The sequence below is a fragment of the Manis pentadactyla genome, chromosome 6, assembly GCF_030020395.1.
Source record: "Manis pentadactyla isolate mManPen7 chromosome 6, mManPen7.hap1, whole genome shotgun sequence".
Lineage (NCBI taxonomy): Eukaryota > Metazoa > Chordata > Mammalia > Pholidota > Manidae > Manis > Manis pentadactyla.
The window spans coordinates 139,815,988-139,888,076 of NC_080024.1; the positions used below are offsets into that span (position 1 = coordinate 139,815,988).

General features: G+C 38.4%; 1 non-coding gene and 1 pseudogene across 1 annotated transcript; one reads left to right on the forward strand and one right to left on the reverse strand.

The window, feature by feature from the left end:
* Window positions 1-493: 493 nt before the first annotated feature.
* On the reverse strand, window positions 494-600 carry LOC118929015 (U6 spliceosomal RNA). Its single transcript, XR_005031441.1, has one exon. It is a non-coding gene; the product is annotated as a U6 spliceosomal RNA (small nuclear RNA).
* A 7,391-nt stretch (window positions 601-7,991) lies between these two features.
* LOC118928904 (uncharacterized) lies at window positions 7,992-19,721 on the forward strand (annotated as a pseudogene).
* Window positions 19,722-72,089: the final 52,368 nt, after the last annotated feature.

The following is a 72,089-nucleotide window of genomic DNA, read 5'->3' on the forward strand; positions in this document are numbered from 1 at the left end:
CTAAAACTGCAGGGAATCATCAATTATATACATATCTTCCTCGGTAAAGTCATTTTGATGACAACTATATTTGAATCTTAAGTCAAACATTTCCTATGCTCTCAAATGTTAAAAAAAAAGCAAGATTTCCACTCCTACACACATTTGCAGTGGATATAGTTCCTAAGCTCAAATTAGTTTCAGCAACATTTTTTGGTCCTCCATGCAAGTATAAGGATTTCCGTATTTAAAAATTCACTTGTGCAGTGAAGAGCTTTCACCTTACCTTCAATTGGAAGTGATTAATATAATGACAAGCTAAAGAAAAGCAAGTATTAGGAGAAGAAACTAATAGAGTTCTATAAATGTTTTCCAAATGATGAACACCTTTAGCTAAAATAATATGCTTGTGGATTGGTATCAGTATTTGTCAGTACCCATCTGTGTGAAAAGACATTTTCAAAGACCCATCTCAAATGGGTCAGCATTATCCAGATGAACATTTGCAATTTTTTTTTAATATGGACACTTCACAATTTTGCATGTCATCCTTGTGCAGGGGCTATGCTAATCTTCTGTGTATCATTCCAATTTTAGTATATGTGCTGCCTAAGGGAGCACCATTTATAACTGGTTTTGATAATAAGGAGCACTTTACGTCTCAGTGAAGCAAAATGTTATCTCCCCCCAAATAATTTTTTTTCTCATTAGACTTGTATTAAAAAAATTGTTCTCATTATTGTTTTGAATTTTATTTAAAAATTTGTGAATTTGTTTTTTCTTGTATATAAGTACCTATATAACATAAGTTTGATTTTTGCTTCTTGGACCACAAAGACTCAAATATTTACTATTTTGCCCTTTACAGGAAGATTTTGTTGACCCCTTCTCTAGAGGAACATTCTTGGAATATGGGATTGAATAGTCACCTTTTAAGTACATGGCAGATGTATATAGAATATCTATAGCCCCATGGGGACTCAATTACAGCCTAAGGCCTGGGATTTTTCCACATGGTCTGAACATGGTCAGTAACGTCACCACCAACATGATTAAATTTGTTGATAAGTGAATAATTTGTAAATGTAAAATTGTAAAACCTAATTTTTCCAAGTATTTAAATGATTGCAAATTGACTAAATTCCTTGAGGCAGTTTAAGTTGCAACTTCAAGCCTGTATTCCTGATTCTTTTCCCCCCTTTAAATGGCAGATAAAATTTACATAAACATAATGATTTCAAAAATATTCCTAGAGTTATGGTTAAACCTAAAACATTAACACCATGACTTTAATACATTATTTCTATATGAGATCCTATATTTTCCAACGGTTATTGTTATACCTCTTTTGATAGCTTGCTACGGTTTCAATATTTTGAGTATTACCTATCATTTTATTAATTTTACATGGTGGTGTAGGAACTATCAGTAGTTAATTATTGGTTGAGATTTTGGATTTGTTTTTATCAGCATTAGATGGAGTACCCCCTTTTTACAGTTAGATCATAAGTTTTACCTGTTAAACCATGAGATCTTGAATACTTGTCTTTATTAAATATTGTAACTTTTGAAGCTTGACCTTTATCCCAGAAATAACTCAATCTTTAAATTTGCCATGGCCAGCAGTGCTTGAGCCATTGCCCCATTTTTATATTTTATTCACCTTGGTGTGTTGACATTTTTAAAACATGTATTCCTTAAAGAATTTTATAATAATTAGTATGACCCTCTAGAAGTTTTTTCTCCTAGGAAATGAGGATTGGCTCTGTAATTTTCTCTTTAGAAATTTCGCTTCTCCATCTTTTGGAATACACAGTTGGACCCTTCTTTTACTTCTTTTAGGTGTGTGTAACCACAGGTGCTGATTAACTTTTGAGCTTATAACTTATAACTGGAACTGTCATTCCAGTTTTGTAAGTGATCATTGGTGCTCCTCCTGGTTTGGTACAGTTTCTGCTTTCCCCAGGATTACTCAGCTCACTCACTGTTCCCTTCCCTGTGTTTACTGTGGTGTCTACATAGAAATGAGTATATATCTATAATGTAGAAACAGATATATCAATAGAATCCTGAATATTAAGTCTACTTATTAAAATATGGAATATATTCTATTCTATTCATCCTTTTATATTACAACTACCTTTATCAATCCTTTATATTTCCTTTTATCCTTTGAGTATCATTCCTTATATCCTTTGAGAATCTAATGGCACTTACCAAGTTAGAACCTTTTATGGGTTCAGTATATTCCAGTTAACCAAGCTAAAACTATTATTTGAAGCTCAAAATTATCACTGTCTGGCTTGTAGGGGCCCTTGAGAGCCTCCTTTGTGCTGACACTCTTGAAAGTATTGCTTTCTGGAGCTAACAGGATGTACAGATCCTGAATTTTTCCTGCCATGAGACAGTCATAACTTCCTACCACAGAACAAGGAATTCTTGTTCCTCATAGCAAAGAATTGTATTAGAAACCACAGTCTGGATACTAGGTAAGCATATAAGAGTGGATGGACTTACCTGATGTTGTTCATATTATCACTCAGGAACTTTTCTGGAGTTACCGTTCTCTGCTAATATGCTATTATATTGGCACTATAAATTACATTTGAAGCACTTATTTTGAGGAAAAAATAGCTAGAATATTGAATATATGTTCAGTATAGAATGTTGAAATTATATGTCAATGGAATCTTGAAAAAATAGAAATGTTGGGAAGCTAGCAGTTTTATAGTATTTCTCAAAACAATTATATCCCTAATTCAGTTGGGTAGAGCTAGATATATAAAATCATGTATAAAACTGAACCTTAATTTTATACAGATGAGGAAACTGACAGGCAGGTTAAGGAACTAGTCCAAGGTCAGATTGCCATGTACAGCTGAATGAATAGAGTATTTTAATTTTCTTAACTTCACAAGTTTGGAGTTCCTTCCCAGCATTCTCTGACACTTATTTTAGAAGGCCATATCCATGTAACACCTGTAGTATTAGAGTTCTTCCTGAGAACATTCTGGAATGGATAATGATGGGGTATGGTAGCAGGGAATATATATTGACTTTTCCCACAAAAGTTTGGGATTTAAATATATGGCATTGATTTGGAGATGGCATTGATGGAGATGATAAGATACTGAAAATAATTGTTCAAGTTTTATCTGTGGGGCCAATAAGGTGATTTCCTCATCTTGATATTAGGATCCTATAAAACATAATGTTTTTCCTGCTTAATTTTCCTTGTGTATTTGTAGCTGGAATGAATCATTACATTGAAGTCTTTGAGTCAATGGTGTGTCTTTTATGCTATTAGTAACTCTACACAGTGTCTGGCATATAGTACATTCTCATGTATCTCTGATACCCAGTGGTCATCCAAAAGTTGACCAACAGATAAAAAACATTTGTATAATGAGAGCGCTGATCAACCTTTTACTGGCAGACTTTTTGAAGCAAGTAATCAGAAAGAATTGCCCAACCTTGTCTTATCAGCCATTTTCACCTGAATGACTACAGAAGACAAATACTGTAGCAACAGGGAAAGCTGGGGAAATGTTCTTTTTGGAACACAGAGGCACTGTCTTTTCTCCCCTACCAGCATGACATAAGGAAAAGATCTAGTTGGCTCAGTTTTTCTTTTTTTATAAATTTTTCTTTTTTAATTGAAGTATCTTTGATATGCAATCTTATATTGGTTTCAAATATACAACACAGTGGATTACCCATATTATTAAATCCTCACCCCTGCTAGTGCAGTTACTGTCAACCTAGAAAAATGTTACAGAATCATTGACTGTATTCTCCATGCTGTGGTACTATCCCTGTGACCAGCTTATGTTATGACTGAGAATTTTTGTTCACCTTTATTCCCCTTGCCCTCCCCATCCACCCACCCCAACCTCTCCCACCTAGTAACCACTAGTCACTTCTCAGTGTCTATGAGTCTGCTGCTGTTTCGTTCATTCTATTTTGCTTTGTTTTTAGATTCCAAAATAAGTGAAATCATACGGTATTTGTCTTTTTCCACCTGGCTTATCTCACTGAACATAATACCCTCTAACTCTACCCATGTCGTTGCAAATGGCAGGATTTCTTTTTTTCTTATGGCTGAATAATATTCCATTGTGTATATGTACCACATCTTCTTTATCCATTCATGTACTGATGGACACTCAGGTTGCTTCCATATCTTGGCTATTGTAAATAATGCAGTGATAAACATAGGAATGCCTGTCTTTTCAAATCAGAGATTTCTAGGGTAAGTTCCTAGAATTGGAATTACTGGATCAAATGGTATTTCTATTTTTAGTGTTTTGAGGATCCTCCATACTGCTTTCCACAGTGGTTGTACCAATTTACATTCCTAGGTATTTTATTCTTTTTGATCCAATTATAAATGAAATTGTTTTACTGATATCTCTTTCTGTTACAGATTTCTGTGTATTAATTTTGTATCCTGCAACTTTGCTGAATCCAGTTATTAGTTCTAATAGTTTTTTGGTGCAGTCTTTAGGGTTTTCAATGTATAATATCATGTAATCTGCAAATAGTGACAGTTAAACTTATTCCTTATGAATTTGGATGGCTTTTATCTCTTTGTCTTGTCTGGCTCAGTTTTTTTTAAGGAAAACAATATTATTTTGTGATTGGATGTATTCCAGGAGAATAAACTCAGATCATTAATGAAAAGTTATATCTTTATATATTGTTTATGCCTTTGATAAATATTTCAATCAGCAGTTCTTAACACTTGCCAACCTTATTATTAGTATGCTCCTAGTCCTTCTGATAGAGATAAATATTTCAAAGAACAACTTTGGATATGGTATATATACACAATGGAATATTATTCGGCCATAAAAAAGAAAGAAATTCTGCCATTTGTGACAACATGAATGGACCTAGAAGGTATTATGCTAAATGAAATAAACCAGGTAAAGATAGCTGGTTTTACTATATTTGTGGAATATACATGATTTTACTTATTTATGGAATATAAAAACAAAACAAAAAACAAAATGAACAAAACATCAGTAGACTCATAGACACTGAGAAGTGACTGGTGGTTACCATGGGGGAGGGGTCAGAGTCGGTGGTTGTGGAGGGTGAGGGGGATAAAGGGGCACAAAACTCTCAATCATAATATAAGTTGGCCACAGGATGTAAGGCAGCATGGAGAACATAGCCAGTGGTTCTGTAACATTTTCCTGTGTGGACAGATAATAACTGTACTAGTTTGGGTGAGGATTTAATAATGTGGGTAACTGTTGAACCACTGTGTTATATACTTGAAACCAATAAAAGATTGTATATCAACTATACTTCAATAAAAAGAGAATAAATTTGGCAGCATACCTAAGTAGAAATAAGGTCTAGAGAGAGTATAAATATATTTATTTTAGTTTTCTCCTTCCTTCTTTCCCTCCTTCCTTCTCTTTTTACTCTTTATTTTGAGGTAATTTTATACCGTAGACCTTAGAGTTGCAAAAATATTTCCCTGAATGCCTTTTTTCAAGCTTCTTCTTATATTAATATCTACATAACTGTAAAACAACTATAAGAATCTGGCCCGATACTATTAACCAAAGTACAGATCTTATTCAGCTTTCACTAGCTTTTCCTATAATGTCATTTTTCTGTGTCAGGAATCAATCCATTTAGTTGTCATGTCTCTTTCAATCTGTGACATTCCTGTCTTCCCTAATCTTTTATGACCTTGTTGCCTTTAAAGACTCAGCATTGACTGGTTAGTAATTTTGTAAAATGTTTGGTGTTTGCTCAAACTAGATTGAGGTCATATGTTATTGGGAAGGCCACCATAGACTGGAGGTCATAGATCTTCCATTTTTGGTGCATCATATGGAGGGTACATGATGTTAGTATGTACTATTGATGATGCTGACTTTGATCACTTGACTAGGGTGGTATTTGGCAGGACTCTGTGCGATAAAATCATTATTTTTCTCTTTTGTAATAATCAAGATTTAGTATGCATTTGTTAACTGTTCTTCTCAATTTTGAGGCATTAACCCATGTTTCTCTTTGGTCACAACATATAAATAGTATTGTTCTTGTTGAAAACTGATTATTAGATGCGAGATCAGATGTGTTAAAAAGGAATATAAATGGGTCACCTGCTTGGTGATTTGGCTGCTATTTGTGGAATCTGGTTCACTTTACAATTCTGCCTATTTTCTTCCCAGGCTGCCAAGCATTTGTGGCCTAACAGAAACTACTTCATTTCTGAGGGCTACGTGAATGGCTGGCATATCCATTACTGGGGGGTCTCTGGGCTACACCATGGAGTTACATTCACATGCCTTAAAATGGTCTTTTTAATATTGTTGCTTTTAGCTGGCCTGCTTCAGTTTACCTCAAAGTGTTTACATGTATATTGAAGGCATGAGGTTCTCTTGCAGCAAACAGAACTTGTTGGAAAAGCTCTGGTTGAAAGTGGGAAAGCTGGATATTTGTTTTAGCTTTGCCAGTGACTTACTATGTTACTTTGGGAAGAATTCTTAGCCTTTCTGGTTCTCTGGTTTCTTACCTGCAAAGATCAAAAGGACCTCATCCAGGTGAATTCTTTGATTTAGTGCTGAAGTGAGTTTTAGTATCATTTGGTTGATGATTTGTTTTTCCATTTAAATAAATGCTAAACATAGCTTCCAGCCAATGCTGGTGAGAGAGGGCTGTGTTTTCATACTTCGAAGGAAGATGGACAAAGAAATATAAAATTGTGCTAAACTTGCTTTGAAGATTCATATAGTGCCATTTGCTGATAAAACCATGGAAAAGAGGCATAGTATATTTCGTTGAGTCTTAGAGACCACTGATTGTAAATCACATTCCATTTTCAGAGATGTTAAGATGTGGAATCATTTCCTAGCAAATGCACAAGGAAAATTATGTTTTATGGTGCCCTGATAAGAAGATGGGGAAATCACCTTATGGGCCCCACAGATAAACAATTATTTTAAATATTTTACTACCTCAAAATCAATGCCATACATTTAAATATCAGGTCTTTGTGGAAAAAGTGGCTACACTGATATGATGCAGTGATGTGTCTTAGATTTGATGAGATATGGTAAGAAGGTCACAAAGTCAGTTCTTTATCTCATGAGCATAGATTAACCCATAGCCTTGACAAAGCTTGACCTGCCTGACCCAGGTAGTGTCTGCATTTTTACCACATGGTCTCTTCCAGAGCTGCTTTCTAGAATGTAATCGACTAGGTGCGGTTACCTAGTGAAGCTCTGCTGGGACTCAAAGGCTCAGCTCAGAATTATGACTTGAGAGAAGTTTTGCCTTTTTCTTCCCGTCTCAGACACAATTACTCTCTTCTCTGTCCTCCTAGGACCTTGTACCTACTTCTTTGGGAATTATTTGCTTTCTGTTTCCGCTACTAGATTATAAGCTATTCAAAGCCCTCTAAATGTTGTATAGGAGTGTCAGTCAGTCTGGGAGATGGTAGCCATTCAGCCATGTTTATGGAAGGAATAAAGGTAGGCAGGAAAGAAGGAAGAACGACTGTGGATTATAGTAGTAGCTTTTAGACTGTTCCCTCTACCACTCATCCCCAGGAAATAGGATACAAGCGAAGTTTAAATGATTTAACTTTTCAGGTAACGAAATTATTTAATAAACACATGGGAAAGTCATCACACTAGAGGCAGGCCTGATTTGGGTGAAAACAGGTTTTACTGACTAAACACCATGAAACTGCAGAAAGCTAGTGTCATGGAAGAGTTCTGATAAAGGGTGCTTTTCCCTGACACTAAAACTAACTGACACTAAAACTAACATGAACAGTTACTGTATCTCTTCATGCCTATTTCCTAATCTACAACATGGGAAGAATCATGGTACCTGATAGGATCACTGGGGGAATTTCATCACATAATGTATGTAAAGTACATATTGTAGTGCCTGGCACATAGTAAGAGAAGGAGTTGAACATTAGATATTATTATCTTTGTATTCGTCATCCTTGGGCAAAGAGTTGGAGACCAAAGAAAGTGTTTTATTGGTCTCTAATTTGGCAATTCCTTCTAGGTTTTTTTTAAACCAAGATTATGGTTTAAGAGATAGCTTCCTTATTTCATTTCCTTAACTTTCAGCTCTATCTAAAGTTCTGCCTTACTTAATTAAGAACTATCATTCTCCTCTCAGGGATCTCCCCATTTGCTGGAGCTACATTTCCCTACCTTTTCTTTTTCAGTGAATTGTTTGCACCTTTTGCAGATGGACAACTCAGCATTTGAAATGCATAAAGGTGCAACACAGAATGGTTTGCATGTGGGAAAGATGAACACCATCTCCAGAATGGTAAGGTGGGGATTTACATCTTGAGATTAGTTCCCCCAAAAACCTCTGTGCAGAACTCAGAGAAGAATCCCTCTCTAGACCAGCTTTCCTCAAGTGACCCTCTTCAGAAAGGTGGCATCTCCTGCTCTGAACATTTCCTGATTTGCCTTCTCTCCCATAAACTTTTAACTCTGACCTCTTACTGCTTTTTAATGGCCTAACTCTCTATGAATTGTTGCTCATAGTAGCTCATATATTAATGAGTTATTTATTGTGCAATACCCTCATATAATGTTAAACTGAATATGTTGATAAATAATAATGTTGTACAAAATATGCCATGTAAGGAAATGTTAAAGTACTAAGAATGTCAATGTTAGTTAGAGTTATTGGTTATCAAAGATAGTCCTGCTCAGAGGCAAAGGCCAGGAACTTGAAGGTCAATGGAACAGAAGGTCTTGACATCAGTGTTTATGAATGTCATTTTAATGGTCAGAGGAATGAAGGCAAATTAGTCCAAAGTTCAGAGAATATATCCTGTTGGCAACTTTCAGTAACATGGATTGTAACTCAGAATTACATAGATTATAACAGAAATAATACTTTTTTTTTAGCATATATTGTGATGTGAAACCAGGAAATAGTAACAGAAATGCCTACAGATATTGTGCTCAGACTTGGTAGACAAATACATGGAAGAAAGGGAGTTCAATGAAGCTATTTAAATGAAGGTGTGAGGGGAGAGGGAGACAGACTTGTCATGCCAGACATTTACTGGTTTATTACTTATTCCCATGGGTGTACCTGTGCATGTAAATGCATATGTACATTCTGGAACATTCTAAGAATATATGTTCTTAGAAAATACTCTTTATAACCTCTTTAATTTTTCAGGTGAAGAAACTGGTAAATTGGGACTAATTGGCTGAATTTAAATGTGTTTTATATACAAACTTAACTAGCTACTTAATTTTATTTTAATTTATTCTGTGCCCCAGATTCTCATGTGTTTATTTTTGGATGTCAGCAAAGTATAAGGTATATATATTGTGTGTGTGTGTGTGTGTGTGTGTGTGTGTGTGTATTTATTTGCACAAATATTTACACATGTATCATTTTACTGGGTATGTTTATCTTGCAAATGTGTTTTTTTAAATAAAAGAGAAAATAAACCATGTTGAGAAAGGAGGCAATATTTTTAGTGCATCTAGAGAACAGAAAAATGGTTTCATAATTTCTTGTAGGAAAAGAAGAGGCAGTGGTCATTGATGAGTGTTTTCCTGGTGTGTCTCTTGGCCTGCACCGTTATCACGGCAGTGGGGGTATTGGTTTTCTCCTTGGTTTACATTAACAACTCTCAGCCCCACTCAGTTCATTTAGAACCCGAAGCTCATCCTCTGCAAAGAACACCGATTCCCATAGTGCAAAAGGCTATTGATTCCAAATTCCAGTTTCTTAATCATTTACCTAAATACAAGGTATGAACTACACATCAGAAAAAGAGTCTATTCTAAATGGTGATTTCAAAACAGTTTCCACTGGGTGTTTACTAAGCTTTGTTTTCTTTTTACTGGAAGGAACCAGCTGTGGGCCATCTGGATGAAGGGAAGTGAGGGATAGGCAGGGAAAGTGGGTTGGTACTGGCCCCAAGCAGAAATTTTATTTAGTAGATAGCTCTATGTCTGGCTGGATGGGAGGATTGCAGGTGGGCAAATGGAGAGCCCTTGTTCTTTTATCAAGATAGGTGTTCTTTTTTGTGTCTATCAGGGACTAGACATAGGTCTCTCTATACCACTGTTGTCATTCCCGGCGTCTTGGAGACCTCGTCTTCCTCTTTTTCTCTGGGACTCCGGTATTCACCTTGTCACCATTGCTTTCTCCAGTTTGTCTCCCTCTCACTCTGTAGGCCATGGTGGCCACCGTTCCTCAAGAGATGGCCTCCATACAGATGGCTGCTTGCTTATGACTTCTCAGGTGTTCGAGTTCTCTGGTGGTGCAATCGAGTGGGCCCAGTATAGGAACAATGTCGAAGACTATCTCAGCCTTGAAGAGGCCTCTGGTAGCAGCTTGAACAGTCATAGATCACAGAGGACTCTGGGTACCCTGAGAATAAAAGGTAGTGGCCTCTGGGCTCCTCACTGGCACTTCAATGCTAATGAGCACGGCTATCTTGTACAGGTTTAACCAGTTTGCCTGAATTTTGCACTTAAGCATTTGTGCTGTGTGTCCTTGGGCTATTATTTTAGTTGTTGCAAACTATCACTTAACTAAGTGATAGACTACATCCAGGCTTGGCCCTGTATTCAATTTAGATTAGTGCCTTGAAGCATTAACCTATTTGTTTTCATTATTCTTGGCATCACTTTGAACTTCTTTCTTTAGTATGAAATCACTTTTCATACGCTACTGTTAAAATAAGATTACCATTCCATCCTTTGAGCTGAAGCTAAAACTGGTAGCTCTGATCTAATGATCAAAGAGATGGCAGCTTTCCTCAAATGAGAAAAACAGTGACTGGAATAACAAACTGGTTTGTTGATGTTCAGCCCTGAGTCCCTAAGATCAGGCCAATTGGATGCCTGTTTGTGGTTCAGACCTCTCAGAATTTTCTGGAAGTCAAGTGCATAGAGACAGCTGGAGGTGAAATGAGTGTTCTTACTTGAGTTTCAAATAGTTCATTAAGTCTAAAAAATATGTATTGGTTGCCTTCTGTATTGCAGACGCTGGGGAGGCAGGAGTGACTTAGTCCCCTTAGAGCTTTCACAGATTGGTCTTCATCCTGGTGATCTTGTTAACAGATCAGCCAATTTTATGTGATGTACCTCTGTCGTTAATAATACTCTTTTATACCTGACGATTCATTCGATTTTAGAATTTACAACAGGAAGACAGATTAGTTTCATTTCTATGGGACCAAATTTTTCTTATTTCTAATGAGAGACCAGAGGCTCAAGAAGATGAAATAACTTTTCTAAAGATTTACTGTATTTGTTGGCTGGACTGTGACAAAGTCCATGTTTCTGACTTTGTCTTTTTCCACATTTACAAAATATATAAAAGGACAACTTCCAAAAGGTTAGTTTTCATGACCCTAGCTGAGTAGTGGCACGCTGGTAGGAGGAAGGAGTTGGGAGGGACCCCTTAAAAATAAACTCCAAGCTAGGTAAATTAGTCTGGGGCATGTTCCAGCAAATAACAGGCTTGGCATCTTGTTTATCTTGGGGAGGTTATTCTGAACATCTAAAGAGAGTTTATTACGTGAACTTCTAACTGTGGGTTAGAAGGTGGTCAAAAGGTGTAAACTTCATTTATAAAATAAAAAGGTAAAAAAAAAAGTCATGGGAATGTCATGTACAGCATGGTGACTATAGTTAATAAAACTGTATTGTGTATTTGAAAGTTACTGAGAGAGTAGATCTTCAAAGTTCTCATCACAAGGAGAAAGATGGTAATTAGGTGTGATGGATGTTAGCTAGACTTACTGTGGTGATCATTTCCCAATGTGTACAAATATGGAATCACATTGTACTCTTGACACTAATGTTATACATCAGTTAGATCTTAATTTAAAAATATAAAAATAATCCAACTATTTAAAAAACGGGCTAGAATATTCTCCAGATCCCAGGAAAATCGTAGGATCACTCACTCTTACAGTCAGAGTGAGGAACCCACCAACAGGACAGTCCCCTCTGCACACTCACCAGTGGAGCTGCTTGTATTTCTGAATATCTCAGAAAAGACTTGGAAGGAGTGGCCCTGAGAGGAGCAGGACAACGGGTGGCCAGCATGTGTGGCCCTGCAGTGAGCGTCCCATTGGCCACTGTGATGTCTCTGCTCTGCGTCTGGAGTACCTGATGCCCTGATATGAATAGATACACATTTCTGTTGTTCTCTGCACATGGACTTAGAAAGAGCTCTAGAGGTTCACCTTTCCCCTGCGTCTTTAATATCTGTTTGTGTCTGAACTGTACATGTGTGAAGAGAGAGCAAAGACTTCTTTTTCATGCACACTCGTGGATGTTCCATTATGGGACCATGAGTTTCTAGAAAAATAGAAATAATGTTACCTTATTTACCTACACCATAGGGTAATACCTAGGAACAGATAAAAGAATGAGAGAAAGGGTACAGTTCTGCATAAGCAGAATCCAAGTATGGTGCAGTATGGATTAAAAGTGTAGATGTTTCCCCAGCCCCTGGCAACCACCATTTCACTCTCTGCTTCTGGATAATTTTAGTAGATAATTTTGACTAGGTAACCTGCCTAAGTAAGTAAGTTTCAGAGATCTCCCGTATAACATTGTACCTATAGTTAACATACTGTATTGTACACTTAAAATTTGTTAAGAGGGTGGATCGCATGGTAAGTGTTCTTACCACAATTAAAAAAAAAATTATAGACTTGGAACTGGACTGCTTAAGTCCAAATTCCAGTTTTGCCATTGGCTAGTTGAGTAACCTTGGGAAAAGTATATATTCTCTCCAGAATTGGTTTCTCATCTTTAGAAGAGGATATGAGTAGTACTTGCTTTATAAGGTTGAAGTAAGGAATAATTGAGTTAAATCAGGTAAAATGCTTAGAAGAATACCTGGACACAGTGAAAACACACAGTGTGTATTATTAGAATTGTATGCAGACTTTTCCTTATCTGTATAAGTATCTGCATCTTATACAGATCTTACATGCGTCTGTATGCGTACTTATGAACAGGCACATGCACAAACATGCATGTCTGTATGACCACCTATGAACACACACATGTGCTTGCAAACTCTAAAGCATGAACTTAGAACTCTTAAATTCTAAATGGGGGTGATATTGTTCCCTCGTGGGCACAAACTGGTTCTTGGGGGACAAAAAGTATTACTCTTGTTATGTATAAAGCATAGACATATGTATAGTACATGAGCAGTATGTGTATACAGTGTGCAAGTCTACAGTACATTTGTAGTTCTAAGATTTCATAGGGTGGTGATTTAAAAAAGTCTAAAATGATACCTTAAAAGGGAGGTAATGAAAAAAGGTTGAGAAATATTGGTCTAAAGTGATGTTGGATGTGATTTTCTGTTTATGTTTCAGCGGACAGCATGGATTGGGGTGGTTAATGATGGTGGTGTAATTACCACATACAACATTATAGCTGGCCAAGTGATCTTCTTCCCAAAACATACATTACACTGGATAAAGAATGTGGGGAATGTAGACTGTTTTTTCTTGCTGTTCTTTTCCACACATGATGAACTTCAGACCCTGAATGTTGATGATGTATTTTTTCTACACCTGAGGACATTGCTTCCAGGTCCCTTAAGGTCTGTACCCCTGCTAAAAACAAATCCCACCAGGATATGCACATAGGCACAGAGAGAGCATGAGTATTTGGGTCTCTAAGGGAGCAGTCAGCAGAGTGACAATCGGGTAACCGATTTGAGAATACTTGTGTTCCTACTAAGGACATAAATTATTGAAGTGAATTGCTCTTTATTTTCCTTTATGAAGGACTTCTATAGGAAATGATAATGAATTGGTAGAAATGTTGGGATATAGTTAATAGAAGGTATTATAACTTATATCTCAGAAAAACCATAAGCTCATCCAGGGGAAGTTTGCTACAGATAATGTAATTGTGTTTTCTTAACCTAATTCAGAGGATCCCACAGTCTTCCTGAATAGTAGCTGCTTTTGATATTTCTAAGTATTATCGCTGGAGGGACCGCTGCTCACATTGGGTACAGAAGGTCAGATGTGGATGCTGACTGTGCACATGGGTGACCAGGAGAATTGGGGGTGGCCCACAAGTGACAACTGGATGGGGTTCTGTGGTAAATTTAGAAATCTACCTGGTGAGGTTTTAAGATTGATGTTACAGCAGATCCTAGTCAAATTTTATAGGGAGAAGTAGAAGAAATGAATCATTAGGGAGACTCTTGGTAGGATATGGGAACCAGTGTATACTTTTGAAGGAGTTTATGTTGTCCATGGAACACCAGCATATCTAAAACCAAAATACATGGAAACCTTGGAGGATTTTCATAAATATCACAGGTCTTAGGCTAACTGAGTTCAGCTCTTTTTACTGGGCTACTAAAAATCATCCTGGTACCCATCCTACCCTATCCTCAGGTACTCACTCTTTTATTGCTCAAATTTGTTGCATGTTTCATAGATATCTTATGGTGTCAATGTTCCTTCCAACTTGGCAGAACTGGTTATGAATGCTAGTTACGCACAGTCTCCAGACAGCCTTGTGTGGAGATACTTTTATAACCTTAAAGGTATATAGTATGTTATTTTGTAAAGACATTTTAGTTGAGTGTTGATATATGTGATCATATAGATGCATTGGGCTGAGATGTGACATATTTTTTTTTTTTGCTGGGTCACAGTCAAGAGAAGTTTGAAAAAACACATTTATCAACAGAATAGGAAATGTGAGAAGAGGCCCAGAAACAAAAGAGATTGTGAAAAAAGATTTCAGAGTGTGAGGGGTATGTGTTGGGCTGGGGGCTGCAGGAGAGGCAGATAGGAAAGGAAGAGTCCAGTCATGCAGGTTTAGAAGCCCGGCTAATGAGTTTATACTTTATTTTGATGGAAAGAAGAGCAATTGAGAGGTTTTAAGTAGGACAGTGACACAATTAGGTTTATTATTATTATTATTTTCTATATTTTTTAAATTGGGCTATAATTGACATACAACATTATACTAGTTTCAGGTGTACAGCATAGTGATTCAATATTTGTCTGTATTGCCAAATGATCACCACAATAAGCCCATCACTATACATAGTCACAGAATTTTTTTCAGGTAATTAGAACTTTTATGATCTACTCCCTTAGCAGCTTTCAGATATTCAGTGCAGTATTATTAACTAGTCAGCATGCTGTACATTACATCCCCATGAGTTATTTATTTTACAACTGAAAGTCCATACCTTTTGACCCCTTTCACCCATTGCACTTGCTTCCCCCTGCCTCTGGCAACCACATTTTCTTTATCCATTCCTCCGTGCACGGGCATACTGTGGCTGTTGTAAACAACCCTGTGGTGAACGTAGGGGTATGGGTATCTTTTCAAGCCAGTTTTAATTTTGTTTTTTGTAGTGCTGACCGATCCACCTGCATTGTGGAGAATGGACTGGAAGATGAGAGGTAGAGGGATGAGTTGGGGGCTCCCACAGTCCCTCAAGTAGGGGATGATGGTGGGCTGCACTATGACAGCTGTGAGAGGGAGAGAACTGCTGCGAAGAAAAGAGAAGTGAAAGAGGTGGGGCTGACAGGAGCTAACTGACTGACTTTAAGGTGAGGTAGAGACTGGTGTTTAGGAGGACTCTCACATTTCCTAGTCAGCTCTCCTGAGTTCAACAGTCCATCTTAAAGAGGTCACTCTGTTAGAAGTTCCAGGAGAGCTCGGAAGGTAGGGTAGTATCTGGCCGTATCAGGTCAATACTGGGGGCACATCGGCCAGCAATTCCCACCAGATAAGTTTTCTGTGATTATAGAAGAGCTGTGTACTTTACTGGGACTACAGTTGGCTCTCCTTTTGTAACCATTTGAAGTATTTTATCATATAATTGTTATTTTTTAATTTCATCTGACTCAGGTTCAAAAGAATATCGATTTCCAGGAGGAATAATACAACTGGCACAATATTGGAAAAAATGGAAGTGAACTAAGGAACAATGAGAACATTTTTAGTGAATTCCTGAATCAGGTAATAGAGAAAAATGTTTTGATGCTCATTAAGATGGATCAAAATATAAGCTCTACATTGGATTCAGCCTTCTTTTGGACAAAAAGAAAAGGAAAGATCTAGTCAAACGACGAATGATTTGGTCAATGTGAACTATTAATTGAGGCCTCAGTGTGGATTGGGAAATTGAACTTCCCAGCATGGATGGTTACATTAATGAAAGACTGGATGTTTGTGAAATTTCTCCTTCCATGTGTTTTAAGTGCTCAATTGGCTTTACTGCCTAATGACTAAGAGCACAGCCACGACATCAAATTCCCTGATGCAGATCCCAGTTCTGCCACTGTGCGAGCCTACGTAAACTACTCACCAACCTAGATTTAATTCCATCACCTGCAAAATGGGGAGAATGACACCACCAACCTTGAAGATTGTTATAAGGAACAAGTGACATAATAAATGTAAAGGACATGAAAATTGCATGTTCACAGTGAAGGCTACATAAATAGTAGTTATTGTTATGATTATGTGAATTGTTAAGTTGCTGAGTAGGATGATGACTAAATAACTGGATTTCATTTTTTCTTTCTCAAGCATCAAAATGCCCTCACCTTGAGGACACTTAGAGTTTATAACAATGGATTATGACAACCACATTTTCATTTCAATGCAAATGAAATGGGATGTGTAATAAGTGGATGTGCAAAGGTCATTTCTCTGTGAACAGTGTTTCCCTTTTAACACAGGAAGAAGCAAGTGGGAGTTATATCTTTGTTTTGGTTCAGGTATTGGTAACATAAATGGACTCGGTGCTGCTGACATTCTGGGTAGTTTCCACAGAGGATACCATGCATGCCCTGCTAGATAGTTTCTAAGTTTAACCTTACTGTGAGATGGGGCTAGGAACATTTCAGAAGTGGTAAAGAGGTTACCACTAATGGCAGAGGGTCTGGGACAAATGCTTACATTTTCAGAGTTTTCATTCTCAGGTAATACTGGGGTTTAATGTGCTGCCCTTTGGGGAACATGAACTTGTTATTTGTCTCTCAGTGTAACGTGAGTGAGCGTGGCTGGGGCGGTGTAAAATGTCAGTGGGATGGCCATGTATCACCTTTATCCGGGATTCTCCCGATGTAACCTGTCGTCCTGGTGGAATTATTTAATCGCACCCCCTTGACTCCTCAGAGAGTCTCGATTTGGATGATCAATTATATGGTTACCAAAAGGAAAGCCAAACGGAGTGGCGTGTTACTGTGGTGATTTGGTGGTAGTTGTTCTGGACTTTCACAGGGCTCCTGGGGGGAATCTACAGTGGTATAGGCAGGTGAGACGGCTTCTCTAGCTCAGACCTGCCTCAGTCTGACAGAAAAGACCAGGCAGAACTGAAATTCACTTCTTAGGTCATCCAGAGCAAAAGTTTTATTTTAGGTTTTTAGAGGTGAAGGCTTTAGTAAATTAGAAAAGGGCATTGTAACCTTTCATAAATCATATTTCAGTGATCAGGTTTTGTTTTTGGTGTGCTCGTGTGCTCAAGCGCATGCATTTGTGCACACAATTTAGTATGTGATTCTTTCAAGGAAGACTCTCAGAATGTTGCTTTCTCAGAAGTCTGGATTTTCCTAAGCAAATAAGAAAGCAGGGCATGGGGTTAGTAAAACACTGAAATTTAAACCCTCTGCCTAATTAGGGAACATAATTTATAACCCTTAATTACAACATGGTGATTGATGGTCTTTTTGCACGATGTTCTGCAGTATTGAACTCACTGCAGATTTTTGTGGAACTATGTCTGAAAAACAGGAGATGTTATGTGAGAATTTTAAGATGGATGAAATATGAAATTTAGATGGGATTCAGCCTATATTCTGCTATTTACCCTCATTAAGAAGTCTCTTTAGAACCATGTGCTTTTATTCAACTGTTTTCACTATCTATACTTATCTTGAATATTTGATTTTATTTGTTCAACTTCAGCATAGTTTTTCCCCATCCATAGGTGGGCATTATTAATAAATTAGGGTACCTTGGAGTTTGACATTCACATTGGAGATGTGATATTTTTCCCCATTGGAATCCAGCATTACGCTAAGAGCACGTGTGATGAGGATTTGCTTTTAATTATTGCCTTCAGCACTGGAGACCAGGTAAGAGTAAGCAGCATAAGAGCAATTCCTGAGAGCCAGTGATGTGCAGATACTCTGCCAAGCAATGTGTCTGGACCTTAGGGGGCCCTCAGTAAATGAGTGTTGAATAAGTGAATAAATAAATGAACTAGCTGAACCATGTGTGAAGAGGAGAATGAAATAATCTTTTCAGTTGGCTATAAAGGGACAAATATATCACACTCCCTCTTAATTCCCCAAGTTTTGGACCAACTGAGGAAAAAGCCTGAAGAGTAGTATACAGAGGTACATGAAATCATTTTTATTACTAATAAAGCAGATATTAGGGAATATAGCTAAGATATGTAGGCAGGTGGGTTTCCTAATATTAATGGCCCAAACTGGATTGGCCCTCCCTATGTTGAAGCCACTCTCAGAAATGTCTGCCATTCCCTTTGAAGGGGGATAGTCCCCCACTATCCTATCAGAGTGGGTAATGGGCAACGTTTCTAAAGGGGATGTATTTTGCATAAGGGGTATGAAGGGAAGGAGGAGGGTGGGAAGATGGAAAGAGTGGCAGAGAGAGGGACAAGGGAACACATGCCTGAGAGAGACACAGAATGAAAGACAGAGACACACAGGGATAGATTCACAGAGAAATACACAAAGAGAAAGAGACACACTCAGCAACATACACAAGAAATAGAAAGATATGCAGAAAGATCTAAAAAGAGGAAAACAAGCACAGAGAGAAACAACAGAGATGCACAAATGGAAGGACACACACAGAGAGACTCTCAGAGAAACAGAGACTCATAGAAGCAGAGATTCACTGTGAGACAAAAACATAGTGAGAGACATACAGAGAGACACACATGAAGAAATTGAGAGATGGTGACTGAGAAAGAGAGGCAGTGTAAGAGGCAAAGAGGGAGAGAAAGACAGCGATAGAGAGTGGGGACAAGCATAGTCAGACCCAGCCAGCTGGACAGCCAGGCTGGACCGCAGACCCAGAGAACTATTGGCCCAGCAGAGAGAGTCCGGTCTGGCTGTGGATCATGAGGCCTTACTTAGCAATGAGGCTTCCCTCCATCATGCGCCTCTGGGCATGGAGCTCTGAGAAGCTCTTCTGTCACTAGTCCCTGATCATAGCAAGACAGAAGGTCCTGTTTCCTCATCAAAGAGAACTACCTCTCAGTAGGATGGAGATCCTTTCTGAAGAAGGCTTCACACTTCTCAGCACCTCTAGTCATCAATCCAGCTTTTCTTATTCTCAGAGCTGAAAGAACAGACATACAAAGTAACCACTTCGCAGGAGTTTTTTTTAACTGTGTCAAGTGACACAGCCACATACCCCCCCAGTCTTGTAAGTGCCTCAACGGCCATAAGCTCTTTGTAAAAACCTGAATAGTTTGGTGTTGATCCATCTCTTTTTGGTTTCCACTGTCAGCTGCAAAACCTTAACATGGACGGTTGTCTCCAGGCCACCGTGGACCACATCCTGGCCCAGCTTTTCTTCAAGAGGCCAAGTGAGTTTAAGAAGATCCCCAGATTCAAGGAGGACCAGGCAATCAACCTGCCTTAGATTTGCTGGGTTGGGTTCATACCTTTTCTTCCTTCTTTATTTTCTGTTACTGTTTCTGCAGAAGATACCACTTGGCTAAGGGGCCTGGAGCTCTTCACAGAGTGTAGGCAGGAAACAGCCTCGGGGCGGCCTTAGGGCTCATTTAGGGAGCACGATTACAGGAGCCCTCATGCTAAGGGGACAATTCATTCCATACACTCTGTGTGGGTTAGTAGATCTATGGAGAAGACCCAATAAATTAAATTATTTTTGTATAGGTTTTAGTATTTGTGCATGTATTTATTTTCCTTTCGATACTTCAAACTTATTCTAAATGAAAATGCATTCTTTTTATGTGCATCAGTCAGTCTTAGTCCTATGAATGTATTTCTGTTATTCATCTGTGTGGAAGGAAGTAAGGATGTCAGCCTATGTATGTACATATTGAGACCTGGAACCCAGGAACAGCAAGTCTTGTGTGGAGAATTTAGTATAGAACCCTAGGCTGGTGAATCCCAGTCCTTTTGCTGGCTAATGCCAAAAATTTTAAGGACTCCCTCCTACAAGTAGTTGTATGCTTACTGTATATTAGCTGAGAAAATAGTGATAAACTAATTATGAATTCAATGCCTTCTTTGAATGTATTTGGATTTGATTAATCACATCATCAACTATTTATATTTGGGAACTACTCATGTCTATATTGAGAAGCATGTGGTTTAGTGTACTGCCATTGCTGGCTGTGTGTATGGACTCAAGGACCGCTTGTCATCACTCAGAAGCTAGGAGGGCTGGTGGTCTCCAAGCTGGGAGTCATTGTCCGAAGCAGGAAAGAATTTGTTCAGAACTAACCTGTGCTTGATTTTTTTTCACAGTTTATTTTAACAGATATGTGGAACCCCTGCACTGTGCTTGGTACCACCATCTGCTCTGGGCTACCCTATATAAAATCCTCAAGTCAGTATTGCTAATCTTTAAGTGCTTCTTACCACCACCCCGTTTCAATTATTACCCTAACACCTCTTTGGTTTTTTTAAATGTCTTAGGATATTTGTTTCTAGGCCAAAAGAATCTGTGTGTTCCATTTTCCATCTCTCTCTCTCTCTCTCTCTCTCTCTGGAAGAAACAGCTCTGCTTACAGCAGGTACAGAATTCAATGAGAATCAAGAATGGCTCACTTTTAGTATGGGGAAGATGCCACTGATTTAATATCCATAATCAGGTAATAAAAGGCCTGCTAGCTCTTGGAACCACTATCTCTTACTTGATTGTCCTTTCTGGGAGAGCCAACCGAGATTACAGCTTGGTAGCATTGGGAGTTCTGCGATGATGGTGGTGTTTTGAAGAGATTTTCTAGGGAATAGGTCACCATCTAGGAGGAGGAACATGGTTGAGAAGATGAAGGGACTAGCACAGGGGAATGGGTGTATGGAAGGAGGATGTCCAGATAGAGGGGGAGATAGTCATAAAAGTAAATGGCAATGTATATAGACAGATTTTATCTACACATTTTGGTTTTTTGGGGGAATTTTTTAGTATACTATAAACCAATTCGTTATCCATATTCTTGTATCAGGAGGTATTGTATTAGATTATATGTGGTCATTTAATAAAGATTTTATGCATCTTTGCATATTATTTTGCCATTGCAATTTTGAATGAAATCTGATCTTATGGTATTATGTACCTGAAGCATTACTGGATTCTCTCTATGCATCCTTGAAATATGACTTAGGAATCCAAACCAGTAGGTATTTAAAAAAGAAAAACTTTAAAAATGACAACAATGTAATGAAGACAAGTCATGTGGAACGTTGTTGGTATGTTATTTTGTGGTGGGGTATATGTTCTTATATTCTACTCGGCTGTCCTAATTTCAGTCCTTTTCCCTTGGGATGCTAATTTCTAGTTTTCATACAATTTTATTCTCTAGGGAAACTTAGTCCACTAAAACTCAAGTACTTCCAGGCTTTTTGGAATATGTACTTTATTTGATGCCAGGTCAATAGATCAAAGAGTGAATTGCTGTCAGACTAATTATTTGGCATCATCCAGGCATAACCCAGATAATTTGACTGAAAACCTCCTTTAAAACTGAACCCACCATAACCATTTTATGCCCACAGTCTGTAAAACAACTATATTAGATTCAGTTGAAATAGTATGAATTGTACAGTGTTCTTAAATGTTTGAAAGTATCTTTAAAGAGAACTTTCTTTTTAACAGCAGCTTTGAATAACTGATGTGAATGAATTAATTTGAATAGAGGTCCTAAAGGTCAACTTAAATAACCACTGAGTGTTCCTTATTGCTTCAAAATAGTGGAAGGTAGTCATGAAAAGTTTCTGTGTTCCTGTTCTCATCCTTTCTCAGTGAAGGGTAATCGGGCTGCTTTTTATTACCCAACTGATTAAGGTAAAGGAAAATAATTAACTGTTGCTATGTAACTTGTTTCCCAGTGACCATAATTTCCCAGTGGTTGAAAATGATTCAGTAGTATAATAGTACTGCTTAAAAAACTTTAAAAGAAAGAAAACAAAACAAAAGAAAGCCATAGCAATGTCATGCTGTAATTATAAGTTTCAGGTGGTGTCTCCTCCATCTCTGCACTCCCTGTAGCTTTATGAAACTGGTGTGTTCACTTTAGATCACTGTTCCTTTGAGAAGAATGGGAAGATACTGGGGAGTCCAGAAAGGAATAGTGATGGCTAACAAGATGGGAAACTGTTTTCTTCAGTATGCTTAAGTTGGAACTGTTTAGAAAAAAGAACTTAAGGGATGACTTAGAGCCATGAAATCATAGAGGCGGTGGAGGCAATATATCATTTGGTCTCATGGCTTAATTTGCAGAAATGGAAACTGAGACCTGAGAGGGTTACTTTACCCAGATTGCAAGTAAGATATTTGAGACAAAAGTCCATAACTTTTGAGGTGCCCCCCCTCCCTGTGTAGTGTTTTTACTTACTGTCTTCAAGTGTATGAAAGATCTGTCCAGTGAAGCAGAATTCTGTACTAGAAAGTGCACCACCATCAAGTGGGAGAGGTGGCTTCTGTTACCTACAGATCAGCAGTCCCCAACATCAGCCCGGCGTCTCCATTGCTGGGCCTGGGCCCCCACATGCCGAATTCCCAGGTCCCAGCTGCTTCTGTAAAGAGGTGGTCAGGGCCTCCTGAGAGCACTGGTCACTATTTCCATTTAGCCAAGGATTCATTCCTTGTGTTGTTTTTTTTTTTACAAAAAGTTTTTATTATGATAAAATTTACCATTTAACCATTTTTAGGTGTACAGTTTAGTGGCATTAAGTCCATCCACATTGTTGTGCCGCCATTACCATCATGTCTCCAGAACTTTTCCATCTTTTCAAACTGACACTCTGCACCCATTAAACACTAATTCTGCATTCCCCTCTCCCTCCAGATCCTCATAACCTCTATTCTACTTTCTGTCTCCATCAATTTGTCTATTCTAGGTACTTAAATAAATGGAATCATAAAAATGCTACTCAGTATTTGTTTTTATGTGGTTCTTACTCATTTTTAAAAACTGTGCCCTTACTATGTGCTTTAGCATTGTACTAAGTTATACAAGAGACAAAAGATCTGGACATTTGTAATTTAAATATTTCTTGTTCTTTTTTGTATTTCTCTACCCTCCCTAGCCCTTCCCTGGATGAACTCAATTCTTATCATGAATATTCAAAAGAATTAATTATTCATCCAGATCATGTTAGGGAGTCCATAATAACAGCTAGGAAAAAAATTAAAGAGGTAAGTTGACATTATGCCTTCATATTTCCAGAGAAGGCAACACACAACTCCTTTGGCGATTCCCATTCCAGTGTCTTAACAGTCCTGGGTCCTCAAATTTTTCATAACTGTCATAAAATTTATTTTCCTCTACTTTTTTGGGGGTAGGGCTTCTTTCTAGTCTCTGAAATTTAAACACTTAGATAAGAGTGTTTGAATTCTTTTTAAAAAAATAATATTAACGAGAAACCCCAAATGGCCTCAACAAGTGTCTTTCACATCTTTTATCTTGGTTCAGTAATGCCCAACTTCACCCTGCTGGCAATAAATCTGTCATTTTATTATTTTAGCCTGATGTATTCAGATTCTTCCTTGGCTCATAGTGCAGAGTAGCTCATGCCAAAATGAAACAAGCTGAGATATGCAGGCTAAATGGGATATTGTATCATGCCAACTGTAGTGAGGGGGACCCTGGACTCATGAACTGTTGGAAAAGGCATTAGCACACACCCAAAAGCCCACTTTGGATATCAAGTCTATGAAAAAATTTAAGAAATTTAAATCATCACCTAGAAAAAAAATTTGCAATGCAGTTTTTCTTTTCTGGTCTCTCTTTCTTTGGAAAATTGGGCAATTAAGAGACAGGGTTTTTACTTTGGTTTTATTTGTTTTATTGAAGGATCGGTGTGCTTTAGGTGTTAGCGTCAGGAACTAATTAAATGAAAAATAGGACAATCTGCTAGTATTATGAGTATTAGCACTGCTCAGATGATGATTAACCTTGCAGACAGTCTTATCTCTGTTGACTAGGAGTTATAGACAGTAAAAGCCAAGAAGAATAAAGTTCCTATTAGCCAGGATGGATTTTCCTTTCAAATATATTCTCCTGTCTTATAAAATAAGCCTTTGGAGATGGGTGTATGTTTACAGTACTGAGCTCCCACCTGGCTTGGGTGAGGGAAGTTTTTAAATATAAAAAGGAAATCAGGAACACACAAAAGAAAAGGAAAACTAAGTTTAATTTTTGTTTTCAATTTTTATGACTTGACCAAGGGCTGGGAGCAGAACTCTTGAGCTTTCTTCCAATGAGGTATCTGGAATTTTCTCCAGGGAATATTTGCTTTTGGATAGGATACTTTTCTCATCATGAATGGTCCACTTTAGTCCATATTTTTAGCTATACCACCCCTTAGGTTTTAACTTTAAACTTCTTAGTTAAATAGCACATAAATGGAGAAAAGTGTACACATCATAAGTTTACAGCTGGATGGATTTCTGCAAACTGAACCTGCCCGTCCAACCAGCACCAGGAAACTTTACCTCCAAGTCCTATTATGGTGCCAGCTTCAGTCACCACCCCTGACACGATGAAATTACTTGTGCTTTTGAACTTCACATAAATAGAATCATACCATGTGTTTTTTGGAACCTGAATTCTTGCTCAACATTACATTTGGGAAACTCATTTGTGTTGTTGCTCCTCTCCTTAATTTTTATGCATCTTAATTTTTGTTCCCCTTTATCCTCAGAAAAACACTTGGTTTTATGTGTCACCTCCTTGATTCAGTGTTGAAGGCAAAGACATGTACATAGATTGAGTCTAAGTCAGGTTCTCACGGTGGCCTTGATGGGTGAAGCCGTCCCTGCTCTTTCCTCTCTACAACAGTTATCTGTGAAGAACTGAAAGCTGGGAAGAGAGAAGGAAAAGACAGGATCAGTGCTCTCTGCCCTGCAAAATCTTTTCTATTTACCTCCTCCTCTCTCCAACCATTTCCTGCCCAGTCCTTTAGGACAGGAGTGTGGTAGATTCCTGCTACACCAGCTGAGTTAAATCCCATGGCGATGTTTTTCCAAACAGGAGTCACTTTCCTCTCTAATTAGGGATGGAGAAGTGAAGGGAGATGATCCAGGAACAGATTATCAGCTTTCATAAAGGGATGATTTGTTTGGCTGGTAATTTGTTCATGATTTTTTCCTCTTTTAGTGAGCTTGCCCATGAGAAATGAGTTAATAATACATGCACTATGCAGAATAAAGCCAATAGCTGTCTGAATTTGTCAACTTCAAATACTAACGCAGTATCAAGAAAATCAATAGGATGTCTCACACTTACCCAATTTATTCTTCCTGGCTTCAAAGGCACAGAATATTTACTGAAATGAAGTCAACTTAGATTTTTAACTTACAGTCAAACTGGTTATAAAATGAGGTATTTACAAGGAAATTGTGCATTTCTTTTCTGATGCTTATTACATTAAGCATTTGCATCCTGGGAGAAATTTAGGCCGAGGCAGTGGGAGAAATTTAGGAGGAAATGAAAGGAAACAATGTAATGGTGGTTGTATTTTAAATGCTAAAAGAGATACAGGAGTCACGGTGGTGGAATATGGTGCCGGGGCTGGTGAAAACTTTTGGCAAGTCACCTCTTAATTCCGTGACACTGGCTGCCTATTTGGAAAAGCTACTCTAGAGGCAATTGCTCATTTGCAGAGCCCCCTCCATTCTCCTCTTCTTGGGGCATAAGAACCATTTGGACCTGCAATATAAAATGTTAAAGATTTTGTATATGCCGGTGCTAAAATTTTCCCTAACACAACACATAAAGGTCAAATGGAATAGGAGACATCCTTTGGAGCCTCAAGAGTGGGTGAGAATTTGAGTTAAAGTATTTTGGGGCAGATGCTGGTAAGGGCAGCTTGGTTCGAATGATGAACTAGATGCAGGGCTGGGACTCCAATCATCAGTCCTACATCCACAGGAGGCAAATAGGAAATTCATATAAACTTGAGTTAGTATCTGAAGACTTTCACCAAAGTACCTTTGTTTAAAGGAGAGAAAAATTCCATCCATTAAGTGTCACAGGCCAGATTACTCTGGCACCTACCATGCATCTCTAACCATCTGGAATACCACATGGCTTGCTACTGTGTTTAGAGAATTCCTGCCTATGGTGACCCCACTTACTTCACCAAAGGCCCCCTATGTGCTGCTGTTCTCCCTGCCTTCCAGATCCTCACCATTGCTTGACCTCACCCTACCCCTGCATTTGGAGAGGCTGTAAGAGAAAAAGGGACCCTCAGCTGGAGAGGGACCTTATTGATCAGCTAGTCCACCCCTCACCCTCACCCAAAGCCACACCTCTGTGTCCCTCTTTGTCCTTCCTCTTCCATGGTCACCTCCTCCATGCCTCACCCCCACACCCTCTCTGGCCTTATCTCTACTAATTTTGCCCCTGGTCACTCCACTCCAGCCACACACCAGCCTCTGGGCTGAGCCTCAGTCTCCCTTGGCATGGTTCCGAATCAGGGCCTTGGGCTGGTGGTTCCCTCTGCGTGCATCATCCAGCCAGATTTCTAACTCCCTTACACTTCCAGGACTTTGCTCAAATGTCACTTTCTCAATAATCATCCCATCCAAAATGGAAAAACACCTGCCATCCTATCCTTGCCCAAACCACTCTTGCTTATGGATAAACAAAGGAGTATTTCTAGCTGTAGCACAGCCCGGGGAACTCTCAGAGCTCTCGCGAGACCCGCGGGGGCGTTGAGCGCCGGGAAAGCCCCAGCTCAGCGCGGGAGCTGCTGTGGGGCCTGAGCTGGCGGGAGTCGGGGCCCTGGCCGCCTCAGGAAGCCCTGGAAGCGGGAGGCCCCGGGTGGGCGCCAGGAGCTCGCTCCCTACCAGGGGAGCTGGTTCTACGCCTGAGAGCGGCACCTGTGCCCCCGGAGTGGCACCTGTGCCCCCAGGGCGGCCCAGGGGCAAAGATCTGTGGGTGGCGGCATCACGCCCGGCACGCCACGCCCGCCGCGGCTCCAAGAGCGATGCCCACGAGGAGGGGCTGAAAATGGTGGAAAAGGATCCAGATGGGGGCCGCAGACTGTCACCTCGGTGACACAGCCAGCTGGACAGGGTCGCCGGACAGGTAATAGCTGCCATCAGCATTAGAACAAATGATGCTGGGTTAATGAATTTCCTTATTTTTTAAAAAAGCAAAGAAAAAGAAGTGAATCCTGGGCTCAAGGCACACACTCTTAAATTTTTGCCAGCTATCGCCAAATTTTACCTTCCAGGAAGATTCTAATTTACATTCTCACCAACAGTGTATGTATTTCTTACTGGAAACCCTTGATAACACTGCATCACGGTGAAAAAAAACAAAACGAGGAAACCGTGCAGAGACCCCACAGGCAAAGCCTCATATATGAGTTGCTATTGTTTTAGTTTATACATGTTGGCTGCTATTGAGGATGAACAACTTCTGCATCTTTACTGATAATTGATTTTTCACTTGTAAGAATTCTTTCATTGATTCCTTAAAAAAAGGTATCAAATTATATAAGCTCTTTATGAATTAACCATTCTTTAGCAGTACACACTGCACCCAGCTTATGTTCTATCTTATTTATGGTGGTTTTCTGGTTGTGAAAGTTTTAAATATGTAGAAGGTTGACTGTGTCAATTATGTCAACCTTTTCTTGTGTAGGATTTAATTTTGTTGTCATGCTTAGAGAACTGTCTCTCACCTCTCCTCGTATGAATATTTATCCACTTTTCTTATGTTTTCCATGATTTTTATCATTACTTGAAATATTTATGTAGTCTGGAGTGTATTCAGGTTTAATACATCTGATTAAGCAAAGGTTAATTGCTTTCTTGGCAAAGGTTAAAGCTGCAAAAGTGGCTACAATTCTTTACCCTTCTTTACCCTCTTGGCAATGACATTGCAGTTTGGCCCCTGCAGAAGTGCAATCAAGTTTCCCCACCTCTTACGTCTGGGCTTAATGGAACAGAGTGTGAGTGACAATGTGCCAGTTCTAAGATGAGGCCTTAGGAGACCCTTTATGCTTGCTTCTGCTTACTCTCTTGGAACCCTGTAGGGTCACCATGTGAACAAACCTGCTGGGTGAAGAGCCACACGTGGCCTGTCACTCTCTTTCACTTGAGCTGACAGCAGGCCCGCGTGCAGAGATGTGAGTGAGATTATTTTAAACTAGCTGGTATGGAGCCAAATATCAGCCTAGTGGTAGCTGACAGTAGCAGACACACAAATGAGCCAGGCAAGACCAGAAAAAGAGCTATTCTGCTGAATCCAGCCCAAATCTCTGATGCACAGAGAAGTGAACCACATATGTGGTGGTGGTTTTTAAAGCCCCTAGCTGATGTATGATTTAGGGAATCCCATTTTATTTATCCAAAGAGCAGCTTGTGGCCTACCATCATTATTAAAGAAATAGCTCGTCTTTGCTCTACTAGTTTGAAATGTCAACTTTATTCCAAATATATTGTCTTGGTTCTGCCTCTGGGTTCTTCATTATGTTCTATTGATTTGCCTGTCTTTTGTGTACTAGCTTGATCGATGATATGTTTCAGAATCTGGATGGATAGGACTTACTTGATTATACTTTTCTCCCACAATTCTTAGCAGTTCTTTTTTTTTTTATTCTTCCAGATGAACCTGATGTGATTTTCCATATTCCTCTGAAAATATTTGTTGGGCTTTTGATTAAGATGTTATTAAACATATGATTTGAAAAGTCTTGACATTTAAGAAGTATTGAGCTCTTTTGAGGCTTTCTTACATTTCTTATCACATTTCTTTTATATTTTTAGTTTCATATTAAAAATGGAATTTAAGTTCATTAGATTTTATAATTGATTATTTTTTGTGTTTAGGAAAACAGTTCACCTCAATGCATTAATTTTGTTACTGACCACTTTACTGAACTCTATGTTTTTTTATTAAGGTGTCATTGATATATAATCTTATGAAGGTTACAGATGAGCAACATTGTGGTTTCAGCATTCACCCATATTATCAAGTCCCCCCCCATGCCCCATTGCAATTACTATCCATCAGTGTAGTAAGATGGTATAGAGTCATCTTGTCTTCTCCATGCTGTACTGCCTATATTATGTGTCCTAATTATAATGCCCCTTAATCCCCTCTTCCCTCCCCACCCATCCTCCCCAACCCCTTCCCTTTGGTAACTGCTAGTCCCTTCTTGGAATCTGTGAGTCTGCTGCTGTTCTATTCCTTCAGTTTTGCTTTGTTGTTAAACTCCACAAATGAGTGAAACTATTTGGTGCTTGTCTTTCTCTACTTGGCTTATTTCACTGAGCATAATACCCTCTAGCTCCATCCATGTTGTTGCAAATGGTAGGATTTGTTTTCTTCTTATGGCTGAGTAATATTCCATTGTGTATATGTACCACATCTTCTTTATCCATTCATCTACTGATGGACACTTAGGTTGCTTCCATATCTTGTAAATTCTGCTATTGTAAATAGGGCAGTGATAAACAAAGGGGTGCATATGTCTTTTTGAATCAGGGATCTTGTTTTCTTCGGGTAAATTCCTAGGAGTGGAATTACTGGGTCAAATGGTATTACTATTTTTATTTTTTTGAGGAACCTCCATATTGCTTTCCACAATGGTGTCCTTTGCTGTACAGAAGCTTTTTAGTTTGATGTAGTCCCATTTGTTCATTTTTGCTTTTGTTTCCCTTGCCTGTGGAGATGTGTTCAGGCAAAAGTTGCTCATTTTTATATTCAAGAGATTTTTTCCTAGGTTTTCCTAAGAGTTTTATAGTTTCATGACTTATATTCAGGTCTTTGATCCATTTCAAGTTTAATTTTGTGTATGGAGTTAGACAATAATCCAGTTTCATTCTCTTATATGTAGCTGTCCAGTTTTGCCAATACCAGTTGTTGAAGAGCTGTCATTTCTCCATTTTATTGCCATATCTTCTTTAGTGTATATTAATTGGCTGCATGTGTGTGGGTTTATATCTGGGCTCTCTATTCTGTTCTATTGATCTATGGGTGTGTTCTTGTACCAGTACCAAATTGTTTTGATTACTGTGGCTTTGTAGTAGAGCTTCAAGTTGGGAGTGTAATTCCCCCAGCTTTATTCTTCCTTCTCAGGATTGTTTTGACTACTTGGGGTCTCTTGTTGTTCTATATGAATTTTAGAACTATTTGTTCTATTTTGTTGAAGAATGCTGTTGGTATTTTGATAGGTATTGCATTGAATCTGTAGATTGCTTTAGGCAGGATGGTCATCTAACAATATTAATTCTTCCTATCCGTAAGCACAATGTATTTCCATTTAATGGTGTCTTCTTTAATTTATCTGATGAGTGTCTTGTACTTTTTAGGGTATAGGTCTTTCAGCTCCTTGGTTAGATTTATTCCTAGGTATTTTATTCTTTTTGATGCAATGGTAAATGGAATTGTTTTCCTCATTTCTCTTTCTTCTAGTTCATTGTTGGTATATAGGAATGCAACAGATTTCTGTGTATTATTTTGTATTGTACAACTTTGCTGAATTCAGCTATTAGTTCTAGTAGTTTTGGGGTGGATTCTTTAGGGTTTTTAATGTACAATATCATGTCATCTGCAAACAGTGATGTTTTAAATTTTTCCTTACAAGTCTGGATGCCAGTTATTTCTTTGTGTTGTCTGATTGCTGTGGCTAGGACCTCCAATACTGTGTTGAATAAAAGTGAAGAGAGTGGGCATCCTTGTCTTGTTCCCGATCTTAAGGGAAAAGCTTCCAGCTTTTCACTGTCAAGTATGATGTTGGGTGTGGGTTTGTCCTGTATGGCCTCTATACCCATTTTATTGAGAGTTTTTATCATGAATGCATGTTGAATTTTGTCAAATGTTTTTTCAGTATCTATGGAGATGATCATGTAATTTTTGTCCTCCTTTTTGTTGATGTGGTGTATGTGCTGATGGATTTTTGAATGCTGTACCATCCTCACTTCCCTGGAATAAATACCACTTGATCATGATAGGTGATCTTTTCAATGTATTTTTGAATTCAGTTTGCTAATATTTTGTTGAGTATTTTTGCATCTATGCTCATCAGGGATAATGGTCTATAATTTTCTTTTTTTGTGGTGTCTTTGCCTGGTTTTGGTATTAGAGTATGCTAGCCTCATAGAATGAGTTTGGAAACATTTCCTCCTCTTCTACTTTTTGGAGGACTTTAAGAAGGATGGTATTAGGTCTTCTCTAAATGATAAAATTCTGCAGTGAAGCCATCTGGTCTGAGGATTTTGTTCTTATGTAGTTTTTGATCACCAATTAAATTTTATTGCTGGTAATTGGTCTGTTTAGATTTTCTGTTTCTTCCTGGGTCAGTCTTGGAAGGTTATATTTTTCTAGGAAGTTGTCCATTTTTTCTAGATTATTCAATATTTTAGCATATAATTTTTCTTAGTATTCTCTAATAGTTCTTTGTATTTCTCAAGTGTTCGTAATGATTTTTCCTTTCTCATTTCTGGATTCTGTTTAAGTGTGTACACTGTCTTTCTTTCTTGATAAGTCTGGCTAAGGGTTAATCTATTTTGTTTATTTTCTCAAAGAACCAACTCCTGGTTTCATTCATTCTATTGTTTTATTCTTGATTTTATTTATTTCTGCTCTAATCTTTATTATGTCCCTCCTTCTCCTGACTTTTGGCCTCATTACTTCTTCTTTTTTCTAGTTTCATTAATTGTGAGTTTAGACTGTTCAATTGGGATTGTTCTTCTTTCTTGTGGTAAGACTTTAGTGCAATATACTTTCCTTTTGGAACTGCCTTTGCTGCATCCCAGAGGTTTTGTGGTGTTGAATTGTTTTCATTTGTCTCCATCTATTGCTTGATTTCTGTTTTTATTTGGTCATTGACCCAGTGATTATTTAGAAGCATGTTGTTAAGCCTCCGTGTGTTTGTGGGCTTTTTTATTTTCTTTGTGAAATTTATTTCTAGTTTCATACCTTTGTGGTCTGAGAAGCTGGTTGGCACAATTTCAATCTTTCTGAATTTAGTGAGGCTCTTTTTATGGCCTAGTATGTGATCCATTCTTGAAAATGTTCCATGTACACTTGAGAAGAACGTGTATCCTATTGTTTTTGTGTGGAGTGTTCTGTAGATGTCCGTTAGGTCCATCTGTTCTAATGTGTAGTTCAGTGTCACTCTGTCCTTATTTTCTGTTTGGTTGATCTGTCCTTTGGAGTGAGTGGTGTGTTGAAGTCTCCTAAAATGAGTACATTGCATTCTATTTCCCCCTTTAATTCTGTTAGTATTTCTTTCACACATGTAGGTGCTCCTATTTTGGGTGCATAGATATTGTACCCAAAGTGGTTATATTCTCTTGTTGGACTGACCCCCTTTATCATTATGTAATGTCCTTTTATGTCTCTTGTTACTTTCTTTGTTTTGAATTCTATTTTGTCTGATACAAGTACTGCAACTCTTGCTTTTTTTCTTCCTATCACTTCCATGAAGTATCTTTTTCTATCCCTTCACTTTTAGTCTGTGTGTGTTTTCGGGTTTGAAGTGAATCTTTTGTAGGCAGCATATAGATGGGCCTTGTTTTCTTATCCATTCTGTAACTCTATGTCTTTTGATTGGTACATTCAGTCCATTTACATTTAGGGTGATTATCGATAGATATGTACTGATTGCCATTGCAGGCTTTAGATTTGTGGTTACCAACGGTTTAGGGCAGCTTCTTTACTGTCAGTCTAACTGAACTCCCTTATTATGCTATTTAAAACACAGTCTGAAGGTTCTTTTTGTTTGCCCTTCTTTTTCTTCCTCCTATACTCTGTGTATTAGGTGTCATATTCTGTACTCTTTGTGTATCACTTGACAGACCTTTTGGGTAGTTTATATAATTTTGCATTTGCTCAGTAGTTAATTGGTGTACTTCCTTTACTGTGGTTTTATTTTTCTCTGGTGACAGCTATTTAGCCTTAGGAGCACTTCAATTTAGAGCCGTGCCTTTAAAATACACTATAGAGATGGTTTGTGGGAGGTAAATTCTCTCAACTTTTACTTATCTGAAAATTGCTTAATCCCTGCTTCAAATTCAATGATAATCTTGCTGGGTAGAGTATTCTTGTCTGGAGGCCCTTCTGTTTCATTGCATTAAATATATCATGCCACTGCCTTCTGGCCTGTAAAGTTTCTGCTGAGAAGTCTGATGATGGCCTGATGGGCTTTCCTTTGTACGTGGCCTTTTTTCTCTTCCTGGCTGTTTTCAGTACTCTCTCCTTTCTTGATCTTTACCATTTTAATTTTTATATGTCTTTGTGCTGTCTTCCCAGAGTTCCTTGTTTTGGGAGATCTGTGCACTTCCATGACCTGAAAGACTATTTCCTTTCCAAGATTGGGGAATTTTTCAGCAATTATTTCCTCAAGGAGACATTCTATTCCTTTTTCTCTCTCTTCTACTTCTGGTACCCCTATAATGTGGATATTGTTCCCTTTGGATTGGTCGCATATTTTTCTTATTATTCTTTCCTTCCTGGAGATCCTTTTTTCTCTCTCTGCCTCAGCTTCTTTATATTCCTGTTCTCTAATTTTTATTTAATTTACTATCTCCTCTACCTCATCTAATCTGCTTTTAAATCCCTCCATTGTATATTTCGTTTGAGATGCTGTATTTTTCAAAATTCTCTCTCTTTCTTGAAGTCCTCCTGGAGATATTGAGTATTTTTCTGTAGCTATGTGAATGAACATGTTTATGATTTTTATTTTGAAATCTTTACCAAGGAGATTGGTGATTTCAGTTTGACTTAGCCCACTGGTGTTTGTTGGATTCTTGTTTGTACAAAATTTTTTCCCATTTCATATTTCTAATGATTACTATGGATTAATAACTTTGTGTAGGTGGTGCCCTCTAGTGCCCAGAAGCTCTACTCTCTGGAGCTGCCTAGCACCTGGAGCAATGGCAAGGGTGGCAGGTGCCTGCCGGGAGGAAAGAGCTCTTTCCTGCTTCCTGGCTATAGTGCCTGCCTCCACTGTCAGGGGCAGTAGGCCAAGTGTGCAGGAAGGAGCCTCTGCCTTACACCCATGTAGCTATTATAGGTGGGGCCACCCTCCCACTGGCCTGGTGTGATGAAAGAGGAGCAGGCTGTATATTGCAGTGGTGGAGCCTCAGCACTGCATTTCCAACCAGGGGAATGGAGTGTCTGATGCTCCTAAATGCTCCCAACCTGCTGGGCTGAGTGGGCGGGGACGGTTTTGTCCACCTGTCCTTTCTCCTGAGCAGCAAGCTTTGTGTAGTCCTTGCCCCTTTAGCACCCATCTTGCTGTTGGGAAGTCTTTCAAAGTGTCCACTTTTCTTTTGTCCTGGAGAGACTGGTTGTGGATACCTGTTCTCCACAAGTGGCTGGAATCTCAGTCTCTTTGAGTAGTCTGCCTGTCTTTGCTTTCCAACCCCACTAATCTCCAGAACACCATGTAAAGAGAGTTAGTGCTCCCAGAGCAGATCTCCAGGGCTGAGTGTTTAGCACTCCTTTCTCTTCCTCCTGTATGTGAGCTGGGGTGGTGGAGGTGTTGGGTCCTGTCAGAATCCGGCTTTGCTACTTTACCTTTTTCTGTGAGGTCTCCTCTTTTCCGCAGATGTAGGCAGTCTGTTCTGCAGTCTTTGGGTTGCTCTTTCAGGATTAGTTGTATTTGCTGTATTTTCATGTTATATGTGGTTTTGGGAGGAGGTTTCTGCCTCACTTCTCTCACTGTTGTCTTTTTCCCTGAACTCTATTTTTAGAAAAATGTTTAATGTTGGAATTTTTCAGCTATACAAATCATATAATGGCAAATAATAATTTTTGCTTCTTTTCAATACTTTTTCCCTCTGTTTTATTGTTGCATCTTTTGCTTTGGTTAGCCCTTACAGAATAATGTTAAAGAATGTTGGTGATGGAGTCACCCGTTTCTGAATCTTTGCCTGTATTGTTTTCTTTAAACAAAGTAGCAACTGTTTGAGAGCAGGGTCAGTGTTTGTTCTTTTATTCTTTCTCCCTTGATCCTTAGTACAGTGCCTTGGTTCTATCGGATAATAAACAAATATTTAGTAATTCACAGACCAAAAGTCACAGTATCTAGTCCAGGTTCAAGTGATGTGAAAAATGACAACCAGGACTTGGCTTAGTTAACTTTTACTTTGGTTTACTAGCACAGTACTCCTCTTTCTTTTCTCTCATTTTCTTTCTCTTAAATTACCTCCAAATAATTTGAAAACCTATGTCCTCCCTCTCACATTTATTTGATATTTACACATTAATATTTATCACATTGATAGTTAAAATTTTTATCATTAGCTTAAGTAGCTATAAATAATGCAATTACCAGATTATTGTTTATGATATATGTGCTTCAGATATATTTTTGGAATTTCAGATTTAAGTTTTTATTCGTAAAATATGCGCACTATGTAATTAATAGATAAAAGCGTTTTTCATTGTCAACCCAAATAGACAAATCAGACTTTCCTTCTGACAAAAAGTGGCTTTCTTCATATTTTTCAATTCCATTCAAGTGCATTTCTGTGATAGCTATCCCACTTCTAAGTTCTTATCCTAAAGTGGAGGGAAAGAGAGAAAGAGCACAAGAAATAGAAACAAAGTCTTGGAGACGGCCTGGAGTATGTCACTTGGATGAATAAGACTTTACCTACTTTAGTATTTCTACTTACTTGCTCTGCTTTGCCCTCACAGGATTCCCCCTTAGGGGAAATACTTTCTCAAATCATCTATATAGTTTTAGTGACCTGGAGGTTTTTCCAACCTGGGGCAATGCTCCAGAGTAAGATTTGGTGAAGGCTGTGTCTTTTCTTTGTGAGGAAGGAAAGGATGTGAAAGAGTAGGTGGTAGGTGGCTTAGCCCCACATCTGCTTAGGGCCACCACTTTTAGGAAAAGACATGTAAACTGAGGATCTAACCCATGCCCATGTGTCCCCCAAAAGCCTCTCTGTGCCCACACAAAATTGAACTCAGTTAAAAGACCACTAGTGAACTAGCCAGAAAGCAATGGAAAGAAGGCACCTTTGATTAAGTTCATGGTCAGTGCAGAAGTTTGGGGCCCTTATTCTTCCTCAGGGAGGCACTACTAAATTTAAAGCCTGAGTTTGACGGTCTCACAGCCAACTTTTGGGGGTGAGTGTGCTGGTGAGGAGCCTAGAGCTGGAACTTATATTAGGTTTGCATTAGCACCTGGTGTTTTATCCTGTCACTGTGCCTGAGTGACATTCTTTTGCCTTGCCCTTCTCTCTGTGTTTATTGGCTTTCCCCCAAGTGTCAGTGTAGCAGGCTGATCTATACCTACCATAAGCCTTCCCTTGCTGAGCCCATAGTCTTGAAGAGAAGAATGCTGCCCTCTGCCCCATGACCAGGGCAGTTGTTGCCCCAAGTGATCTCATACCCACAGTCATATAATCTCCTTCATCCTCTCAGCCATAGTACAGTGGGTCTTTTTCTTAGTATTCTTCCAAGCCCCTTCAGTCTCTTCTTATAACACCTGTAATGTTGACTTTGTCCCCCTAAGTTGTCAAGATGTTTATCTCCACTGCAAGAGTGGAAACTCCTTGGGAGCAGGGTTTTTTTCATTTTTTTTCTCCTTACTCATTTTTTTCCCTCTGCAGTACCAAGAATGGGTTGTCACATATAGTAGGTGCTCAGCAGGCATTAGTTAAATGAATGAAATTAGAGGTGATATAAGATAAATGTAAAATATATGAGCTATGCTTTGATAAAACTCTAGGCCACAAGAATAAAATGAAACTCATATGAAGAAAAATATGAACATCAAATTAAGACTAGGATTTTAGCAGTTATAATGAATACTATTGGCTAAACATTACCGACAGGGAAATCTTTGGAGTCTGACTGGTTGGCTCTGTATTTTGATAGCATTTTGGGATTAGGATGTTGAGCCTCAAACCAGGAATCTGCAACTGAAGCCACTCTGCCTCTGGGCATCAGATGGCGCTCATACACCACCAGAGAAGTTTTTGCAAACTGCCTTATTCTGAAGTTTCTGCTTTACCAAAGGAGATAGCTGTGGTTCTACATGAAATTCTGCAACAAATTAATTCCTGCAGACTTCTGGGCCAAAGCTCTAGTCTCCAAAGAAGGTTTAACACATGCACGAAACCCTGATGGTTGACCACCCAGTGCTTGCTGTATTGAAGGCCAAATCCTATTTCTGTGAATGCAGTGACATTGTGTTTTCTTGCTTGGTTTTTTACTTTTAGGTTTATTAAGGTATAATTGATAAACACTCTTATAAAGGTTTCATATGAAAAACAGTGTACTTACTACATTTACCCATATTATCAAGTCCCCCCCCACACCCCACTGCAGTCACTGTCCATCAGTGTAATAAGATGCCACAGAGTCGCTACTTGTCTTCTCTGTGCTACAGTCTTGCTGTTGACTCCCCCCACAACACCATGTGTGCCAATCATAATGCTCCTCAATCCCCTTCTCCTTCCCTCCCTACCCACTCTCTCCCACCCCTCCCCTTTGGTAACCGCTAGTCCTTTCTTGGAATCTGTGAGTCTGCTGCTGTTTTGTTCCTTCAGTTTTTCTTCATTGTTATACTCCACAAATGGGGGAGATCATTTGGTACTTGTCTTTCTCCGCCTGGCTCATTTCACTGAGCATAATACCCTCTGGCTCCATCCATGTTGTTCTTCCTTGGTGTTTTAAACAGCTTCTTTACAGAGAAAGGAAAAGACCAAAGGAAAAAAGCAGAGAAAGAAAGCTAGAGAGAGGGGTATTATCTGGACTCGGGAATCACTGCTGATCTACAGAGAAACCCAGAGTGGAAGTATTTTGGGCAAATTACTTGTCCTAAGCAAGCCTGGGTTTCTTTATATGTGGAATGAAGACACTGTCTCAGGGCTTTCAGATCTCTGGGGAGCTGAATTTTTACTATGTGCTGTCAACAATCATCCCCCTACTCTGAGAGTACTATTGTGCCTTGATTTCTCTTCTGTTTTCTCTCCTCCCATCCTTTATCAGTCTGCAGGGTTGAAATGGTTAAAAAAAGAACAGGCTCTGCCAATTACCACCTGAGCTAGTGACCTCTCCAAGCCTCAGTTTACTTATGTATAAAATGAAATTAACAAAACCTAACTATTTAGGTATTGTTATAAGATTGTTTTTATTATCTTTGTTGATTTTATAGGAATTAACAAAGTAATAAATGTATGGTGAATTATTTACTTTCTTGTACCTCTGAATAAACAACAAATGCAGACTAACACTAACCAAGAATTCGAGTCTAAAACTTCATCGATTGACTCAGTCTCATTACTTCTAAGCTATCACATTTGTTTCTCTTCAGCTGGGATGACTCTTTATGATGTAATGTTTTTCCATTCGTTCTTTTATGGAACAAATATTTATTGAGTGCCTAACATGCTCCAAGCACTGTACTAGGTAGTGTTAGGAATACGAAAACAAGAACAAAATCCCTGACCACACGGAATGTATGTTTAGTGGCATAAATAAATAATAAACAAGAAAATAAGCACATGTAATTATAATATTTACTATGAAGGAAATAAGTAAGTGCCATGGTTTAAAAAAAATAACAATGAGGGGAGGAGTATCTAAGTTAGGATGATAAAAGAAGGCCTTTTTGGGGAGGTGAAATCTAAATACAGACGAAGTAGGGATAAAGTGAATACCTTCTGGTGGAGTAGGCTAGGACACAGTCCATGAACATAGGCTGATTTTTATTTTTATTATTCTTAAATAATAAATGCAACAATGCTCATAATAATGTAATAATAGCATCCATTCTGCAACATTTTGCAGTTTATATTAGCATACATCTGTGGGAGATTGAGTCAAGTGTCTTTTTTTACTCTAGTGCTTTACTTATAGTCTGGTCCATGGCAGATGCCCAGTAAATGTTTGTTGAATGAGTAAGTGAGCACAGCACTCTACCACTACAGGCAAATCAGGTGTTATTGCTGCATTTCAGGGACATTAAATGACTTGTCCCTGGCCTATGGCTCACAAGGTAGTGAAACTAGAACAAGAATCCTGATTTTCTTTTTGACTTTTATGCCAGTGTTCTGTTTGGTATTTTACACTTTGGAATTAAAGTCTCATCCTTATGTTTATGGAGGTTCTTTTCAATATACAAGAATGCTTAGGTGAGATAGTCTGTATATTTGACAGAAAGCCAGTGCAGTCTTGCAGGGAATACATTTTTTAGTAACGCTGATATTAATCCAAATAATTATTCACACCACCTATACTCCACCCATAAAATTCTGGACAGGTTTACACCTGCCAATTGCTAATTCTTGGGTGTGTTTCACAAACTAGCTTCAAAATTCCATGCTTCTGTGAATTGTTGTTAAAGAATGCTTCAGGAAAAATATGTTGGCAGCATTGTACATATTGTAGAAAATCAGTATTTTAGGAGTAGTAGATGGATTCCTTCGCATTCCGATCTATAGTCACCCCTTCTTTGTAGGAAGTGAAGTTTGTTTATATCATGTATGGATGAATTAAGTAGGTAACTAAAGAAATGCCTGAATAGGACGATTTGAAGATAAGAGCTTGGGCCAAAAAAATCTCTCATAGGGATCTGGAATGCCACCCTAATGACTTTGTCTCCTCATTTTAGGTAGAGTCTTTGCCTTATAGCCTTTCTATAAATACAAATCTATTTAGCAATCACTGGACTAAGTACTGGGAAAGATACAAAGAAGAATTCAAGTTCTGCCTCCCTCACCCGCCCTGTCCCTGAAATTCATCATTCTGCAAGTGTTCTTGAGCACACACTGTATGCAGGCATCATGTAGGCTCTGAAGGAATCAGATCACTAACATAATTTAAATGCTCACTGTGGTGAATTATTTGCTTTCATGTGTTATCTCATAGGCTCATAATCTCCATTGTTAATCAGAAAGTGAGGTGCAGAAAGGTTAAGTGATTTACCTGAGGTCACACTGCTAGGGAATAATAGTGACAAGGATTCAAACTTGGGCAGTTTGACTGTAGAACTGGAGCCTTAACAGGGTCCCTGTCCTGAGGAACTTACAGTCCAGTTGAGGGTATAGAAATATAAAGAGATGAGCTAGAGTCCAACAGGGCTTGTGATCCAGGAGTAACCAAGGAGGACTCCCAGAACTGGCTGCCTGGAGGGGCTGGGAAGCGATCACCAGACAGGATACAAGGACACTGAAGCCACAGCTTAGTCACAAACAATCTAAACACAAAAAAAGTCCCTCTTTTCTCCCTCACCGACTTACTTGCTTTGTTGTTTAGGTGTATCATACTGCTGAGGTCACTCAGGCAATTAAATTAAAAAATTTTAAAGTTATATAAATGTATAAATATACCAATTGAAGCAATGAGCAACAGCTATGTTTTAAGATATGGCAGGTGTAGCATACATAGTTTCACTTTATGGCCTTGCTTTTCTCTCTTCATTTATTTTGTTCTCCAGGTTGGTGTGGAGGCTGAGCCAGAGAGGAAACTGCAAGACACTGCTAGCTCTACCAGAATTCCATAGACCTCATTACAACCACTAGAAATGACTGAAGGGGAAAATAGATGAATAAATTCAGCCACACAGAGACTTTACCGGTTAATTCCCTATGTGCTCATTGTCCCTCAAAATCTTGTCTTTTGTCTCCTTTCCCTGAAGTATACAGTATCTTTGCTTATTCCTGCCTGTCTGCAGTCCTAAAGGACACAGCTCAAACCCTGCCTCTTTAAGGAAACCTTCCCAGGTCCTTACACCAGCTCTGATCCCCTTCAGGCAGATACCTGTAGTGCTTAGGATCTACACCAATCATCTCACTATTAGACTCACTATTAAATAGACACAACTTTCAATTGCTATTTTCATATTATGACTTTGTATTTCATATCTCTCCATCTTCAGCCCTTTACACTTTTCCTCAAACAGAAACTTCCACTTAGCTGTACATCTAGAGTAGGGCTTCCTTTTAAGGCCAAGGAAATCTTGAATGTGTACCTGGATTATAAATTTTTTTCCTTTTAAACTGGTAAGCAAGTCAATCTTCCTAATCAATCCTATTTTGCCAAAAAATTCGCTCTTCTTGTGATGGACTGCTAATGCTTTTGCATAAACTTCATTTACATTGAAGTTACAAAAACCTTTGTAGGTATCAGCGTGATTGTTGCTAACTGAATATTTTGGAAATTTTGAAAATAATTGCATTGTTTTGTGTACTCTTTCACAATTTACCATAAAATACACAAAATATACAAGTTATCATCTGGATCATTTGTGTATCCTTGTAAAAATCTCTAAGCTTTTGAGCTAAATAACTTGAATACATTTCTTCATTTTTATGTTTCTAATATCATAAGTGTGTAGGGCTCTACATATTCATTAAATGTATCCCATTGGAGCATTCTTGCCTTCTTTCTGCTGTTTTGTGATAAAAGTGAAAACACATGCTGGATAGATACATCAGGAATATATTTACATAATAATTTTATTGCACTTTGATTTCTGCATTCCTAATTAACTCTGGATCATGAAAGGCCAATTAATTGATAAGTTCCTAGTTATGGACAACTGCACCAAGCTCATCTGATTGTACTTTTTATCTCTACCCTTTTCTAGGCTTCAAATGTTATTAATACACATAGCTGGGGGTGAATTATTTTTGACATTACATTGAATATTGTGATTTAAGATCTAAATAATACTAATTAATATGAATACTACTACTACTACTAGCTAACACTTGTCAAATTCTGTATTGCCAGCAAATCATTTAGTAAGAATTTACCTAGATTGACTTAGGCACAAAACCTTAATTTCAGTCAATTGTGCAGAGTAACAGTTAATACCTTTGCCTAAAGTTAGACCTGCAATGGACAGAGATATCTCTTGTCCTTCCCTGAGTTTGTTCTTGTGATGTAAGGCACAGATATTAACAGCTCACCAAGAAGTAGGTGAGTAGCAAGCTACAATAGATTGGAAATCTCTTGAATAATTTATTTTTGATGCCCCAAGAGTTACTTAGCACATAAATGTTTGAGAAATAAATTAATGAATATTACTTGATTAAAGCCCAACAAAATATAACATCATGATGGGCTTAGAAATGGCAGGGGAAACAGCTGTGCAGGAAGCTGAATTTGCAGCTAGAACTTACCTGCTGTTAGGAAGGGAACTATTCCTGTCGAGGAAAAATTTAAAGTACATGGTATTGGCTGCGTGCATGATTGCAAATGTCAAAATTCCATTAATTTGATTTTTAAAGTTTAAGGTATTCTGCCATTTGGTTATTCAGTATATGAATAGAATGACATTTATTCTACTTGGCTCTCTGTAAGCTACACAAGTGCATTTGTTTGAAGGGTATCATTTATTCCTTTAATGAGAATTTGGGGAGCACACCATGTTGGGCTAAATAAGGATTTGTGATCTAAAGGAAAAGAATATGTTCTGAAATTTAAACTCTTATGGAAGAAAGACCTAATACACATGAAAGTTTAAGTTATAATGAAAAATAGTGTGGGATTAAGTGACACTGAGTGATAGAAACAAGACAGTACATCTGTAGAGTAGAGGAAAGGGACAGAATGATCATTTAAGGCCTTAGGAGGGAGGGTAGATTCTGTTCAGACTTTGCATGGTGGGCAATATGGAGGGTACTTGAGGAGTGGAGCTATATTGTGACCCAAAGCAGGAATGAATAAGGTCTTTTTTTTGAGGCAAGGTGATAATTTTTTCCTGGCTGGATTAGGACTTTTTTTTAAGATTATTTATTGAGCACTTACTACATGCCAGGTATTGTGCCAAATATTAGGGTGCATCAGAAACTTAATCCATCATAAGCCCTATGAAGTATTTAATCCATAATATAGCCCTTTGAAGTAGAGACTTGAGACTATCACTCTGTCACTGATGAGCTTATGACCCTAGATGAAGTGACAGCCTGAGTTTCCTTGCCTGAGCTGCTTAGGTTGCTCTGTGGGCACTGTGGGTCTGGGGTAAGGCAGGCTGGACCCATCCTACCTCTCTCCGTCCCTCTTCTGTCTTGAGTTTTTCCACCAGGGAACCATGGACAGTTCCTACTCAGTCTATTGATGTTTAGATTTGCCCCAGACTTTAAAATTTTCCTAAATTACTTTTTAGAGCTTTGCTCCTCGGTTCAGTTCATCTCTGCAATCCAAAGATTTTGAAGGGAACTTTTTAAAAACTGGGATTGAGGAAGTGGGGGAAAATGAGAGAGGATTCAAATTTTCAAGCTTGAAAATTTGGAGACATGGAGCCAGCTGGTAATGTCTGAGTGAACAGTATTAGTATTGCTTCAGCTTACTTCCCAAAGGTCTTATTACTCATTGTTGGCATTTATTTGGTGTTTTTCTACATCTACTTGCTCTTCAATAATTGGTAAGATCTGACGTATGTCCAGATGGAATAATATTAAGTGACTGTGTGGCTCATGTTACATTTCTGTCTTGTAATAATCTGTTTTAATAGATGGTTCATTTTCATGTAAGTGTATACAAACATTGGGATTGGCCTTTCTCCAGTTTTTCTGTTGGTCATTGGAGGGAATGGTGTGTTAAATTTATACTTGCCTTGGAGGCCTGTAGTTGAGGATTCAAATCATTCTCTTTGAAAAATGACTTAAGATGTCTGAGCCTCAGTTTCTCTTTTGTAAAATGGGGATAATTTCTACTTTATAGGGTTGTCCTTTTTATTACTATTTTAAAATTATTATTAATAAAATATTAATATTTGATAAAAAAGATGATTTTACAACACTGGAACAATTTGGGCAACCAAATAAAATAATACCAGATTATAACTCAAAATGTAAAATCTGAATTCTGACATAAACACATGATTGAATAATAATTAAGTGGGGGGAGACTAAGAAAATCTCTTATGCGGAAAAATCTGAAATTCCAAAGTCCAATTCACTTTTCAATCTCAGATCAAAACATAGTATCTAGTGGTAAACTAACAAATGTTAATTTCAAAAACAAACAAACAAAAACACTGCAGGACATCCTAAAGAAGTCTTAACAATAACAAGTTAAACAGGGAAACAGGAATCTTGGAGGGAGACATTCTCTCTTAAAGAAGCTTTTAAAACAATGTCGGAAGTTCTTTCACCTTTCTTTTAAGTGATTTTTAAGCTTGTAATTCTGTATGATGCTGTTGGGGTCAATTTCTTAGTGTCCTTTTATTTTTTTCCTTTCACTTAGAAAAGGGAGGCTGGGGTAGCTAGCTGTTTTGCGGATAGCCAGGAGTGTACACTGACAGGCTCATTCCTTCTTTTTCTCTCCATTCTTTCTCTCCCTGCTTCCCCCAAATATTATTTCATGAGTATTCAAAAACTATTCCTTTAGCTAAAGGAGGAATATTTCTGGAAAAGTGAAATATAAGTGTTACTTATTCTCCAAAGGCTGTTTCTATTTCCCTTTTGGTGAGCCCTGGAAAAAATGGATGCAGTTGAAGGTGTGGAAGGATAAGGAGAGGATCTAGGAGAAAGAAAGCAGGTGTATTAGAGATTTCTACTCTGGTTGAGCTAGGCTTCAGCCATCATCACCTCTCTCACCTGCTACCTTTCCAGAAGAGGGATCATTGTCTATTTGGCAGCTTTGTACTGTGTCCACAGGGCCTGTTGGAAGTTTGTATTTGCATAATGCTTCTTAATGCATGCTTACCTTCAGAGTTTCAAGGATCCAGTCTTGTTAAATCTTGTTTTGTGTGAAATATTAGAATCACTTCCTTATTAGTTTCTAAGACCTAGAAGCAAAAGTAGTATGGCAGGAAAATTACTGAAATGTGAGCTGATTGTTTTCTCCTGCTCTTCCCCCTCCTTTTCAGGTTGAGGAATATATAGCTCGCTGTGTGTTTTTTTTGGCTCAGATTTGTAGGATGAAAGGGAGAAACAGCTCCCTCCTTTCTTCCTTCTTTAATGTCTTCTTTCTTTCCTTCCTTGGAAAATATTTGATGATTAAGAGCTTAATGATTAATGGTGGGAATGGCCTATCAGGAGAAAGACAATAGATAAAACCTTTGAGCGCCTGGAGATATCAAGGTGGAAGATTCTCCCCAAACTGATAAGAAAGAGGTGAGTCCTCATGGGAGCGGGAATTAATGCGTTGCTTTGGGATAGATAATGGCTGAGCAAGTGGGAAGACCTCAGAAAAATGCAACCTAGAGGAAGAGAGAGCTTGGGCTTGAGGACTGCCAGTCCAGGAAAAGATCTATAATGCCCACTCATGGCAAGGAAACTGGGGCTGCTGCCCTTACAGGACTACCCTAGGCTTGGAGAGTGAGGATGTTTACCCAAGGCTCTTCCTGCCTTTCCTGTGCTCCATGTGACTCCCTCAGTTCTGGTGCAACCTGGGAAGGGGTGCTCATAATGACTAGGATGAAAATGCAGGTTTGGTGCCATATTAAGTTGATTAAAAAGCAATAAAACAGCAATATTTCTTGAACACCTGAGCTTGTGGATTGAAATTTGTATTTGCTACACTAGAATTAATTCATGACTAATTGATTTGAGGGGAAAATATTGATCTTTCACACCAAAGGCAAATGTTTGAGTACTCCCAACAAAAGAAGAAACTGCATGTAGCTTCGTGTATTAAGGGAGAGGAGACGTAAAAAGTGTCAGTAAAATATAGGATTGTTTTTCCATATAACTTGAGTGTTCAAAAGCCCTAGCCAGGATTTATTTTAGAGAATACACACACTTTGAAATTGTAGGGGTTTGTAAATCATTATGGGCATGAGTGGAGAGGGAGTCATTGCCTTTACTTTCCAGTTGCCCTTCCCCTTCCAAATCCAGCTCACACACTTTCTCATCTGTGCAGAAAGCACTGGGCTGGGAATCAGGAACTGGCTTCCAAACCTTGGCCCTGGATAAGCCATTCTACTCCTGAGTACATAAACTGAGGGTCCTGGCATGCCTGAGAGACCCCCAGTTATGGGGATCGAGGACAGGGAGCCAGTTGTGGGGAGTGGGGAGTGCCAGGAATGCTGGGCTTGCTCTGAGGATCAAGACTCAAAGTTTGGCTTTTAATACTAGTTTTTATGACCTTTGGCAAATTATTTATTTTATTCAACTCCAGTTTCCTAAACTGGAAAATATTGATGTTCTTTTTTTGTGAGGACAAAATGCAATGGTATATGTGGGAGTGCTTTGTAAATTATAAAGTATTACACAAATGAAAGGCCTTATTAGCAGTCATCCAACAAAGATTTTGAGAGCCTGAAATGTGGTGCTTGGGTCTGGAGGAAAAATGCAGAGGGGCCCAACATGCCTTCAGGACTCAGTCAACTTTCAGTTCCGATGAGGACAAGACTAATAAACATGAAACAATTAGAGGACACTTAGCAAAATTAAACTTTTAAAAATGAGTTTGTTGGGACTGGAAAAGGAGCTAGGGCCAGATTTTTGTATGTTATTTAAAAATTATGAAATTCAAGTAAAGCCAATTATTCACCAGTTCTTCTAAAGTCTACCAAAACAAACTCAGGTATTATCTTCCATTCTAAAAAAAATTTTTCCCCTGGAACTTTATGTATCAGAACAGCAACAATTCCTATCCTGATCAAAGAATGAAGATAAGTTTCTCTGGGTGAGAATTTCCATGTTTGTTAAATCTCAGTAAAGATCCATGTTTGTTAAATATCAGTAAAGATTCTTACCTTTCAGATTTCATCAAAGTGGCTTTCTCACCAGCAGTGTGTGCTTTAGGAAGAAATGATAGTAAGTGCCAGGCATCATCATGTTTTACATAAACTGTCCTGTTTATTTCTCACAACAGTCCTGTGAGTTAGGTACCATTATCATCATCGGTATTCCCATTTTATAGAGACAAAATGGAGGCACAGAGAAGTTAAACAGAAGCAGCTGGGCCTGAACCTGAACCTGGGCATCCTGATTCCAGGGCCTTGCCCTTAACCAGTATTCTCTGTTGCCACCAAAATGCAGAATCATCTCTGACTTTGTAACCTTTGCTTACAATGAAATTTAAACATTGTGCAGTATAGAACACCCAGAGTTTTCAGGGACAATTTTTTTTCAGAAGCATTGTTTTATTTCATTTAAAGTGGGAATATCTATCACAATCTGTTCATTGTTGGAGCAATCAGTGAAGACAATATCCCAGGAATATTAGTGCTTTCCATTGTGCTAAGGACTCTCCAGATTGAGTCCTAAACTCACATATAAGTGACAATTAGAAGAGGAAAAAAGAAAAAGGAAACAAAGCAGGAAACATTAGAATGATGTCTTGAAAAGACAGAGTGGAAAACAACATATGTCAGATTTATTTTAACATAACTCACTTAGATTCAGTGCATATTGTGAACAGTTTTTACTGATGTATTTGAATTTCCAGAGATTTTTTTTCTTTCTATTATTACATCCTTTTATTTTTAAAATTTTATGTCAGATATTTGCATGTCCAGATACTTGTCTTTAAGGCAAAAGTAGCTACCTGTGTATTTTACAATAAATCATTTGGAGAGCAAACATGTTGAGTTAAAGATATTAGGTCTTTGGGCAGAGGATTCTATTCATGATTAATTCCTATTTGTTAAACAAACTCACATGTAACTATATATCATTTTGAAAAAATGGAGAACTCAAGTAAGCTATTACATAAGCAACAATAATAAAATTTTACAGTTGTAATGGTTGGGTGTTTTATTTCTCCATTAAGCCCTACACACCTTCAAACATTTGGGGCACCTTTTGAGGAATGAGGAAGAAATTAGGGAACACCTAATGGCAATTAAAAGATTGCTAACACCTATTTGTGGTACTAAAAAAACATGATATTAGGCTGCAAGTTTAGATAGAGAAACTGGAGTTTGTTTAAGGAGAATAGATAGACTTTTAGAAAACTTGAGAAGCCTGGCAGTGAAAATTCCCACTGTTTAATCGTCCCTAAATACGCAGATAGAAAACCAGTTTTATCTCCTTACCTTTCCTTTTCCTTCCTTCCCCCCTTCCTTCCTTGCTCCCTTCATCCCCTTTCTCCTCTCTTCCTTTTTCCCTCTGTTTATTCCTTTAGCACATACTTATTGTCTACTATATTCCATTCATTGTTCCAGGCACTCAGAGTGTAACAAGACTGATGTGACCAAGAAAGATGAGGTTCCTGCCCCCTTGGGGCTTACATTTTAATCATGTACCTCCGATGCTGTGTCCATTTTCTTAATTTTTACTGCCATCCCTCATTAATAAACATGAGCTATTATCATTAGACTTCGGGACTTCAACTTTTTCCTTCTATTCTGCTTAGCATACTACCACCAAATAAATCTTTCTAGTATGTTGCTTACCTGAGTTCTCTATTCAGTGAGGGCCGTAAAACTACCTAATCCATATGGTTAAATGAAACTTTCAGGTTAAGACTTAGCACAGTAAGTTTCCATTAAATACTCTTCCATGTTGTTGTTCCAGAGCTCGATTGACTTCTCCCTCTCCACAAGGGAAAGTTAGCCTCTCATTTATCTCTTGTGCTCCCCCAAGATTTTGCTTCGGCCTTACCATATAACATATTAGTGCTTTCTGTTTGGTTTAGGATTTGTGGGATAGTTAGTTCAGTTAGGTTTATAATACACACAAAAATGATTCAGTCCTTAAAGTCATGGTCCTTCATGATAACAGGAAGACAGTACTTGTCTAGAATACCATTCAGCATTTCAGATTCTGCTCTGTGAACCTATGCTCAGGCTGTACATATTTGGGATACTTTTATTTATACTAAGTTATGATGAGAACTTCTACATGTCTACCACAGGACCCATGGTTTCTCCATTCTAACTTGTCCCCCACCCTCACTCACTGTGCTTCCCACCAGTTGTAAATGGCACCACCACCAGGTACTCAATTGCTGAGTCCACAGACCCTGGAGTCATCCTTGACTTCTTTTTTCTACCACTTCACACTGAGTTCCTAAATAAAGCCTGGAGGCTCTAATTTCAAAATGTTTCCTCACCCTAATCTCATCTCCCTTACTCTGGTCCAAAGCATCATCTCCTCTGGCCTGGATTCTCACAGAGCCTCCTACCTTGGTATCTTGTTTCCACTCTTGTCTCCTACAGTCTATTCTCACCTTCCAGCCAGAGTGGTTCTTCTGAAACATTAAATTATGTTAAAAATCTGGGTCCACTGCTTCCCCAGTGACTTCTTATCACCCTTAGAATCCATGCGAATACCTTAGAGAGGACCTCCCTGACCTGCCTCCTAGCCATGTGATAGTCGGGTTTTCTTCCCCCCTCACCTCTTGGTCATTGCCCTCAGCCACACTGGTCTTACTGTTTCTCTAACTCACTGTGCTTGCTGTCTACTAAGGGTTTAGTGTGCTGAAGCTTCAGTTTCCTTTGTACAAAAGGAATATTTGTATAGTTGAGAGTTTCTGTCTCATGATGCTGAAGAGATTATAACGGATTAGACTTCTAAAATGGGGAACATTGTGCCTAGCATATAGTAATTTCTCAATAAATTTTTACCACTGTTCCTCTTTTAATACTAGTCTTAATTTTCCAACTGTTCTAGATGTCTTTCTGGCAAATCAAATGCAGTATTTGCAACCTGAACTCACAAGCACTTCCCCACTAACCAGCTCTTTTTCTTGATATTCCTATTTGGGTTAAGAGCATCACTATTTTTCCAGCTCTCTGTCCTCAAGCTCTGTCCTCACTGACTCTCCCTCACCCTTGCTCAGATCCTACCTCTAACAAGGCACCAAGTTCTGTTGAGTCTACTTCTGAAATTTCCATCTGTCCCCTCTCTCCTTTCTCAATGCCACCACACTCAACTCTCACAGTAACTTTTTAGGTAATCATCCTACTTCTGGTCTCTCTTTTTTTTTTTTTTTTTTTTAAATAATTATTTTTTATTGAACGGTAGTTGATGCACAGTATTACATTACATTAGTTTCAAGTGTACAACACAGTGGTAGAACATTTATATACATAATTCTAGGTTCCAGCTATCACCCTACCAAGCTGTTACAATATCTTGACTATATTCCTTATGCTATACATTACATCCCGGTTACTTATTTATTTTACCATTGGAAGTCTGTCCTTTTTTTTTTTTTTTTTTTTTTTTGTGAGGGCATCTCTCATATTTATTGATCAAATGGTTGTTAACGACAATAAAATTCTGTATAGGGGAGTCAATGCTCAATGCACAATCATTAATCCACCCCAAGCCTAATTTTCGTCAGTCTCCAATCTTCTGAGGCATAACAAACAAGTTCTTACATGTAGAACAAATTCTTACATAATGAATAAGTTACATGGTGAACAGTACAAGGGCAGTCGTCACAGAAACTTTCGGTTTTGCTCATGCATTATGAACTCTAAACAGTTCAAATATGAATACTCATTTGGTTTTTATACTTGATTTATATGTGGATACCACATTTCTCTCTTTATTATTATTATTTTTAATAAAATGCTGAAGTGGTAGGTAGATACAAGATAAAGGTAGAAAACATAGTTTAGTGTTGTAAGAGAGCAAATGTAGATGATCAGGTGTGTGCCTGTAGACTATGTGTTAATCCAAGCTAGACCAGGGCCATAAAACATCCACGTATGCAGAAGATTTCTCTCAGAACAGGGGGGGTGAGGTTCTAAGCCTCACCTCTGTTGATCCCCAATTTCCCACCTGATGGCCCCCCTGCGACTGTGCCTGTCTTAGGTTGTTCCTCCCTTGAGGAATCTTACCTGTCTCTGGCTAACCAGTCATCTTCCGGGGCCATACAGGGAAATGTAGAGTTGGTAAGTGAGAGAGAAGCCTTATTCTCTGAAAAGGTTAGCTTTTTACTTCTTTGCATATTTATGCCCTGTGGCTTCTATGCCCAGTATTTGTCTTGAGGTATCTTTACCACTTGGAGGAGTTATGATACTCGGTAAATTTGATATGAGGCACGAATTCTATTTAAGGGTTGTAATTAGGAAGGAAGAAGAAAAGCTATAGAAGTAGCAGGCGGAAGAAAACATGGGAAGATTGATTATTTCTTTGAAATATCTTCTTGTAGAGTAACTTCAGCGTATATAGGTTTTAAGCTACTACTTAAATTGCGCACACACATTAACATAATAGGAGTATAGTTACATAACCAAACCATATCTGTAATTACCAGCCATCTCCAGTGAAACCAAGAAAACCATTAAGGCACCTTAGGCATTTGTGAAAACTTATCTATGATATGGTGGATATTGTCCAACTGAACTTGAACAGTCTGAGAGAAATCAGACAAATTAAAACAACCCATTCCTGGGGACTGTTCACATGCCATATGTTCTTTTAACAGTAAATAGTCTGTAGTTGTAAGATTTTGGAGCGCTACAATTTGCACTTCTCCTAATTCTTGGTTGAGTTCCAACAGTATAGATCCAGTCAAATTTGTTGTTTTACTGTATGCACAGGCCAGCTTAGATATCTCCTTCCTCATTCCCATGGCAAGTCCAGGAACTGGTGGGATGAGTGCATCTACTGCTGTAGCAGTGCGTGGATCTTTGTTGGGGTTTTTTGATGATCATCTTCTGGCATGAGTCTTCCAGAGAGTGCAGATGTTGGAAGTTCTTTTTCATATCGTATCTTAGTTCATTTTTGGGGTAGCCCAATTAGGCTTTGATCCTCTGTATAAACACAAACAGACCCTTTGCCTACACTTTTATATGCCCTTTATACCCTTGTGTAGAACTCGTTGGAGGTTACCACACAGGAACTGCCCTTTTTTTTTTTTTTTTTTTTGCTTTGTTTTTGGTATCACTAATCTACACTTACATGACGAATATTATGTTTACTAGGCTCTCCCCTATACCAGGTCTCCCCTATAAACCCCTTTACAGTCACTGTCCATCAGCATAGCAAAATGTTGTAGAATCACTACTTGCCTTCTCTGTGTTGTACAGCCCTCCCTTTTCTCCTACCCCCCCATGTATGTTAATCTTAATACCCCCCTACTTCTCCCCCCCTTATCCCTCCCTACCCACCCATCCTCCCCAGTCCCTTTCCCTTTGGTACCTGTTAGTCCATTCTTGAGTTCTGTGATTCTGCTGCTGTTTTGTTCCTTCAGTTTTTCCTTTGTTCTTATATTCCACAGATAAGTGAAATCATTTGGTATTTCTCTTTCTCCGCTTGGCTTGTTTCACTGAGCATAATACCCTCCAGCTCCATCCATGTTGCTGCAAATGATTGGATTTGCCCTTTTCTTATGGCTGAGTAGTATTCCATTGTGTATATGTACCACATCTTCTTTATCCATTCATCTATCGATGGACATTTAGGTTGCTTCCAATTCTTGGCTATTGTAAATAGTGCTGCAATAAACATAGGGGTGCATCTGTCTTTCTCAAACTTGATTGCTGCGTTCTTAGGGTAAATTCCTAGGAGTGGAATTCCTGGGTCAAATGGTAAGTCTGTTTTGAGCATTTTGATGTACCTCCATACTGCTTTCCACAATGGTTGAACTAACTTACATTCCCACCAGCAGTGTAGGAGGGTTCCCCTTTCTCCACAGCCTCGCCAACATTTGTTGTTGTTTGTCTTTTGGATGGCAGCCATCCTTACTGGTGTGAGGTGATACCTCATTGTAGTTTTAATTTGCATTTCTCTGATAATTAGCGATGTGGAGCATCTTTTCATGTGTCTGTTGGCCATCTGTATTTCTTTTTTGGAGAACTGTCTGTTCAGTTCCTCTGGCCATTTTTTAATTGGGTTATTTGTTTTTTGTTTGTTGAGGCGTGTGAGCTCCTTATATATTCTGGACGTCAAGCCTTTATCGGATGTGTCATTTTCAAATATATTCTCCCATACTGTAGGGATCCTTCTTGTTCTATTGATGGTGTCTTTTTGCTGTACAGAAGCTTTTCAGCTTAATATAGTCCCACTTACTCATTTTTGCTGTTGTTTTCCTTGCCCGGGGAGATATGTTCAAGAAGAGGTCACTCATGTTTATGTCTAAGAGGTTTTCGCCTATGTTTTCTTCCAAGAGTTTAATGGTTTCATGGCTTACATTCAGGTCTTTGATCCATTTTGAGTTTACTTTTGTATATGGGGTTAGACAATGGTCCAGTTTCATTCTCCTACATGTAGCTGTCCAGTTTTGCCAGCTCCACCTGTTGAAGAGACTGTCATTTCGCCATTGTATGTCCATGGCTCCTTTATCAAATATTAATTGACCATGTATGTCTGGGTTAATATCTGGATTCTCTAGTCTGTTCCATTGGTCTGTGGCTCTGCTCTTGTGCCAGTACCAAATTGTCTTGATTACTATGGCTTTATAGTAGAGCTTGAAGTTGGGGAGTGAGATCCCCACTACTTTATTCTTCTTTCTCAGGATTGCTTTGGCTATTCGGGGTCTTTGGTGTTTCCATATGAATTTTTGAATTATTTGTTCCAGTTCATTGAAGAATGTTGCTGGTAGTTTCATAGGGATTGCATCAAATCTGTATATTGCTTTGGGCAGGATGGCCATTTTAACGATATTAATTCTTCCTAGCCACGAGCATGGGATGAGTTTCCATCTGTTAGTGTCCCCTTTAATTTCTCTTAAGAGTGACTTGTAGTTTTCAGAGTATAAGTCTTTCACTTATTTGGTTAGGTTTATTCCTAGGTATTTTATTTTTTTGGATGCAATTGTGAATGGAGTTGTTTTCCTGATTTCTCTTTCTGTTGGTTCGTTGTTAGTATATAGGAAAGCCACAGATTTCTGTGTGTTGATTTTGTATCCTGCAACTTTGCTGTATTCCGATATCAGTTCTAGTAGTTTTGGGGTGGAGTCTTTAGGGTTTTTTATGTACAGTATCATGTCATCTGCAAATAGTGACAGTTTAACTTCTTCTTTACCAATCTGGATTCCTTGTATTTCTTTATTTTGTCTGATTGCCGTGGCTAGGACCTTCAGTACTATGTTAAATAACAGTGGAGAGAGTGGGCATCCCTGTCTAGTTCCCGATCTCAGCGGAAATGCTTTCAGCTTCTCGCTGTTCAATATAATGTTGGCTGTGGGTTTATCATAGATAGCCTTTATTATGTTGAGGTACTTGCCCTCTCTTCCCATTTTGCTGAGAGTTTTCATCATGAATGGATGTTGAACTTTTTCAAATGCTTTTTCAGCATCTATGGAGATGATCATGTGGTTTTTGTCTTTCTTTTTGTTGATGTGGTGGATGATGTTGATGGACTTTCGAATGTTGTACCATCCTTGCATCCCTGGGATGAATCCCACTTGGTCATGGTGTATGATCCTTTTGATGTATTTTTGAATTCGGTTTGCGAATATTTTGTTGAGTATTTTTGCATCTACGTTCATCAGGGATATTGGTCTGTAGTTTTCTTTTTTGGTGGGGTCTTTTCCTGGTTTTGGTATTAGGGTGATGTTGGCTTCATAGAATGAGTTTGGGAGTATTCCCTCCTCTTCTATTTTTTGGAAAACTTTAAGGAGAATGGGTATTATGTCTTCCCTGTATGTCTGATAGAATTCTGAGGTAAATCCATCTGGCCCGGGGGTTTTGTTCTTGGGTAGTTTTTTGATTACCGCTTCAATTTCGTTGCTGGTAATTGGTCTGTTTAGATTTTCTGTTTCTTTCTGGGTCAGTCTTGGAAGGTTGTATTTTTCTAGGAAGTTGTCCATTTCTCCTAGGTTTCCCAGCTTGTTAGCATATAGGTTTTCATAGTATTCTCTAATAATTCTTTGTATTTCTGTGGGTTCGTCGTGATTTTTCCTTTCTCATTTCTGATACTATTGATTTGTGTTGACTCTCTTTTCCTCTTAATAAGTCTGGCTAGAGGCTTATCTATTTTGTTTATTTTCTCAAAGAACCAGCTCTTGGTTTCATTGATTTTTGCTATTGTTTTATTCTTCTCAATTTTATTTATTTCTTCTCTGATCTTTATTATGTCCCTCCTTCTGCTGACCTTAGGCCTCATCTGTTCTTCTTTTTCCAATTTCGATAATTGTGACATTAGACCATTCATTTGGGATTGCTCTTCCTTTTTTAAATATGCTTGGATTGCTATATACTTTCCTCTTAAGACTGCTTTTGCTGTGTCCCACAGAAGTTGGGGCTTAGTGTTGTTGTTGTCATTTGTTTCCATATATTGCTGGATCTCCATTTTGATTTGGTCATTGATCCATTGATTATTTAGGAGCGTGTTGTTAAGCCTCCATGTGTTTGTGAGCCTCTTTGCTTTCTTTGTACAGTTTATTTCTAGTTTTATGCCTTTGTGGTCTGAAAAGTTGGTTGGTAGGATTTCAATCTTTTGGAATTTTCTGAGGCTCTTTTTGTGGCCTAGTATGTGGTCTATTCTGGAGAATGTTCCATGTGCACTTGAGAAGAATGTATATCCTGTTGCTTTTGGATGTAGAGTTCTATAGATGTCTATTAGGTCCATCTGCTCTACTGTGTTGTTCAGTGCTTCCGTGTCCTTACTTATTTTCTGCCCAGTGGATCTATCCTTTGGGGTGAGTGGTGTGTTGAAGTCTCCTAGAATGAATGCATTGCAGTCTATATCCCCCTTTAGTTCTGTTAGTATTTGTTTCACATATGCTGGTGCTCCTGTGTTGGGTGCATATATATTTAGAATGGTTATATCCTCTTGTTGGACTGAGCCCTTTATCATTATGTAGTGTCCTTCTTTATCTCTTGTTACTTTCTTTGTTTTGAAGTCTGTTTTTTCTGATATTAGTACTGCAACCCCTGCTTTCTTCTCGCTGTTGTTTGCTTGAAATACGTTTTTCCATCCCTTGACTTTTAGTCTGTACATGTCTTTGGGTTTGAGGTGAGTTTCTTGTAAGCAGCATATAGATGGGTCTTGCTTTTTTATCCATTCTGTTACTCTGTGTCTTTTGATTGGTGCATTCAACCCATTAACATTTAGGGTGACTATTGAAAGATATGTACTTATTGCCATTGCAGGCTTTAAATTCGTGGTTAACAAAGGTTCAAGGTTAGCCTCTTTAGTATCTTACTGCCTAACTTAGCTCGCTTATTGAGCTGTTATATACACTATCTGGAGATTCTTTTCTTCTCTCCCTTCTTGTTCCTCCTCCTCGATTCTTCATATGTTGGGTGTTTTGTGCTGTGCTCTTTCTAGGAGTGCTCCCATCTAGAGCAGTCCCTGTAAGATGTTCTGTAGAGGTGGTTTGTGGAAAGCAAATTCCCTCAGCTTTTGTTTGTCTGGGAATTGTTTAATCCCACCGTCATATTTGAATGATAGTCGTGCTGGATACAGTATCCTTGGTTCAAGGCCCTTCTGTTTCATTGTATTAAATATATCATGCCATTCTCTTCTGGCCTGTAGGGTTTCTGTTGAGAAATCTGACGTTAGCCTGATGGGTTTCCCTTTATAGGTGACCTTTTTCTCTCTAGCTGCCTTTAACACTCTTTCCTTGTCCTTGATCTTTGCCATTTTAATTATTATGTGTCTTGGTGTTGCCCTTCTTGGATCCTTTCTGTTGTGGGTTCTGTGTATTTCCGTGGTCAGTTCGATTACTTCCTCCCCCAGTGTGGGGAAGTTTTCAGCAATTATTTCTTCTAAGATACTTTCCATCTCTTTTCCTCTCTCTTCTTCTTCTGGGACCCCTATAATACGGATATTGTTCCTTTTGGATTGGTCACACAGTTCTCTTAATATTGTTTCATTCCTGGAGATCCTTTTGTCTCTCTCTATGTCAGCTTCTATGCGTTCCTGTTCTCTGATTTCAATTTCATCAATGGCCTCTTGCATTCTATCCATTCTGCTTATAAACCCTTCCAGAGTTTGTTTCATTTCTGCGATCTCCTTTCTGGCATCTGTGATCTCCTTCCGGACTTCATCCCATTTCTCTTGCGTATTTCTCTGCATCTCTGTCAGCATGTTTATGATTCTTATTTTGAATTCTTTTTCAGGGAGACTGGTTAGGTCTGTCTCCTTCTCTGGTGTTGTCTCTGTGATCTTTGTCTGCCTGTAGCTTTGCCTTTTCATGGTGATAGGAATAGTCTGCAGAACTGGGACGAGTGACGGCTGGAAGGACTTCCTTTCTTGTTGGTTTGTGGCCCTCCTCTCCTGGGAGAACAGCGGCCTCTAGTGGCTTGTGCTGCGCAGCTGCGCGCAGACATGGTTCCTGCTTCCTGCCCGGCTGCTATGGAGTTAATCTCCGCTGTTGCTGTGGGCGTGTCCTGGCTCGGGCAGCTGCTCCAAAATGGTGGAGTCGCGTTGGAGCAGGAGCTGCTGGGAGGCTATTTATCTCCGTAAGGGGCCTCCCTGCTCCCTGCAGCCCAGGGGTTAGGGTGCCCAGAGATCCCGGATTCCCTACCTCTGGATTAAGTGACCCGCCCTGCCCCTTTAAGACTTCCAAAAAGCACCCGCCAAAACAAAGCAACGCCCACCAAAAAAAAGAAAAAAAAAATTTTTTTAATAAAAAAAAAAAAAAAAGTTTTTAATTAAAAAAAAAAAAAAAGGTGGTCGTTCGTTTTTCTTTATTCTCCGGTGCCAGCCTCAGGCCTCTGCTCACCGGTCTTTCTGCCCTGTTTCCCTAGTATTGGGGTCCCTATCCCTTTAAAACTCCCAAAAAGCGCTCGCCAAAACAAAACAGCAAAAAAGCAAAAAAAAAAATGGTCACGCGCTTTTCTTATGCCCTCAGTCGCCCAGCCTCCAGTGCCTGCTCACTGTTCTTGCTGCCCTGTTTTCCTAGTATTGAGCGCCCTGCACTCTGGCCCGGATGGCGGGGGCTGGGTGCTGGGCAGCCCTGTGCTCCGTCTCCCTCGCGCTCTGCCTGTTCTTCTCCGGCCGGGAGCTGGGGGGAGGGGCGCTCGGCTCCCGCGGGGCCGCGGCTTGTATCTTACCCCCTTCGCGAGGCGCTGGGTTCTCTCAGGTGCGGATGTGGTCTGGATATTGTCCTGTGTCCTCTGGTCTTTATTCTGGGAAGGGTTGTCTTTGTTATATTTTCCTAGATATATGTTGTTTTGGGAGGAGATTTCCGCTGCTCTACTCACGCCGCCATCTTCTGCCCCTCCTGGTCTCTCTTTTGTACATGATTCTGTGCTCCACTCTCCCAATTCCTGCAGCTCAGCTTAGCCCTGGCCATGCAACTGTAAATTTTTCCCATTACCTATAGAGGAAAGACTCTTATGACCTGGCTTGTTATTTAAGGCATTTGTATTTGTCAGAGTTCTCCAGAGAAAAAGAACCAGTAGGATGCATATATATTTTTGGAAGGAGATCCATTATGTGGAATTGGCTCATATACTAACGGGGAGGCTGGCAAGTCTAAAGTCTGCAGAGTGGGCTGGTAGGCTACTGATACTGCAGTTCCGCTTGGAAGGCTGGCAGGCTGGATCCAGGAGACCGGATGTTCCAGTTTGAGTCCAGAGACATTCTGCTATGGAACGAGGAAGAGCCGATGTTGCCCATGGAGTTTGAAGGCAGTGTGCTGGACAATTCTCTCTTATTCAGGGTGGGCTGCTCCTTTTATTCTATTCAGGCCTTCAACTGTCTGGATGAGACCCATCCACACTATGGAGGACAATCTTCTTTACTCAAAGTCCACCAATTTAAATGTTAATTTTACCCCAAAACACCTTTACCAAAACACCCAGAGTAATGTTTGACCAAATTGTTGGGCACCCCATGGCCCAGTCAAATTGACACATGAAATTGAAAGCCAGTATCTTAACCAGCCCCCTTTGTGTAGGCCAACACACACTCTTTACTTAATAACTCCTACTTAGATCATTTGGAAGTTTAAATCGTCAGCCCTCTGTGCTTTTTTAATAATAAGTAAAACATAATTAAAATAACTCATTGTGTCTAGACGAATTAGAACACCTGTTGGCCTCTGTCCTTTTTGTATCTGTTTTCAGGCAGCAGAGGCTGCTGACTATGAACTGCCCCGTAGTCCTCAGAAAACCTCTGAAGCCCCAGCTGAATAGCAATCCAGCAAATTAAGAACAAACCTATCATTCACTGAGCTGAACATGAACTATATAGTAGGGCGACACCAAATATTCCTGAATGATAGTTTATTCTTCTCATTTTGCAGCTGACAACACCAAGGCTCAGGGAAACTGAGAGAACTTAGGTAACTCTCCTAAAGATGCACTGTAAATAGCTAAACTGGGATTCATTCTGGGAAATTAAAAACAAAAACATGAGCACTATCCTTACCTCAGAGAGGTTCTCATTGAAGACTTGGAGTCTGGGGGTCTTTATTTTTAATGAACTCCCTAGGAGATGGTAATATGTGAACCACTCTTTGAGAAACACAGACCAATGGGAATGCGCTTGTGGACATGAAGAAATGAGCTCACGAACACAGCACTGTGATGGGTTAGTGTTCAGTTCTCTCAGACCAGCTGTTTGGCATTTCAGATAAATTGAAAGGAGCACAATAAAATTTAGTTAATGCGGTTCACAGAATAGTTTGGTGCAACTGAAGAACACACTTCTCAAGTGGATGGTTATGGGATAGCTCACAATAGCAAGGGCTTGAAATAATTATAAGGGAGTGCCGTGAGCTGAAGACCAGTTGAGGAGTGGATTTAATGGGGTTACCAGACATATCAGGATTCCATGTTCATGCAAAGAGAGAATCCAGTGTCAATGAGACCCCACCTGGAAGAAATCTGGGAGAGGCCATTTCTTTTGTCCACAGACAGAGCACACATAGTGAGGACTTACTATTTTCAGTTTAAGGATAAAATAGCCCACCTTGATTTTAAATAAGTGGTAGGAGGTATTTGAGTGTGATTTCTGAAAGATGCAAACTGTCACAAAAATAAATTATAGTAACCCCAAAGATGCTTTGAGCAAATTCATAATGAAAAGCTAAGTGTTTTCTGCCTGCTATTAATAATTGTCCAAAACACCCAAGAGCAGAACTGAGCTACAGAGCAAGAAATAATTTACAGAACCCAAAAAAGGATCTAGAATGCCTAAGAGCAAATATTTTTCTTGGTTATTTCTCACTAGTAACTAGTCACCTTGAATCACATTCATAGTTTATATGTATGTAGGTTGAGTGTAAGTTCACTGTGTTATAAATGTATATATCTATCATTCAAGGGTAATGTATTTTCCAGTTATTTCCATGTAATCCATTTATGTTCTTCATAAAACTCTGAGTTCAACTCCAAGTATTAAGGTGGATGAAACATGAAAAATGCTATAATACAATAAATATAAAAAGTGAATATGCCTTACATTTAAATGCTTCATTTAAAAAAGTACAAAAAAAGAGAATTGCAGAATATAGGCATTGTTTATCTCAAATAATGAAAACAGAAAACCTGGAAGGGGAATATAAAATACAAAAGCAAATTCAAAGTTTACCTACAGCGATGATGTAAACTGCATCCTAACTAGTATATTTCCCATTTTAAAAACAGTATATATTTTCAAGTTAAAATTAATGTTACCTAATCCAAGTTATAAAATATACATTCAACTTATTTAAAACAAAGGCAGGATAACAGATTCTACATGTGCCGATTTTTTGCTAAAAATCCCACAGGAGTCTAACACTCCTTTTTGTATATTAGGGATTTTTTTGTTTTTGTTTTTTGGCAAATGAAGAGCACCATGAAAAGGGAACATATTAAGTAATTCATCTATAAACTGACTGCAGTCTTGCAAATGCCAAATGCTTACTTATGGTATTTGGTATTTCATAGACCTGGTGGAGGGATTTACCTGCCTCCCTTCTTTCCTTCCTTCCTTCCTCCCTCCCTCCCTTCCTCCCTTCTTCCCTCCTGTTCTTTCATTCTATTCCTGCATTAGGCCAGCTCCTCAGAAATCAAAACTTGCCAGGCTATATAATCTTTTATTCATCTGCATTTCCAGAAATGCTCTTCCTGCATTAGTAATGCTCCATCATCTTTTTTTAAATAGAAGGCAGACAAAAATATTCATCTGAAGAATGAATGAGACTAATTCTCATAATAATAAGCCAAAAATATGTACTTAAAATTTTTTTATATATTTATTTTTTATTATGGTATCATTAATATACAATCACATTAGCAACATTGTGGTTACTAGATTTCCCCCATTATCAAGTCCCCACCACATACCCCATTATAGTCACTGTCCATCAGCATAGTAAGATGCTATAGAGTCACTACTTGTCTTATGTGTGCTATACTGCCTTCTGCATGACCCCTCTACATTATGTGTGCTAATCATAATGCCCCATTTTCCCCCTTATCCCTCCCTTCCCACCTACCCTCCCCAGTCCCTTTCCCTTTGGTAACTGTTAGTCCATTCTTGGGTTCTGTGAGTCTGCTGCTGTTTGTTCCTTTAGTTTTTGCTTTGTTCTTGTACTCCATAGATGAGTGAAATCATTTGGTACTTGTCTTTCTCTGCCTGGCTTATTTCACTGAGCATAATACCCTGTAGCTCCATCCATGTTGCTGCAAATGGTAGGATTTGTTTTCTTCTTATGGCTGAATAATATTCCATTGTGTAAAAATACCATATCTTTTTTATCCATTCCTCTACTGATGGACACTTAGGTTGCTTACATTTCTTGGCTGTTGTAAATAGTGCTGCAGAGATATTTTCTTTTATTCCATAAGCCTATTAGAAGAATTGACATATTTGTTCTTTTAAAAAGGTAGTATACTTATTTTGCCAAGCCCAGGGCCTAGCACCAATTGGACACTCACTAAAGGAAAGTAATTTTTTTAAATGCCTTTTAATATTTATTGCCAGAAAAATGTTTGACTCTTCTAAGAAACTTGTTTGCTTTTTAATAAAGTGAATAATGAGAATTATATACTCCCACTTGTTTACCTATTTTATATAACTGAAACTCAAAACTAAATTGTTTTTAATATCAATAATTATCTTTCTAAAATTTAACATATCTATTTCTAATAATTTCACAATTATAAAAAATTATATTATTTTGTTTGGATTAACATTCTAGTCAGGTTTAGTTGATTTTTGGAAGGAGGTGAGGATAATGAAAAAACTAACAAGAAACAATGCTGTAAGGCTTTCAAATGCTGAGACTTTGCATAGACATTAGGATGCAGAAACAAAATATAGAATATGTCTTAAAGATCAAATCCATCTTGATGTCAACAATATGTGTAATTTATTTTAGTATGAATAATTAGAATATTTAAAATATCACAGGAAAAGTAGTCTGAATAACTGACATGCCCCACTTGAAAAACAAAATAAGATAGAACAAAATACAAACTAAGACCCCTTTTATTTTCTAAAGCGAATTCTGAGAGAAGCAAAAATATTAATTTATGCTCTGCTGTAACTTTGTAAGCATGGTGCTCTGATCCTGCTGCCACTCTTCCTACTGGGTGATATTTGCAAGGTTAATCAACCCTTCTGTGCCTCTTCTTTGTTTGTAAAAGTTTAAAAAACACTTCCTACCATTCATAGTTGTAAGGATTTACAGTAATTTATGCAGCCGGAGAAAAAGCCTGGTACCCATTAAATATCCTATAATTAATAACAAAACTAACAATAATATGTCTCTGCTAGCCTTGAATTGTATAGAACATGAGCCCTCAAAGGACCTCTGGTAGACTGAGTTGAGAAAGCAGAGTAATACTGGCAGCAAAACAAACTGGTTCTTCCTTCTGAGATGGTTCTGGCTTGGCTGGCTTTCTCTCTGCTGGATGAAGCTGGGTCTGAAGATGGAGACTTGACCACATTTCTAATAGCAAAAGTTACTAATGTTATTTTTGTTTATATTAAATATCAAAAGTAACTTAATACCAAGAAAATAACATTGTATTATTGACATAGCTACACTTCACAACTTCCCTTTTTTTTCTGTAAGGAAGAGAAAAATATTTTAATCACTTAATAATAATCATGATGAACATGTATTTCAGGCTGTGGTGTTGTTTCCTGTAACACCCTGGAATAATTATTTTTGTCAAAATCTGTCATTGTTTAATTGCATACAATTTCAGTTGATTACCTTAAAGGTGTCCTAAGATTCCAAAAGGCTGAATTTTATCTATAACATAATAAACAAATTGAATCTGGAAATTGTGCAATTGGAAAATACTACTATAGGAAGTATGAAATGAACTTACTGGTAATTTCTATGTTAATTTACATAGAAGGGTGGTAGCCATGCTCTCTACCACTAATATCTGTGCGTGCTCTAGGGCTCAGGAGTATTTTTATCATTGTCTCCCACATGGTATTTGTAACATGCAATAGTGAGTGATAAATACCAACCAAGAATTCATGGACCTACTCAGCTACCCACATCAAATCCCAGCACAAAGCCAGAGGGGTGCAGTGTCTAAACAAAAGCAGAATTAATCCACCCTGCAAGGATTTGTAACCTTTACTTCAGACTTAGAGGGACCTTTGTAGGATGTACTAAACTGAATGGGCTGAAAGAAAGGGAGGTGTGAAGAATCTTCCGTTCCAGCCATGTGACTGCCTCCTGTCTCTTACACAGTTGTCTTAAGGAGCCCTCGATGAGCATGAGGGAAAGAGCAAAGGTTCTGGAGTTGGTCAGGATTAGGAGGGAATCCTGCCTCCATGACTTCTTGGCTGTGGGGCAATTATTTGCTCAGTGTCAATCTCCCTGTGAGTTCTATGAGAGAGGGGGCCACCTTTTTTTTTTTTTTAACTGTGCTGCAATAGTGGGCACTCAGTCATTTTTTTGTTGAATGGAAAAATGAAGGATTTTTGTGAGGATTACATGAGAGAACTTACATGTAGGGTTCCTGGAACCTTCTTTTCATCCAGTCTCCACAATCAAACCCACCCCAAATGCCTAATGTTACAGTCCTGTTTTGGTATTTGAAGAAAAAGGTTTAGTTAATAGCTACTTTATAAATATATAGACAAACTGAAAATATGAGGATCAGATAGTTTATCTGTCTGCATGTTCATCAAGTCTGCATATTTGCCCAAAATGCCAGTTCCTATCCAGTTTTTTTCTTTTGCAGGGGGTAATATACATATAAACTTAGGTTCTGGCCAAGGAATTGTGACCATGGACAGCTGGTGGTTTATTTTGTTGTGACTAGTAGTCCCTGTTTCTATGGTGCAGATGAACCAATTGACAAAAATTTAGATGGATTGCATAGATTTTTCTAATTATTTGTTTCTGCCAGTTTTGAGCCCTCTTACTGAATCTTGGACAAGAATTGTGTCTGAGGAGGCAGTGAAAAGTGAGAACTGGTGGGAAGTTTATTTCATTTTAGCCAATCAACTCAATATTTCAGCTGTATATGATTTTTGTCCAAATTATGTAGTTGATTGCTTCAATTTTTTACTTCCTTCTGCATGTCTAGACACATCATTAGAACTGACAAAGAAGATGAGAGAATTTAAGTGGTATGCCCATTTCCACAACACAGGCCCTTATGAGAAGGATAATCCTAGGAACTTATGTTTTTCTAAAAAATTCATATAAAACAGATCATATCATTTATTTGTACAAGAAACACTGTTCAGCTCACCAACAAGTTAATATGGTACAGATATGACAAATGTGGTTATATCCTGTTTTTATAGTGGGCTTAAGAAAAATTCTAATATCCTTTCAAGAAGTCCTTTAATTATGTATGTGTTCTTAGACTTATCTAGATGTAACAATTCAAAAATTTTAATAGTTGTTCAGTGATATGATCCCTAAAAATCACAGTGGACAATGTACCGTCAGTCTTCTCTAGAATAGTCTTGTTATTGTCATTTTCTTGCCTCATCACATATTCTGTTCTTCCTGCATATGTTATTCTCAGCTATAGTTTTTTAAAGGCTGGAAACTAGGACGAAATTAAAAACATACAAACGAAATAAACAAAAATCCTTGTGAATAATTGTATGCATAAACCTAATAAAAATGTAAAATATAGCTTGTTGCTGACAGAGAAATACTTGTGGTTTGCCACAAATGCCATCTTTTTTTTCATAGTTGATGCTGAAGGAGAAGGAAAATCCCTTCCTCTGTCCATCTTCAGCAGGGGCACTGTAAGTTAGACTGGCCAAAGACAGATTAACAAGAGAAAACAAATAAATGTTTGTTAATGTGTGCATCATGCATATATCACATGGGAGTACTAGAGATGAGTAACTCAGAGGTTTAGTTAGTGTTTAAGCAAAGGAACAATACATTTTTAGAGAAGCACAAAAAGGAAAAGGACCTTGAGTCTCCAGGGGCAGCAAATTATGGAAAGGCAAATATATGGGAAACTAATGAAAAATAAGGGCTGGCTAGTAAAGTTAGTTTTGTAGATTCCTCTGGTGCCATCTTTAGGCTGACAAGGGTATAAAGTTGTCTTTGGTGATTAACTTTTGAGCTTCCTGGTAAAGGGGAGAAGGGACCCCTTTGTATATGTATGTCTTGTTTTAGGCAAATAAGGGGATGGCAGAGAGCTTTTCTTGTATCTGCTTTTTTCAGTTGCCTTTGGCTCAAAATAATCGTTATGCCCAAGTGACATATTTTGCAACGGTGTATTTTGCTACTCGGCAATACCACTGGCCTATTCTTATTACTGTTTGTGTGTTTATGTTTTGTTTTCTTTTTAAACTGTAAGGTGAAATGGTCAGAATTAAGGGCATTTATAACAGTCATCTCTACATAGTACTCATTGGTATGTTCAGGATTTAAATTAGATACTTTTACTTTGTAGAGATCAATTAATGTGATGTGAATTTTTAAAATAGAAAAGCAGTATCACCACTTTTACTCACTGTATCAACTAATTCTTCGAGTTTAGGAGTAAATTTAAAAATACTGTTTGGCAAATAAGATTTCTAGAATAAAAGTTTGGGACCATTGTCCTCTTCCAAGTGCAAAATCTTATAAACTACAAGAAGGGACATATTACATGTTTGCCTGGTGTTTCCCAGTAGAATTTATTCTTTCATTCAGAAACATTTCCTGGGTACCTATTATTTCCCTGGTTCTAGTGCTGTGTTTCCAATTCTAGGAAATGGGAAATGAATAGACACTGTCCCAGCCTCAGGGGAGCTTACCATGACTCAGACAAATAGAAGGGTCATTCTTACAGGTTGTGATGAGTGTTTTGGTAAAGACAAGTCCAGTGTTGCCCATAAGTTCCCCTTAGAGGTAGATTCTTCATCAGAATAACAACTAATGAGGTGGAGGAGGTAATCAGTGATCTCTGAGGTTACTCAAAGAAGTGGGCTAAATGGGATCATGAAGGTGTGTGACAGTAAGGATGTAGGCTGGGGGACCACAGCCTTCCTAATTTGAAATCTTCTAAAAGTATACTTCCTTAAGTTCTAGAAAGTACTTATAGCTACAGTGGAGATGAGTTATCATGATGTGGACTTTCCAAAAAATCGAAAACAGATTTCTGGATCCCTTGCCAGTTCTAGTGCTCCTGTGCACTCTGTTCCATACCTGTAGGTGATGTTTTCCTGCACACAGGAATTCAGTTGTAGTTTACCACCTAAACAATTTACATAAAAACAAAATAATGAAAACTACTTGCATTATTAGTTCCAAGTAGTTGTAACCCCAAATCTGTTGTAAGTGTTCCTTTGGTGGAGCCCTTCTTGCCTTCATTCTTCATCAGTGCTTTATGCATGTGGGTAGCTTTGTCACATTAGTGTTTTTCATTAACAGAGAATTCTGTATATCCTGCTGTCAAATATGTTGGTTCAAAAAATGTGCATTTGTCAAATTTGAGTCGTTTAATGAAAAAAATACAATAGAAAACAGAAAAATAATAGAGAAAAATCAATGACTAAAACCTGGTTCTTTGGAAAGAACAATAAAATTGATAAACCTCTAGTCAGACTAATGATGAAAAATAGATGAGACAAATTATCATTAAGAATAAGAGAGATTCTTCAGATAGTAAGAGTATAATAAGAATGTTAATAACTTCATGCTAATTAATTCAATAATATAGATGAAATTGACAAGTTCCTTAAAAGATATAAATGACCAAACTTCATTCAAGAAGAAATATAAAACCTGAATAGTCCTGTGTCTTAAAAAAAAAATGATTTTGTTGTTAAAAAGATTTCTACAAAGAAAACTCCAGGTCTAGATGGCTTCAATCACGATTTCTATCAAACATTTAAAGAAGAGCTAATACCAAGGCTACATAAAATATCCCCCATATTAAAGTATTTCCTAACTAATATGAAGTCAGCATTACCTTTTTATCAAATCCAGACAATGACATTAGAGAAGAAAACTGCAAAGTAATATCTCTCATGAACATAGATGAAAAAATTATTAACAAAATTTTGGCAAATAAAATCTAAAAATATATTAAAAGAGTAATGTATCTTGACTAAGTAGTGTTCATTCCAGGGATATATAAGGCTGGATTTTCCATCTGAAAATCAATCAGGTGGACTAGAGAAGAACGAATGTATAATTGTATAAAAAAAGACTTCTACACAAATACTCATAGCAGCTTTATTCAGAGTAGTCCCAAACTGGAAACAACCCAAAATTTCCATCAACAGGTGAATGGATAAACTATTATGGTCTGTCTATATAATTAAATCTACTCATCAATAAAAAGAAATTAACTTTTAATACATGCAATGACATGAATCTCAATTATACTGAGTGAAAGAAGACAGAAATGTAGATACTGTATGGTTCCATTTATATAATCTGAAAAATGCAAAAAAAAATATAGGAATAGTAAGCAGATCAGTAGTTGCTTGGGAATGGGGCAGTGTGGTAAGGAACAGGAGGGAGGGATAAAATGCTTCCCAAGGAAATTTTTGGGGGTGATGGGTATGTTCATTGTCTTGAGATTGATGATGGTTTCACTGGCATATACAAGCTGTGCACTTTAAATATTTGCAGTTTGTTGTATGTGAAACACATGTCTTTAAAGCTGGTAAAAATGCTGTTTTGATGCATGGGTAAAAGTCCCTCACATTTCAGCAAAGGCTGTTCAGGGGCAGTGGAATGCAGTGGTGAAGGAGGCAGTCAAGTCACTCTGCATTCCTGTTTTGGATGGGGTAGCTTTACATGGGACCAGCGGAGGCGCCAGCAGATGTTCCCTTACCCACGGAAATGATGTCCTTCATTCTCTTATCCAGATTTCCTGGTATAAAGATGATCACCTGGGAGGTTTTCGTTCTATATACATCTTTCCATTCCTTCTCTACCAAATGTCAAGGTGATATTTTATGCTGGCTCATGTTTAAGCTTTTTTTTTTTCAGATTTTCAAGTTTGAATGTTTACAGTCTCTTCTCGAGGCAGCCTCAGCTGCTACTCCTGTCAGTGACACATCGCAGGGTGTAGGTGACAGAATTGGCAGCATTTGTGGGGGTGGTTAGTCATTCACAATAGCTTGAAGAGGATGGCGCCTAAAGACAAGAACAAAACCAGATCTGAAGAAGACGTCCAGGGTCAAAACTAGATATGCCGGATTGTCATCACTGAGGGGTGAGATGGTGGTGGGAACAAATGTAAGGGATTTTCCAGGGTTGCATAGCTAGAAGAAAAAGCATAAAGCAGAAATGAGACTAGAGAAGTCAAGACATTGATGATAAATAGGGATGGTCTGCCTGGAACTTTCTTTCATTAGGTGTTGACAGCATGATCTACATATGTGTCTCTTGGGTAAGCAGGAACAGGGTTTAAGAATCCAAATAATGGATTGAAAGCATGTATTGAGTTTTATACCAAGTAATTAAAGTTTTTCATCTTAATCTAGAGATGAAGTCAGTGCTTGCTGTTTCTTGCTTTTGAAAATTTGCCACAGGACATGATTTGTTTTGTTTTGTTTTTTTATTAAAGAGGGAATCCCCTCTTAAATATTCAGTTCCATTTATTGTAATGGAAGGAGCAGACTGGAAATGGGAAAGAGAACAAGAAGAAAGGCGACATAAATTACAAATATCTAGAATATGTGCATTATGAAATGTATCACAGAAATATGATATAAATATTGGAAGAAGTATCTGACATTTATAGTGTTTCTGGGACCAACAGGGCAGGAATTATATACACCTATTTCTTTAATCAGAAAGAAGAACTTGAAAAAATATAGGGTCTTTCAACATCTGTAAAATTTTGAAATTTCAAAGTGATGAAGATTAAACAAAAAAATAGTTTCTTCCCCAATTAGTTTTGACTTCAGTTCAACAGACATGAGTGCAATGCTTATAATATCACATGACACATTGTCCTGGGTTTTGTTTCCTGCCCTGGTATCAGAGTGAAGATGAAGCCAGAAAACTCTCAGCTCTCCCCCTGTACAGTAATATTGTTGCTCCAGAGGCTTGTCAACATAAAAAAAAAGTCTTACGTTATAGCTAATGGTTATTCTTGGGCAATGTGTTATTCCAGTCATTCTCAGAATTGAGTAATGCATGGGCACTTTTTAATGGAAAAATTAATATTTTACATCCTTTGAATATGAAAAAATATTTTTATTATGTTACTTGAAATGTACAAATATAACACTACTTATATACTCTTTTATACTCTAAGCTAATAATCAAATAAAAGACCAAAATTAATTTATAAATGAAGAACAAACAATACTTTAACACCAATAAAATTCAAATTAACATGATTAATTTATTATGACAGATGATGTCCTACTGAAACTAACTGCCTCTTGTAATGGGGCCTTTCAGACCCCAGATAGATCTCAGCTGAGGAATGCCCTGCAATAGTGTTGGGACCCTCTTTATGTCATCCTGAGGACTGCGGTCTGGTAAATAGACTGTGAGACACAGGGACCACCAAACCTCAGTTTGAAAACGTTTACTGATTTTTTTTTTTTTGTAAGCAGTGTGGCCAAGGACAAGTTAGTTTAACTTCTTATGAGTCATTTTTCTCATATATGAAGTTGGGGGAAGGGTTAGAGAATACCCACCTCCCAGGTGTTGTTTTGAGGATTAGGGAGCTCCTTTACTGGCATGTATATAGAAGGTATTCTGTAACTATTAGTTCCTTCTCTTAAAGAATCTAGGCTTTTTAAAAAAGTTCTTCATGGGTTTGGATTTCTAAGAGGAATTACAGCCTATCACATTGTATTAAAAACTAACTAGCTAAGAATTAATTTTTAGAATCATAGGATAATCAGGACTCACCCACCTCCTTTTCTTTGTTGTGCTTATGCTCTCTTCCTCCATTTCCAGGGGCTTTCCAGACATTGCCACATGTCCAAATCCAGCTCAGACTTTACAGTCTGGATCAAATGCATTGCAGTCCAGATAGCTTTTCTAAATTCTTTCCTAGAACTGCCACTCCCTGCTTACAACACCCAAAGCACTTTATCTGTACCTCTCCTGTGTTACTCAGATTTGAGAAAGGCAGCTGGATAAGACTAATACAGTGGCAGAGCCTTGAGGAGAGGCTTGGAGAGCAGCTATCCCCTAACACAGCCTGGCCCAGGACTGCTAGTGAATAACTGCAGGCAGACCCAGCCCATGGGAGCAGCCACAGCTAGGCCGTGCAGCACGCAGGCTAGTAGGCAGCGTCAAAGCCGCAAAAGGATCTTTTGTTCTGAGGATTACTGGCTTCCATCAGCCCTTTCAGCCAGCCGAGCATGCTTCCATAGAGAGCAGTCCTGTTAGCAGCCTTCTTCACAGGAAAGGAATTGATATATCAGTGTGTAGTGAGGTGGGGCTCAGCTTCATGGATTCTGGGTTGTGGGAAGCTGCATTTCTAGAAGCTTCTCCACTGGCAAGTTGTTACTGCTCAGTAGCTAAACTGCTGATTTGGAAGTAAGCTGAGTCAGCTTGTGGGTCAGCCTCTGAAGTGAAGTTTGTGAGGGAGATTCACATACTAGGCCTCAGGGAGAGATGGAAGAGACCAGAGAAAGAGGCCACTGCATAAAGAAGACTCAACCACAGGGAACGTGAAGTCAGCTAAAGAAGGGGAGGTGTCAGACCAAAGGTGTGGTTTCTGCTATTTCTAGAGAAGACCACCAAACAGGCAAACAAATGTACATACCATAAAAGGCCAAAGGTATACCATGTTTGGGCTGGAATAGGCCAGTCCCCATGCAGAGGCACTGGCCTTGTCTTAATCTTGATATTTAAAAATCCAGTAGTCACTGAGAATAAATATTTCTTCATATAAGGTATATGTGTTATGGTGTTGGCATTTCTCAAATTGACCTAATCATAGAAATCACTTGGTGAACTTAACAAATTTCCAGGCTCCATCTCACACCTTGCTGAATCAGAATCATCAGGAATCAAGGAAAAGGTGGTTCTAGAATTGGAAATTTTTTCCTAGACTTCTCAGGTGATTCTTACAGTCAGGCCAGTTTGGGATGCCCTATTGTGGATGGAAGGGCTCAGAACTGGGCACCAGAAGGTCTAAGTTTGAATCCAGACTTTAACACTCACTCAGTGAGAAGTTTTGTATGTGCAGCATAACTTCTTAGTCTCCTCAAGTGAAAGGGCATCCCTTTCCTCCCTGTCTTATGGCTTGTGAGTCTCAAATGCCTTCATGTGTTTGAAGGTACATGGTAAGTTCAACCTGATTTCCCTGTACTGTCAGTAAGATAAATTACTCATGTACTTTAAAAGTTTCCCACTGATTAGCAGCATATTTTGGAAGAAGTATTCATTTAGGCAAAACCAGTTACAGAATGACAGATGGGGGCTTTGTCTCCTCTGTCTTGGCCCCCATTCAGCAAGCACTGGGTGAGGAAGTTATGCTTCTTTGGGAGTTGCTTGGGTTATCATCACTGCTTTACTGCTCTCTGGGGGCTTGGGAAACATGACAGGTCAGCCCCACATTCCAAGGAGAATCATTGTCATTTGTCTCCCACTGAGGGTAGGTTGGGAGCAGACCGTGGGATGCAGAATCAAGTGCGACCACATGGTGGTCAGCAATGTTTCTTGCAGAACCAAGAAAGAAAGTTATCGGTCAGGAAATTCCAGTGTGTTCATATGTATGTGAATATTTATTTAAGTTTATTTTTCTCGTGATGATTACTGTTTTAAAAAATCAGTGTACAAGA